At 37.8% G+C, this 60,948-nt stretch overlaps 1 protein-coding gene and 1 long non-coding RNA gene across 3 annotated transcripts; both read left to right on the top strand.

Annotated features, from left to right (window-relative positions):
• Nucleotides 1–14,598: 14,598 nt before the first annotated feature.
• On the top strand, nt 14,599–36,610 carry PEX2 (peroxisomal biogenesis factor 2). Of its 2 annotated transcripts, none has more exons than XM_052787174.1 (2): nt 14,599–15,162; nt 35,631–36,610. In XM_052787174.1, exon 2 carries the CDS (start codon nt 35,650–35,652, stop codon nt 36,553–36,555), a length of 906 nt encoding a protein of 301 aa, XP_052643134.1. In that variant the 5' UTR covers nt 14,599–15,162; nt 35,631–35,649; the 3' UTR covers nt 36,556–36,610. The 2 variants fall into 2 exon arrangements, with proteins under 2 accessions (XP_052643134.1, XP_052643135.1); XM_052787175.1 differs by lacking the exon at nt 14,599–15,162 and adding an exon at nt 15,405–15,531.
• Nucleotides 36,611–47,433: 10,823 nt separating this feature from the next.
• LOC128141867 (uncharacterized) lies at nt 47,434–54,106 on the top strand. Its single transcript, XR_008235204.1, has 2 exons — nt 47,434–47,907; nt 48,001–54,106. It is a non-coding gene; the product is annotated as an uncharacterized LOC128141867 (long non-coding RNA).
• The last annotated feature ends 6,842 nt before the right edge of the window (nt 54,107–60,948 follow it).

Here is a 60,948-nt window from a genome sequence, read left to right as displayed (position 1 = left end):
TAGGCTTTTAAAATCCCCTCCTACCTACTATTTTCAATGTGAACATCTTCCTCCCATTAGCTAATTGAGTGCCATACCTATGGAACATCATTCTGAGTAGATATCTAATAAATGAATGACAGGTCTTCTGTCACAGTATCATTCATGTTCAGGTCCACTGTGTTCTTCATTTACCTTCCTTGCTAACCCAGTATTTTGCTCTTTCTCACATGGGTAAAAGCTCAAATTGTAGATTTATAGAACCTAAGGCTACGAAAAACATTATGATCATCTATGCTGACCTCCTGAATAACACAGAAAACAGAATTATATGATTCAAAATTAAATCTATAAACTCCTGCTAAAGCAACAGTTTATTGTATTAAATGACCTCCAATTCCAATTTAAAAGACTTCAGGCTCTAAAGAGCCCATCATATTCCTACACCATTTGTTCCACTAGTTAAGTACCCTGACAATAAAATTAAATCTTATCTAAATCTCCCTAACCTTACCTACCATGCATCAATCTGCTTAGCCTTCTACCAAACACAAGTATCAGAAATCTCCTCTAGGTTTCTCTAAGTTTTAATTAACTCTTTTCTTAAACTTCTTTAATTACATCAGCTTTCTAGTTTCTCTCAGTCATGGTGGGCTGAGGAAGAGAATATTAACCCAATTTCACAAGTATTTTGGAGAATCAGTAAACCCAAAGCTTATGGAGAAACATATGGGCAAAAAACATATATTGAACACAGGAGCAGAAAGGTAGAATAACATGCAGCCATAAAGCTGGAAAAAATGATCTTACATTAATTATCTAGTCTGCTTTCAAAAACATATCATCGGACTGAGCAACTTCATCAATGGATTCTTTCAAAATATTCAACTGTTTGAAGCAAAACTCTATTTTCATCACTTAGATCATTTATGCAGAACTGAAATAGTCTTATTTGCATATGAATTGAAAATAAAAGAAAGATTAAGCCCATAACATTAAAAAGGGATCACCTTTTTCAAAATTTTGATCATGAGTTAAATGAGTTAAAATACTCATTTGTTCCTCATCTTAACAACATTTTTTATCACTTTTTTTTCCTAATTTTCATAATAAGCATGCCCACGTTAAGTTAATATGTATTGAAATAAAAACAACTAAACAGAATCAAAATTTTTAAAATGTAGCCCCAAGGAACTGCTGAGGAAAAGGGCAAGCTTTCTTACTTTTATTAGAAGTTTAGACTGAACCACAGGTTAAAGGTTCTGTAACATACTAACAACACGGTTTCCTTCAGGGTATAGCTTTTGGAAGCTTACCAAGACAAATTTTAACTCCTTGTACAATTCTAACCCTGTCTGCTATACAAACTTCTTTGCCTCATTCAACTTCTTCCATAAACTCATGACTGCCACAAAGACTGGAAGAAGTGAAATTATTTTTCTAACTCACAGTGAAAATATAATATTTATACTTTTCTACAGCTCCATCCTTTTCCCCATGTGACCAGGATTTTGTCTCCTTTGCAAAACACCAACATAGTTTAAAGCAAATAATGAATAATTATTAAATGAATATTTTAAAAATTGACGTTCTATACAACATTGGATTCTATAAATTTCCTACAAGTGAGCTAAAACAGTATCATGTTTGACCAAACCAGATTTTACATGAAACTGATAATTATACAGACTTACGCTTGAAGATTAAATCACTGAAAAAATGCTGAAACCTTATGATGATCAACAGAAAGAAATAGATTCAACAAAGTATGGAGCCAGGAAATTATTTTCCAGAACAAGAAGAAAAATGCTATTAGGATAAAAATATAAAAGCAGAGTGACCTAACCAATTGTAACCAATGTAAAAATGAGACACTCTGTTCAGAGACAGCAAGGACATTTTCTGAAGTGTTACATTAGTCAGAATAAAGTAGGCCATTTGAGAGAAGTCTGAATGAATAGAAAGCTGGAATTCTAACAAGAAAATTCACGTTGACCAGATCTTCATATTCCTAGGGACTATGAACCAAATGTAAGTCTCAAAATTAATTATTTTTTTTTTTTACCCAACAAGTACAGTTAATTGCTTAATTAGGAATTATAACAGTTGTACTGTAAGAAAGAAGAACCACTAATTAAAAATGTAAGAGAGACAGGACATAAAATGCAATTTCTCTGCTGGTCTTTCCTATCTAATGCCACTCTAAAAGGAACACTCCTATTAGATGCCTATATCAGACTAAAACTTACTGAAAAAAATTCTTCCCTCGTAGTAAGCATCTCATTCATCCCATGAATGATAATGCAAATACCTTGCCTTCTATAAAAAAAAAAGAGCAGAGGAAAAGTTAGTGGCCTCCTTTTTCCTCCATAGTTTTGTATGGAAACAAGAGGTACACGTTATCTGTCTATTCATTCATCTTGTTTTACTTAGCTGTAAATGAGCAAATTTTATAGGCTTTAAGTAGCAGGAGCTGCAGCGATGACCTATACGGGAAGAGGTCATGAACTGCCCATGTGCCAGTCAAAATTGGCTCCAGCCTGTCCCAGAGGAGATAAAAATGGCGGAAAAAACTTCGGTCTACCAGAGGAGCACACAGCATCCCTGCTCAGACATATTTAAGACAGAAGCAGGTGTGAGGGGCTGGAAACACACTTGGTGGGGATGGGGCATGCCAAGCCAAAAGGCAGTAGGGACGTGCCCAAGGAGCTGTGACTGTGGGAAAACCACAGTAAGACAGGGACATCCCTGAGGGACAGCAGCCATGGGTGACCCACAGAAGGGCAGGAACACCCCTGAAGGACTGTAGCCACTAGCGACCCACAGCAGGGCAGGAAGACCCCTAAGGGACTGTGGCTTACAGGTGATCCACACAGGAATCACTGACACAGACTAGCAGACAGGAGCCGTCACACAGACCACCTCATCCTCCTGGCTGCCCATCGCGATACCAGAAGTGTTTGCATGGACTGAGTACAACTCATGGCAAAATAAGTGCAGTTGGACTGGGGCAGGGGGGGACCAGATGTTTATGGAAGTGTGTGTCTAATTGCTTGTCATTTTCTTCTTCTCAACACTCAAAACAGTGATCAAAGATTCATGTTGGTTTGCAATAAATTATCTCAAGTAAAATTCCCCAACTCTAGATTGTCTCACTGACTGTATTACCTTAAATTTTAATCCAGTGACATAGTTCTACCAAATTTGAGAGCGACTGAGTTCCCAAAGATATTACAGCTGTGGTGGTACTCAGTAAATGGGGAGGGCCAGGAGATAGAAAGGTAGGAATAATCTCTATTAAATCCCTGACTGATGGTAGAACAGGGAGACTTCACATGTTATTCACTTTGACAACAGCCAGCAGGCCATTCAGCACATGCATTCTTTGGAATAAGCACAAGCTTTGTTTGGAATAAGCCAGAGCACATGATGCTTTTCGCCTAGCTAACAGAAGCAAAAGGAAGCTGAAGGTACTACAAGCATGTGTTTTCAAAAGGACATGAGAAAGAAATGTGAAAAACTGCAGTGGGATTCAAAGGATATAAGAGGACTGAATGTATAGTGATATAAGGGGTACTACTGCTTTAGAAAGCCCTAGGGAGAACCAAGGGTACTACTAAAAGATCCCAAAGAAAGAGGGAGATAGCAAAAAGCTGGATTTTACAGCGGCAGGATGTAAGGGACATATGATAAAAAAAAAAAAAAATCAAAGAAAACATACTTTATTACTTCTCGCTGAACAAAGTATTGCACTGCTCTAACAACAAAGCATTAACACAGAAAATGAGAGATATGGGTTATCTTCTCAACGTGAAGACATACACTTTAATTCCATGGCGCTCTAGCCACCAAGGATGGGCAGAGAATGGGGTACCACTCACCCTTCCTGCAGCTTAGGTAGTCAGGAATGTAAGACACCTGGGACCAAGTATGCCACCATGGGAAGTTTGCCTTCACATCCTTGTTCCCAAGAATGCTTACTTTCTCTGCAAGACCTACTCCTACCTCTTTCAGATTTTGCTGTAAAATGACAGAAAATTATCTTTGATGTCAATTATAGCAGCTTCCTTCATCACTCACTTGCTAATTATTTTTTTCTAACAATTTTGATACTACTCTCATTCTGCCCTTACTATTGGCAAGATGGTCCCTGTAAGACTGTGCTACATTTTTAACTTTTACTGGGAAGAAAAAAAAAAAAGAAGTATTTTACCAATAGAATATTTTAACAAACTAATTAGTATGAACTTGAAAGCTATTAACTTATTGAAAAAGCTATTAACATATTTTCATTACGTTATCTCGCAAATTAAATATTATCTGTGAGACTCTAGAATCAGGTCTTTATTCTGAGAGGAAATGTCTCTGCTAAGGAGATTAATTTTTTTTTTTTAAATTAGAAAAATAAGGTAACTTGACAAATGTGTATACGTTTCCCTCGCAGATATTTATAAGTGGTGTTTGTCGTACAGCAAATGTTTAAAGACATTAGACTTTACCCAATTCTAAACCCTAGTATTTCAGCTCCCCAAGTGACAAATCCTTACTTTTTGGCTCGCATGTTTTTATGCTTGTCCCAGAATGCACCTTTCATTTTTGTTAAACCAGGGAAAGAATTACAGATATGGATGTCAAAAAAATGTTGCATCCAAAAATGAAGTACATAGGAAATGCTCTGTCCTTATTAAAAGTGAGGAAATGTTTTGCTTAAAACTGTAAACCTCATCACAATTTAACACAAAGGTTTGAAGTAAGGCATATGGGAAGAACTATCTCAATACTGTGCTTTCATGAACCGTTCAGAAATTCTCCCACCTCTGGCCAAGATGTGAAGCTCTGCAAATTATATTTTGCATATGCTCAGGAGAAAGTTCATTCCAAAAGCAAAAGTGTCTTAAAAAAAAAAAATATCCCCACTGAGTATTTTCCAAGCTGGAGATGAAGGAGCTAATCCAGCCCTTTGTAGCTGCCTCTGTTCCAGGCTGTTACAATGCCAAAGACAAGAATAGACAGCAAGGGAACATTTCCTTCTGTGCCCTTTGTTCCTTCACTAATTGAGCACTGAGAGTTCACAGATGAGAGAAGCATAAAAGAGGGAAGAAAGACCAAAGACAATTAGGTAGATTAGACAGACAACTGCTACTGGAACAATGATACAAAAGGTCAGAGGGAAAAAAAAAAAAACAAAAAAACCAAACAGCAGAAGGGGGAGAAACTAAGATGAGACAGTTATAGACCTGTACTTGCTCATGAAGGACAATTATCAAAGTCAGGACAGAACGTAAGGTGAGGATATGGGTTAAGCAAGATGAGGAAAGATGCCAGGGAAAGAAAAGCTGTGTTAAACAAGAGGGACACAGACAGATGGGGTCAGCTGAGAGGAAGCAGAGTCCAATTCTGTACCGATGTAATACATCCTGCTCAGAAACTAGAACTCAGTCTGAGTTTACAATCTCAACAGTCTTCAGTGGTCAGCAAAGCATGTGCTTTAACAACCTCTAGAAGTTGCCCTCTATACAGATTATTATCATTAGTACTCTCAAATTAAATAACAGATGTTTGTATTATCACAATGAACCATGGGAAGATCAATATAATTCCACATCATGGAATTTTTTTTTTTAGTTGGCTTCACTTAAAAACTTAGCAGTTTATATTGATAAAACTACAATTTTTCTGAGTGATCGTTTTCTAACTGGATAATATTATTTCCCAAATTACTTCTATCCCTTCCTTCATGTCATAAATCACTGCTGGAGAAGCACTAGTATTATATCTAAAACTGACAAAGAGTTGAGCTGGCACCACCAGTAACGGGGTAAATATTTTTTAAAGATCTTTTTAGTGCTTTGCAGGAAATATCACCATCACTGCCCCAAGCCAATAAATAATCCTGTTGCTGGATAAAACATATGCTGAATTTGTCCTTCCACAGAAAAATAAAATCTTACTGAATAAACCTGAGATACCAAGATCCCTCTGATCGTACATAATGAGGTGAAAAAATTAATCTATTTAATTCCCTTACAAAATACAAAGTCATTTAAGAAAAATATCCTTCACAGTAAGCCAATTTAAAAAAAAAAATCAATATTGTAAAAGCAACTTTGTATTTACCATGTTTTCCCATTCTAGACAATCAGAAAGATAAGAGGGAGACCTGTTTTGATGAATGTGGCCCCATTTTTTTCATTCAAATTTTTTTATATTATCTTTCATTGGGAGGGTCATGAAAGAGCATGCCTTCTTCCTTAGTTGCATGCAACACTAAACTGAAGTTTCCAGAGAAGTTTAGATTTTAATGTTGATCTTTGTATTATCTTCAAATATAATATAGACACACTGTAGTGTCCCTGCTCTCATGAAAACCTACACAATGTAGGAGACGCCTGTGCTTTGAGAATCAAGTTAGTGTACATAGCGCTGCGAAGATCTAAAGGGACAAAGGATGCCAAGAATTTAAAGTGGTAATCTTAAAATGAGAAGGATACTTACTAAAAGATGGTCTCCCCAGAAGAAAATGAGAGAGACACAAACTGTGTACCTTGCTTATCTCTAGCTGTTGTTCTGAAGAAGAATCTTAGGTCTCGTATCAGAGAAACGTTGACTGCAAAGCACAGAAAGCAAATTTGTTGCATTAATAAGTACCATTTTAAACAGTTACTTTTCAGATTAAAACTATATTTTACAGTGATGCAAAGAACTGCAAAGCTCAAAAGAGAGATTATACGACAGAATGGGTACTCTTCAGTTTAAGAAATATTTCTATTGCTCTCCAAGGAGATTTATTTCATCCACCATATAGCATGTGTCAAGAGTTACGCTGATCCTTCACTGGGAGCTAAGTACCCCAATAGTTTTTACATTACCATGCACCACAACAGCAATCCCTGACATTGGCTGTAAGTGTCAGACAGAGCCTTCATTAATTGTCATCATCTTTAAGATGTAAAAGAAACCCTCTCTTCTTGAATGTTATTACACAAAAAGTGTACATGTTATCCGTATACAGCAAGTGCAAAAATATTTTGTCCTGTAATAATAATCATTTAGAATATATGGCATAGAAAGTGTACTATTGTTAAACTGTCAGTCAAAACCCTTGTGATACAAGGATAGAACATCACATCCATCTATAACAGCCTTTTCTGTCAGTCAAACGTGTTGTTCTATACAAATCTAGCATCAATTTGATTTTTAAATTGGCAGAGGCTGTAAAACATTATTCTGATGTGATACCAATGTGATCTAAGTTGCTGTTGATATCAGAATACAACACAAGTTTCCTCTCAAATCCAGTTCTGCTTCTGCTTTTAGGCATCTGCGTAACTTAGATGATTTTGCATATATAAGTACATGAACAGTCAAATGAAATTTTTTCTTTCATTACATGCCAAAGAAATGTTTGGTGATAATCTCCTCTACTTTGAAATAAACCATAATTTGAAAAGTCTGTATCAGGGTGATGAAATCATTATTAATATGTACCCTACAAAACCCAACAAATACTCCTGTTTATCCATCACATACCTTCATTCAGAATCAGATTAGTCCCTTTATCCCAGCTATGAATAACTGCGGCTTATGAAAATTGAGTTAAAGAGCACTGAATTCCTACAGCATTTTTCTGTGACATTAGCCGTAGAATGAAGTGGACAAACTATTCACTCATAAAAGAATGCAGAGCTGGACTCTGTTTCTTGTCCCATTGCAAAACTGAACACAAATAAAAGGACAGATGAAATTTAAATTTGATTATAAAAAAATAGAAGAGTAAGTCAAGACAAGCTCTTTTTAGCCTGTTCCCATGCACACCTTGAGGTCTGCAATTTTTGTACTAATGTACTGATTTTTCTACCTGGGTTCAACACAAGCTAGAGAAAGCATATCAAATCAATCTCTCCATAGAACACTAAAAAATTTAACCATCCATTTTCTTCCATCTTTGAAGTGTGCAAATAGAGGTAATAAGAAGTACAGATTACCAAAAGCAACGTTAGGTTTTCGTGTCTTTTTTTTTTCCATTATTAATTTCATATAGCAATCGTTAATCTAGAGTGATTTATTAGCATACTTGCCATTATTTGGGCATATGCAACGTAGCAGACCTTTTTCACGGGCATAATCAGTGACTTTTTATACTTGGCATACACAACAACTTTATGGAACACTACCTAATGATTGACAAGATTCTAAAATCCTCAAGAGCTCTGGGGGCAAGTTCAAACAAATTGCTACTGAGATGATATCGCCAATCTCTTTTCCGCTTGGGGCAAGTTCAAACGAATTGCTACTGAGATGGTATCACCAATCTGTTTTCCACTTGCACTGTTTCAGTAATACCTACAGTCAAAAGTCAAGGGTGCCGATGCCTAAATCATCCCAGTTTTCAGAACACTAAAGCTTACAACTGTTAGTGAAGGCACAGTACTATGAAACAGAGAAGCTAAAATGCAAGCTCGTGCTTTAGTTTACCAACCTAGCTACCTTTTTACAGAACTGAGGTAAACAGCTGGGTACAGTAAACCTCAGTATACCAGCATTAGAACTAAATTATGTAGAGAACTACTCAACAATAGTTTTCAAAAACAGGCTATAACTAAAAAAAATCCCAATACCTTGCTTTTGTTCTCAGCTACAACACCTTAACTTCCCAGTAAACCACCTAATGTTTTTATGACTCAGTTAAAATGTAACTATTATATCTCAGAAAAATCTCTTATAAGGTCTATTTCATTCATGTTAAAATGATGAATACTTAATATAAAAGTGATTTGTAAGGCAATCAAGAGTTTACACATAAAAATTAAACATAGGTAATTAATGCAATTTATATTTATTACAATATTTACTTAGGTAGTATATCAAATAAGGCTAAAAAAAAGGCAGCATGTATATTGGTACTGTATACAGTCTTTCCGTTACGAGAAAACTGTAATCTACTCAGCATAGTGCATTGTATATATTCCATTGCTCAGCCTTATAACATTCCATGTGGCCAACCATGTTATGCTAACTGCTTCTGTTTATGTGCTTTTTAACTTAAGATAGGGAAAAAAACCTACTCAATCTCAATTACCATTTTAAACATTTGAACTGGTATTTGAAAGCTGGTCTACAATGAAAGAGTCTCAACAAGGTAACTACACAAATTACAGAATCACAGAATGATTGAGGTTGGAACAGAACTCTGGAGGTCATCTTGTCCAACCCCCCACTCAAAGCAGGTTGTTAAGAGCTGTGTCCAGTTGAGTTTTAACTATCTCCAGGGATGGAGACTCCACAACCTGTCTGGGCAACCTGCTCCAGTATTCAATCACCCTTAAAATATGGGGGATAGAATAAAATCACTCACTCTCAGTCAACCAGTATACTGTAAAAAATAATATAAGCATAGTTATGCTGGAAAAAGAAAAAAACATCTAAATCCTTTTGAAGATGTTGCTTATTCTGCTTAAAAAACAGGTCTATAAATAATAGCAAAAATAGACTTTCTTTTTTTTTCCAGTAGAAGCTTCCTTCAGGAGAGGGCAGGTGCTTGGTACTATAAAAATACATAGGACACAATCCCTGTCTCTGGGAGTTTACAGTATGCCATCAAAGCAAAATTTAGGACAAAGAACCTCAAGTACATAGAAACACACCTGAAAACTTGGAAATTAAAGGTATGCAGTTTCCCAGGCCTAAAAAATAGACCTGTTCCTTTTTATTTTTTATGGATAAGTATACATATAAAAACTGAAATGAGCTAAATTTTGTTTTAATTTTCAACTTTAACAATATTCTACATAGCCTTAATAAAACACTGATAAGAATAATTATTTCTTCTTTAGATGGAAAGAGTAATGGAGAAATAATCACAAATTACTAAAAAACCAAGGAAATTAATGTTTGAAATTCATGTGAGGAAGAAAATTTTGATCAAACTGTACCACATATTCTATACACTGGAGTCAAATGTAAGGAAGTATATTTACAAAACCATTCACAAGATTTTTCCAGGTATTTCAAATTACAGAGCTAAAGACATTACCATCACAGTCTCAGTGGAAATTTGCTGCCTTCTGTCAGAGACCAAGAACCACACAAGGGCAAAACCAGAAAGGATGCAAGATCTTTCTGTTACTTCACGAACAGCAAAACTGAATCGCGAAACTGGGTTTATATAATACCTTAATCTGACAAAAGAAAAAAACCAACCAACCAGACAACTTTAAATGTGGAGGTTACCACATAAACCCTTCTTTTCCTCCAGAATGTAAATATTAACATTCATTCTTTCCTCAAATTTATATCTTCAAAGAAGACTACATCATTGTTGATTTTCAAACATATGGAAATAGTCACGGAATACAGCACACAAATTTTCACAGTGACAGTCAAATTCTAATCATTATTTTGACTGATAAAAATAGCTAATGTTTATACAATGCAAATTTGCCCACTGTACAATCTCTTGCACCAAAACCCATACCAAATATTTTTCAGTACCAGTGCACTACCTTATGCATCCTAAACTATGGAACAGAATCAGTTCTCTTAACAGATCTGTATCTCCACCAGGGCTTCTGGTGGCTATATCGGGTACATACTACAATTTTTTTCTCCTCCTGTGCTGTCATGATCATGCCAGCAAAATACCGTTGGATGTACCAATCTTAAAATTTCAAAGCACAGAACAGATATTAATTTATGTCTACAACACTAAGAAGCAAGCAGGTATTTTACATACCGGGAAATCAAAGAAAGGTGAAGTGCTTTGTCTAAAGGCACTTGGAAGAAATGAGTAACAAAGCCATAATTAAAATTCAACATCAAGCTTCGTGTTAATCCTCTAGACCTAACTGCCTTTTTCAAAGTGCATGATTTGGAACATCAAAAATAAGAATCAGTTCAGTCACTTTTCTCAACACATGCTTTAATGATAAAATAAAACACCACATTCAGCTTCTTCCTCCGTATTGGCACGAACAGTCATCCTTCTTAGGAATCAAATTCATTAAATCATTTTGGATTTAAAAAAAAAACCAAACATTAAAAAGGAAGCCAAGTCACAGATAAAATTTAAATTCCACATTTGATTTAGCCTCTACCTCTGCATACTGACAGACTCACAGGAAAACACACATACGTGCCAGGTATGCCAGTATACCAATTTGCACTAGACTGATTTAATTAGTTTGCTTTCAATGCAAAGGTGCAGCACCTCAGCAATTATGAGATCGTTAATACAACAGAGCATAACAGCACCTTCAGAGATCTTCGTCTAACCTCTAGGCACACATATAACTCCCATTAAGGCTAATGGGAGTCACATGTGTGCATCCAAGGGAGAAGAGACCCATTAAAACTGATACAACATATCCATTAATCTTCAGGTCACTCTTAAGGTCAAACATTATAAAAATGTTTATGAATAGTACTTACTAGGTATGCACAGTGACTACTTTGGTTTTAGGACAGACCTGTGAGCAGTTAAGGCCATGGAAAATGTCTGCTTTAAAAGCATCACCATGTTTCAAGTAGTGGCATGGAAATTTGAGGGTGCTTTTCCGTAGTCAGAGAGGACATTCCTCTATCATCTCCTGAAAGAATTAGAAGGATAGATATGACAGGGCAGGTTAGACACGACTGAAAACCTTGGACAAAGGTATGCTCTAGCTTTTCATTTTTCTTCCATCCTCAACTTTCTTCATATTTGAGTCCCTTAGTTATGGTTTTCTGCTTCAGGAAGAACATTTAACTGCAGTGACTAAATTCCTGATCTGTGCAGTCTGCTACAAAGACACTAGAAATAAGATTTTGATTCCTGAATCACCAGCAAACCACAACAATTCAAGCACTGCTTGCAGGGAGGAAGGGGTCGGTTTAGTTTTTAAAAGAGAAAGGTAACCTTAGTTTGCTACCCATTCCATTCTGTGTGTCTGAAAACTCCCTTTTTCACCACTGTAGTATAGTTTAAGCAAGCATGCTCTTTTCCAGCTTAGAAACAGCTAAGGCTATCCAGTCTGTAAAACTGATCTGATCAGCAATGAATTTGCTGTCTTGATCCACACTGAGTCCTGGAGAAGAGAGATTTCTTAGCAGCATGGGGGCCAGATGATCTCCATATGAACAGAGCAGAAGGAACAGCAGGAGGAAATCCGAGTGTCAGATGAGTACAGAAATGAGGACAAACTTCAGATATTAACTACCCCTATTTGTTTACTGTTTCTTTCGAGAACTGGAGTGAACAAGGAAAGGTGGCTTCATCAAGGGTTACTCATGAACTATTCTGAAACTCATCTTCCAGAACTCGTGTCAGAACTCTTTATTCTGCACGTGAGACTTGTTCAGCACTCTCCGATTACGCTTCCTGTTACAGGCTCTGTTCGTATTCCAAGCATTGACAACTTAGCACTGCAAGCTTTTGTTCAGAGACCTCATGTGACAGACATAGGTGGTCAGCTGCATCTGGAGTGTCAGGTCAAAACACAGGTAAGAGGCTGGAGAACAACCTCTCAGCTAGAAAGCATGGCCCCCAGAGACAGTGACAACATCAGCCCCACCAAGAAATAGCATATTGCTTCAGTCTTGAGTTGCAGGTCTTATATTGCCTTTCTCTGGTATGCCCATGTCACACAGACTATCACTTCACAAGATTTTTAAATGCTGCCATAGCTTTTTACAGTGCCCTGCACAAGGAATTGTTTTTCTTTATTTCTAGTTCAAATATTCAATGATAAATAAATGATAACAAACAGAAGATTAATTCAATGATTCAATTAAATGAATTACTCCTCAGAAGAAATAAATGATTGCCCTTTTTTTTTTTTTTCCCAAAAACCTTGGTGTATGTGGCAGACAATATAAACATTTGGGGGCGATTTTTTTTCCTTTATTAGTAGTCATAAGCCTTCTACTACAATGTCTTTCTGTGAAACAAATGAGCTGTCCTAGCTCAAAAGATAAAGTTACCTCATTTTGCTTAAAATGTAGTTTTAATATAAAAAGATCTAAACCCCATTTTGTGAAATCAGTCATGTGAATTAGACTTATTCACTTCAAACAGTTCTTCTGAAAGAGGAATTACTCATTGTAACAAAGTTAGGCATCTGTTTTGAAGATGCTTTACCACTGTAAAAAATGACATGTAAATAAATATTCAACCAAACTGTTCTTTCAAGCTCATAATATTCATGGAGGGCTGTATCCTGTTTTGTGACACCACAAGTAGTCCAGAGTGCTACCTAATTTCTCGGCTGTGAATTACACAAAAATGGTATAGAATCTATCAATACGTGCCCATGGAATGCCCCCACAGCCTCCTTAGCACAGATAACCTCAGCAAGGTATCTGAAGAACTGGTGATGCAGGATGTTTTTCTGAGTATAATGGCGTTGCTGTTTCTTTGCCTGATTGTTTGCTGATCAGTGGTGGATGGAGGTTCTGTATGTTGCAAAATGTGTGAGAAATTGTTTTTGGATGGCCTTGCAGTTTCTGGACCATCCCGGAAGAACCCCCACTGAAGAAGATAAGGAGGACTTTAACCATTTTAGGTAACTTAGTTTAGAAGTATCCATGTGAATTATGTCAAAATGTAAGCATAGATAATAGAATCACTAACGAGCATTCTTTAAGATAAGATGTATCAAACATGCAGAAGATCACACTACGCAGAATCATCCGAGAAGGGTCAAGTAACGGACAAATGAGGAAGACTATGGAAGACCACCAGAGGACTCCTGAAGACCACCAGAGACCTTCAATGCACCTGCGTAAAAGACATTTGCATATGCTAATAGTTTTCCCAGAAAACTAATGAATATGTATAACATTTCTCGGAAATCTAGTGAATATGTATGTAGAACATGTACTTAACCTGCACGATTAGGCCTGACGGTGTGCACGATAAGTGGAGCGATCCCCCATACACCCAGCGCTACAATAAAGAATGCCTGCTTCCTAAAACTCCAAAATCGAGTCTTGGAGTTTCTTCGACCGGCTTTTTCGGTATCACTGGGACCCCTGATGTCACCTGTGAATCTGTATTCATGAGTACACCAAAACTAAATCTAGTTACTGTTTGGAAATAAATAAATCACTATTTGAATATCTTTTAATTTTTATGTTTAATAAACAATGTAGATTCCTCTCAAGCTGTTCAGCCACATTTTAGAGTTCCCTTTAATTTTCTTTCTAGAACCGTAGTAGTCAACTTTCCAATGCACTTTTCCCCACCTAAGCGTGTAATACATTCAAATAACACCTTCTCAATCACCTAAAGCACTTTGGGACCTGTGAGGGAGGACTTGGCTGCCACGAACGCCCGCAACCAACGGATCAACCACGCATCAAACAGCGCTGGAGTAAAGCTGCTTCAGAAATACCTGCCTGCAGCACCCACAGGCTCTTACCACATTTCCTCCCTCGTCTGCTCAGTTTCTCCTCTCACAGCCCTATGAATCCCGTCAGTAAACGCTACATAAGCCCCTCGCCCCCCACGGGCCGCGGCTGCACCCCAGGCTGCCCTCGACTCCAAGCTGCTCGGCCTCGCCACCCCCGCACCACCCTCGGTGACCATCCCGCCCCGAATCGAGCCGGGAGCCCTTCCACCGCCACGCGGGCGGCCAGGGCGAGCAGAAGCTGCTGCTGGCGCTTGACAAGCTGAAGACGGCGACACCGCAGCTCCGCTTCCACCGGGACGATAGACCGCTCGCAGGGCCCAGGATGCACACGCTGCCCGGCGGCCCCCGCTCGGCCTTAGTCCGCTCCCCCACACTAGGCCCGGCAGCCGCCCCTCCTCCTGCCTCTCCCATTGGCTCCTCATCCTCACCCCGAGCCACTGATTTGCTCTACGGCACGTCAGTCAAATAGCCCCGCGGTTCACCCTGGCACGGGTACCGTCCCGGCAGCCCTTCTAGCGCGTCCTCTCGATCTCCCAGAGTACTTCCTGCAGAGCCACTCTAGGCGGTTACCTCCGGTGACCGTGGTTTGTGCCGCAGCCGCTCTAGGCAGCAGGAGCTGGCTCTATGACCTGGCGGGGCCTGCCGGTGGGACGGTGCCCGGGGGCGACAGCCGGGTGGCGGAGGGGAGAGTCCCCGGGGCGGCCCGAGGAGGCTCCGTCCGCGCAGGCCTTCATTAGGAGGCTCGAGGCAGAGCCCTTCGCGCCCGTACCCCTGCGGAGGCCCGGCGGCGGCGCAGGTCAGTCGGGGCGTGGCGGGACGGGACGCGACGCGGCGCTGCCGCCGGCCTTCCCGGCGAGCGGGACTGCAGCAGCTGCTGCCGCAGCCGCGGCCCTCGACGGAGCGCGGCCAGGCAGCTCCCGCGGCCCGGCAGGCTCGGGGCGGCTGGCCGGGGCGCGGCGGCGGGCCCGCAGGGCCGGCGGGGCAGGCCCTCTGGGTCAGGCCCGGGCGCTTCTCCAGGCCCTGCTTGTAAAAAAACCCTTGCGTTTCGCCTCACGCTCCCTCCGGGCGTCTCAGTGCTGTGAGTCCCACTGCCGTTCTCTTCTCCTGTGGTGTGCCTCGGTATGCAAAGGGACTGCCAGGTTTCCAGCTAGGCCCTGGGTATAAGGTGAGAAAGGACGGAGCCTGGTAGCGCGTGCTCTGTGGAAAGGGCATAATTTTCAGGCAGAGGCATATGTTACTCTGAATTGTTTTTCTGATGTCAGCCGAGGGAGCGAACCAGTTAAAGACCTCTAGAGGTCTTTTCTGTGACTGCCTGCTATAGGCGACAAGGCTTCCTACAGGTACTGCCTGCTAAAGGTGACAGTGGCTTCTTTCCACTTTCTGTTAATCCAGTTTTGTGCAGCCTGTAAGTGTAAATAACAAACTGTTAGCGTGCCACAAAATTAATGTGGATTTAGTTTGAATGGGCAATGTGTTTTTGCAGAGGGATGAATTCCGGTTATGATAATAGTCCATACCGAAAACCACAGCACTGTATGTTACTTCCAATCCCTAAGTGTATTTCACTTGTCAGTGAGAGGGAAGTATTCACCATGGTCAAAGATGAAGTATGGCCAGTTTATAGTAAAATCTTATTCAGAAATATTTAGCGATTTGTTTGATTTTACTGGAAGTTAGTGAATTCTTGTCTAACTTCTTTGGAGTTGTCATTAATATGTAGTTCAGCAACAGTCGCTGATAAAATTTTCACTTTAAGACTAATACTATTTTTATTCTTTATGAAGATCTATTTTATCAGTGCTTTCTTCTCCAAACTTTTTTACTTCTTTATGCTTCAGTTTCTACTAATCAGCAGTTTATTTTTCACTTCCTGGCTGTCCTTTATCACTAGTTTATCTAATGAAGTGATTAGTAGGAAAACAGCTGAAGGTGTCATTGCTGGGACGTGAACTAGAGTAGCAAATAAACTATTAAGGGGAGTAACGAGTCACTTTTTTTTTTTTTTAAGTTTGTTGATACTGCATGAAGTCATCAATTTCAGTTACTTGCTCTGGAGTTAGAGGGATAACTTCACACCTATTAGATGTATAAATGAACTTGTTAAAAAGGCTTTTTTCATTCTTTTTAGTAGAAATGGAATAGACCAGTAGGGCATATAATCAAGAGTATTGGAGGGATTTGATACTTATATTTTAATTTTTCTGGAATTTACTATGGAAATAGATGATCACGTCAGTATGGGAACACCTACTGCGGTCGCTGGTGCTCTAGCAGTAGTTGCTAGTAAGAATACTTTTTTGGAGTTAAAAAGCTATATTCTCCACAAACTCGTTCTTTGGAGAGAATAGCTCACCATTTGTATCTTTAGTGATGTATGTGGAGAAAAAATAGTCCTGTGCATGAGAGATTACACCATGAATAGGCTAGTTCAAACTAATTTCAGTTTTCTGTAAAAAAAAAAAAAAAAATCCTTCTAATATTTTGCTATCCTATACACTGCAGTGATGTTTTGAAAATAACTTGTCTTTTGGGTAAATCAGATATTACTTTCATTGCTAAAAATTGTCAGAAGTTTGTGTCTGCCTGTGCAAACATATTCTTCAGAAAGCAGCATTATTATTTTTTTATTTTTAAAAATATTAATATTTTAATAGCTTATTTATGCTTTAATTACTGAGTAGAGTCAGTGAATTGGAAAGTGAAATACATTTAAAGCTATTGTCTATGAAGGTTTGCAAGGATCTTATATCCTCTTCTTGGCTACTTATCTGGGTTGTATTGTGAGAGGCTGAAAGAGGCAGGGTGTTTGGGTATTTTTCATAAGTGACAATTTATACATAGATATATATTTAAAAAAACCCCAATGTTATATATATTTACAGGTTTTAAAGTAGGAATTGAGTATGTTTATTGAGTACAGAGCATAATGAAATTGCATTAATCTGGGGCCAAGGCAGCTGAAATAACTCTTTGCTTAGTTTTGCCTCTATTTGTAAGTCCTTTTAACTTCTAGGCCTGCCTTGGTTCAGACTTGTGGTTTTTTATTTGTTGAGATCATCCTTTTCACCAAATGAAGAAAATCAGTTCCCATTAAAGCTTTAGTGAAACTTTTAATGTTGATATAATTGAGTAAACAATTATAAATTAGACATTGCTCTGCATGAGTGGCAAAGTATCTTTTACTTATGTTAGAAATGTTGAAAACTGTAAAGTAATACCGGTGAACTTACATGTATCTGAATCAGCTCATGTTTAAGTCTCTCATGGCTACCCTTAGAACTCTTAGTACAGCAGTACAAGCATATAAAATATCATCCTCTAAATTTATTTTTTAAAAGTTTAATTTTCAGGTAATGGGCCTTCAGATGCATTATGAATCTACCCGCTGATTAAAAGGCTGACAGGTAGCTGGAATGGTCTGCCCCAGTTCATGTTGGTGGATTATTAAGGCTTAAGCTAGGTATATGGAATGTCTGTTTTGTGCAAGGAGGGTGTTTAGATTTGGAGGGAATTTTTTTGTTTGAGAGCTCTTTGTGTTTGTCTCCTATTAGATTATTTCATTTTTCCCCCACCTCGAGACTGTAGGTATAATTTCTTTTATTAGAGAAGGTGGTGACTCACAGAAAGGTTTTGATGCTCACTGTGATTCAGGACATGTAGGAAGCAAATGTTCTTGTGATGGACTAAATAAAACTCAATTAAAACTTGCAAACAGGTATTGATAGTATATAAAGACTTCATTAGACCCTTCATAGAATAGAATGGGAAAGGTAATTTCTATACTCTGATAGTTTGTGACACTGTTGCTAATCTGAGGACCTCCATTTGTGCTTTGACATCAAATGCTGTTGTGCAAGTCAAGAAAGTCATTTGATCTTCTCCTGTGTTTAATCTTTTATAGTCTTTAAAAGTGGCAGTTCTGAAAATTGCTAAAGACGGCTGCCCAGAGAATATTTGGGAAGGAAGGAAACAAGTTTATGACTATATACTATCAATACAAAAAAGTATATTGTAAAATAAATGAGTCTTCAAGTTGTAAATAATCAAGGAGTAGGGAGTGATGTCTGAATTATTAACATATATCTGGATATAGCAATGAAGCACATGGTCTTTCGGGAAAAAAAACCCCATTTAATTACATATTCAGAATGGGAGAGAGTGAGAATGTCTTTCCTTTTCCTATTTTTTTAAACATATGAAAGTCATTTCAAAGCTGTGAGGTTCAGGGTAGGGGGAAAGAAAGGAGGGAGGAGAAGAACAGATGTCTGCAGAAAAAACAGCAGTAAATTAAACAGTAGACAAATCGGTCAACAATTTGAGGTTATAATGTAAGTACCTTATTACCTATGTGCTGTATTTCCGTACTGGTTGTAATGACCTACTCTAAAAACAAAAAACAAAAACAAAAAAAACCTTCAGTAAATTAGCTTGTAAGCATGGTGTGCTCTAATAAGAAGAAAAATAAGATAATAATAATAATAAGAAACAAACGTGAATAAGCTTTTGAATTGAAAGATAGCTCTGTATTTAATAAGAAATGTTCTTCATATATTACCAATAAACTCATTCTGGATTAACGTCAGTCTAACTGAGAATAAGATATATTATATTACTTTATTTTTAATATCTGACTTCTAAAACTTTTTAGATATTTAATGATTTTTGGGGCAGAGAGTTTTTGAAGATTCTCAAGGTAATACGTTTTTAATAAAGAAGTTCAGCATGTTTGTTTGTTCCAGTTTAGCTCATGTCTCCTTTAAGCTGTACGGTCCCTGGTAGAAACTAATGTAATTATTTCTTAGTCAGTTACTGATATTAGTGCCTGCTTTCTCTGAGAGCCTGGTTTAGGTATTAGAAAGCAAGATCATTGCCTTGGACTTCAGGAGAACAGACTCTGGCCTCTTCAGGGATCTGCTTGGAAGAATCTTATGTGATGAGGCCCTGGAGAGGTGCAGGAAAGCTGGTTGATATTCAAGGATCACCTCCTCAGAGCTCAAGAGCAGTCCAGCCCAGTGAGTAGGAAGTCAGGCAAAAATGCCAGCAGTCCTGCATGGATGAACAAGGAGCTCATCACAAAACTCAGACATAAAAAGGAAGCATGCAGAAGCAGGGACAGGTAACCTGGGAGGAGTATGAAGGCAGTGTCTAGGCATGCAGAGATGTGATTAGGAAAGTCAAAGCCTGCCTAGAGTTGAACCTGGTGAGGGATGTCAAAGGCAAAAAGAAGTGCTTCTGTAAATACATCAGTAGCAGAAGGATGACTGGGCAAAATGTGAGATCACTGCTGAATGAGACAGGGGCTCTGGTGATGCGGGACGTGGAAAAGGCTGAGGTGCTGAAGGCATTCTTCGCCTCCTTCTCTACTAGCAAAGACCTTCAGGAATTGTAGAACCCAGGGGAAAGTCTGGAGCAGGGAAGATGTATGCTTGGTGGAAGAGATTTAGGTCAGAGAATATTTAAGTAAACTGGACATATATAAGGCTCTGGGCACTGATGGGATGCACCCGTGAGTGCTGAGGGAGCTGGCTGATATCACTGTGAGGATGCTCTTGATAATACTTGATTGATCATGGAGACTGGGAGAAGTGCCTGAAGACTGGAGGAAAGCCAATGTCACTCCTAACTTCAAAAGGGCAAGAAGGAGTACCCAGGGAACTACAGGCTGATCAGCCTCACCTTGATCCCCAAGAAGGATGGAAGGTGATGGAGCAGCTAATCCTGGAAACAATTTCCAGACACATTAAAGACAAGAAAGTGATCAGGAGTAGTCAACATGGATTCACCAAGGGGAAGTCATTCTTGACCAACCTGGTAACTTTCTACAATGAAATGACTGGCTTGGTAGACGAGGGGAGGGCAGTAGATAATTGTTTCAGTAAGGCTTTCAACACTGTCTCCTGTGACATCCTCATAGAGAAGCTGGTGAAGTATGGGCTGGGTAAGCAGACAGTGAGGTCAATATAAAACCTGCTGAACAGTTGAGCCCAGAGGGTGGTGATCAATGGTGCAAAGTCTAGCTGGAGGCTAGTAACTAGTGGTGTACCCCAGGGGTCAGTATGGAGTCTGATCCCATTTAACATCTGTATTAATGATCTGGATGATGGGGCAGAGTGCACCCTCAGCAAGTCTGCTGATGACACAAAACTGGGAAGAGTAGCTGATAGGTCAGAGGGTTGTGCTGCCATCCAGAGGGACCTTGACAGCCTGGAGAAATGGGCTGACAGGAACCTCATGAAGTTCAAGAAGAGAAAGTGCAAAGTCCTGCACCTGGGGAGGATCAGTCCCATGCCTTGGTGTCTGCTGGGTGGCATCCATCTGGAAAGGAACTTTGGAGAAAAGTCCCTGGGGGTCCTGGTGGACACCAAGTTCAAAATGAGCCAGCAATGTGCCCTTGTGGCGAAGAAGGCCAATGGTATCCTGGGCTGCATTAGGAGGAGTGTTGCCGGCAGATCAAGGGAGGTGGTCGAGGACCCTCTCCCTCTCCTCAGCAGTGGTGAGGCCATGTCTGGAGTACCGTGTCCAGTTCTGGGCTCCCCAGTATAGGTGAGGCCTGGACATACTGGAGAGCCCAATGAAGGGCCACAAAGTTGATAAAGGAACCGAAGCATGACTCCTTTGAGGAAAGGCTGAGAGAGCTGGGACTGTTCAGCCTGGAGAAGTGATGGCTCAGGGTGGTCTTATCAATAGCTATAAATACCTGAAAGGAAGGTGTAAAGAGGACGGAGCCAGGTTCTTTTCAGTGGTGCAAAGTGACAGGACCAGAGGCAGTGGGCCCACACAAACGCAGGAAGCTCTGTTTGAACATCAGGAAACACTTTTTCACTGTAAGGGTGACTAAGCACTGGCACAGGTTGCCCAGAGAGGCTGTGGAGTCTCCCTCCATGGAGATATTCAAAAGCCGTCTGGACACGGTCCTGGGCAACTGGCTCCAGATGGCCCTGCTTGAGCAAGTGGGGATTGGACTTTATAAGCTTATGATAAACACACTGATCCCTTTCTGCTTGCTCCTGTTATCACATTTATAAAAAATAAAAATGGAGGGGGTAACAGTCAACTCTGAAATTTTCTCCTTTTCTTCCTTTTTTTTTTTTTTTTTTTCTTCTCAGCTTGCAGTAAATACGCAAGCAGTATTTGGCAACCCACCAGTGGACTTTCACACACATACTTTGGGAAACTCAAGAGGGGGAAGCTGCTCTGTACTACTTTAGAATTACTGCAAAAAAAGACTCCTTTGCCAGCAAGCTTAGAGAGGCATATTTTTCTTTAAATCCCAACCAACTCTATTCTATAAATATTGTGAAGTGTCTGTTGGGCCTTCTTATCATAAGTACCCTTAACTCTCTACAAATGTATTAGCCTTATACATATGTTTAGCATATACTAAACTGAACAACTCATAAGATATAAAGTATGAAAATGGTGTATTTGCATTTGTATGTAATGTATGCAGTTAGAAGATGATAATTTTGTCAATTAAAATAAGTCTTTCACTAGAATACCCTAATGTAAATTTCTCCCTAGCAAGGTCTGGTTTCCAAATGTTAACTTTCCAGGAACATCTGAATTCACACAGTGTTTTAGAGCATGCAGAGAGCAAATTTAAACTTCCAACCTAAATGCGGGTAAGTTGTGTATTACTGAAAATGTGAATAGACTCAAACTCACTGTATTGCTGCTGCAGTTAATGATCACAGGCCCTACAACTTGTTACATCTCTTGGACTGCAGCAGAAGGTTACTTCAGTACGGTGTTTTTAAGCAGGCTGCTTATGCTGTTTTCGGGTTTTTCTTGTTGGTTTTTTTTTGGGGGGGGGTGGATAGGGTTGCTTTTTCCCCCCCCCCCCCCTTTTGAGACCTAATAGAGTATATACTTTTTCACATAGACCAGTGAAGGGAGGAAGAGAAAGGGTATGATGCTACAACTCTCAGTTTAACTAACTAGTATGCTCTCAACACCAGCTATTCCACAGCACTCCCTGTACTCTCCAAGTAGTAAAGTTAAAAGCAGTGAATAAAAAAAAAAAAAAAGTGTGTTCTGCTAAAAAGCTGCAGGCTCATGAGTCAGATTGTGCTGTATGTGGACAGAGAAGGTAACAGGCTCTCTGTCCTGCAGTTTCTCAGATGAGCTAAATGGTCTCTGTGGCCATGCATCTGACCTACATCTACAAGCATTGTCATTTCACATCTAAACTTTACAAAAACCTTCAGGAGAAGAAGAACAGAAAGGATGCTATCCCTTTGTAATGTGTCTCGTGGAGATGGTGGTAGGGTTTTTTGGTTTGGAGGTGGAATGCAAGAAATTTGGAAGTCTGAGACTATTTCAGACTGTTTTCAAAAGGAAACTAAATGCAGCTTTTTCAGAGGAAGAAAGGGTTAAAAATTAAAAGAAAGAAAAAAATTGTGAGATGGAGGAAAAAGATGACAAATACATGATATGGGAAGAGAGGAATTATGGCAATGGTGCAACTCTTGATTCAAGGTTGACTCTGACTGGGTCTGGGTACTTCCTTCTTTCCCTGCAAGAGAGGACCTGTGGAGGTTTTTGGCCTTTAGAAGTAAGTTGAATCACTCCTAATAGTCATTGTGTTTGTATCAGTAGCTGCCTGGGAACAACCTCTCTAAAAATGCTGTCTCTGCCACTGCTTATCTCCACCGTCTCCATTTTTGTTAATATTGGCAGTGGGGTTGGAAAAGAAAGGAAATAATCTGAATTTAAATTCTAAGAAAACTTGAAAAATACATTAAAAAAATAATATTCAAAAACAATATTATTAATTCTATAAGCAGAGGAGCTGACAGAAGATATCACAGGAGGGGGCTGGCAAGGAGAAAGGAACTTTTCCTGGGAAGGAAATTAATGTAGGACCATGACACTGTGGGGCATAACTAAATCATGAAGGGGAATTCATGTTGGAATTGCAGAGGGTTTGTAGAAGCTGTCACAGTGTACAGCTCAGGCTGCCTAGTAAGGAAATTATTATCCCTCTTCTAAACTGTTACATGTAGTATGTATGTGCAGCTGTGCCAGTGGATTCTAAAATGCTAATGAAGTTATAGGATTGAAGAGAGTGTGGTGAAAGCATATCAGTCTTCCCTTGTGTGCTTAAAGTTACCATAATTACCAAGTAATAAAACTGTCAAGATTTGGGGACACTGAGCACATCTAATTTTCCCAGCATCCCTATTAGTCACTGTGTATGCCAAACATTTCAAAGTACAATCATATCAAAAATGTAAGAGTGGGGAGGAATTGCATAGTGTTACTTATTTAAACAGAATAGCCTCTCACCTGCAAGTCTGCATGAGTCCTACAGTGAACTTGTAGAAATAATTATTCTTTTTCTTTCTTTTCATTTTTGAAAGACAGCAAAAAGTTTCATTATTTGTATTTACAGTGTTGTGGTGTTATCCTTGCACATTCAGCATGTTGGGTTTGAAGACCGTAAGAACAGTTCTAGTCAAATGAAAGGCTTGGTTTTCTATCTTGCTATTGCCTCATGGCAGATGTGAGAGTATGATGCTGAGAAGCAAAGGCAGCCAGTTTCATGACTACCTTTTTTTCCTGGCCCTGATGCTCTTCTTACTGGTACTGCACATGTCTTACCTGATTTTGTGGTGACCTGATTGTGTACTAAATCTGCAGAAAAACAAATTTAAACAGGTTTGTCTTCTGCCATTTTAACATGCAAGAACAGTTCAGTAGAGGGTCAAATGAGTGTTGGCGCTAGTCTGTGAGGAAAGGTGGCAATACACAGTTGAAGGAAGATGGGAGGGAGTGACCGTAGCTGTCAGAAATTACATCAGCTTATGTTTCTGTAGAACACAAGCCTAAGAAATGAGACATACGCATCAGGTAAAGTACTGTTCTTTATCCTTCCACCAGTTCAGAGTTCTTGATTATAATTAGATACAATTATTTGTAAGTTATGCCATATAATACAAGGCCAAAACTTAAAATTGACAGTGAACAGGCTTGTCTTTTTATTGGTGCAGGGCCTTCTTGGCTCTAACATGAATATATACAATCTGTAACAATGTTGTTTTTACATACAGTCCTACTTTTGGTACAGATGTGGACAGAGATTAATTATGAGTTAGCTATGCATTTAGGACAGATTTTTACCTTTCTCATCTAGTAAGTGTTTCTAATAAAAGGTTAAAGGACTTTATGTTCCTGCAGTGCAGGACTTGGATCAGCAGTGTTACACTTGCATATCACTGAATATTCATGACTGCAGTTGGTATGCATATGTATGTAAAAAGGAAGAAAGTTGGAATAAAATCTGCACAACGACTGTGTTTCACAAATTATGAGCGTAAGGTGTTTAATGCAAAATTTCAGGGTTCTGTCATCTGTGGTAAATTGTATCAGAGTATATAGAACAGGCATTGCTTCTGAATGCCTTCTACATATCTTCTTAATCTTTATCCTGGCATCTCCATACCTATCTAGTGATCCATTCATATGGATCAGACATGTAGGAGCAGAACAGAAACACAGAGCTGTGAAATGGGAATTTAAGTTAGATGACTTTTTTTAGGTAGTTTCGAATGGAAGAAAGGTAAGGAGGGGCATGGAAAAGATGCATAAAATTGGGATTGATGCTGTGCTTGACAAATACGGCTATGTGAGGTACAGTGCCCTTACAACAGTGAAAAGCAGGTATTGCGTATGTCGCGAGGCATAAGGCTAACTTTTCAGGCAAGTACCAGTAACCAGCAAATGAAGAGTTATGGCTATAACTGCCTACAGTGTGCTCACAACTGTTCATTCATGTTCTGTCTTTGAACCATTCTGAAATGGAGCTGCATACCTCTGCCACCATGTGATGTTTCACCTTTACACAAAGGATGGCATAGGTACTAAGCTTTACGTCCTTTTCACTTTTACACGTGCAATGCAATAGAACTTTCAGTTATCCATCCTTATACCAGAACCTCGTATCCTCATCATAATTAAAATCTTTTGAAATGCAAGGGTCTCCCTGTCATCTGCTGATGCTATCATCAACATTTGAGACCTACGTTTGTAGCACAAGGGATCCTTATCTTTCCCATGCTCTTACACCTCCTGATACTGGTTTAGTCAGAGATGTTGCCCCTTCCTTGCAAGGGGCTGTTCCTTGCTGGTTAACCATCACAGTCACAACTCTGTTGAACTACTCCAACCAAACCCACTGCCATTTTGATTCAGAAACAGTAAAGGTAAGGCACTTCTCCAGATAATTGCCATTACCTAATTCCTAAGAAAAAGAGTCAATATTGTGTTTCGGGCATATATTTTGACTCTTCATCTTAGCGTTCAAGGGTTTTTTTGAACCATGTTTTTTGGAAAGCCTGAAGTTACAACACAGCTTTGTTTTGTTAAGCATTTGGGGTTTTAGCACTGGTTTAATTAAAAGGAACAGCAGCTAGATTTCATTTAGTATAGCAGAGAATGGGAATTTACAAGCAGAATTGACACATCCCTTTAGGGATGAGTTTGCAATTTGCCATACTAAGGAGAGGGATGACAAAAAGCAGGAAATAAGATGGGGGAAGAAGTAGAATGGGATATGGAATAAAGAAGAATGGTGATTGAACATATGACTTTTTACATGCTTATCTTCCTATTCACTCTAATAAATGAAAATTAGGGCCATATCCAAAAAGTTGGTAGGATTATGCTATCTATGGCTTTTATGCTATGGGGAATACAAATGTACTTTGAGCTTTTGTAGCCTTAAATTTAACATCACAAATTTTAAAAGGTAGTATTTTAAATAGTAGTTATGCAGTAATTTGTCTATCGGATCTAGTTGTTTGCATCTAATAATCTGTCTTTTAAGAGTGCTGACTGATCACAATTTCTTCTGAAGTCAGTGGGAGCTTTTAGCATTCAGAGTATCTTTAACAGTGGCCAATAATAGTCTTGGTTGCTAGAATTCATTGAGAGAATGTATTACACTGATGCGGGATTTTCAGTTTCCATCAAATACTGACAGAAATGACTGATGTACAGCTTCTAACAGTGCAGCACTTTCCTACTGCTCTTCATTACTGTTGTATCAATTCTGGCTCTTCGGAGCTGGTTTTGATTTTGTAACTTGAAGCCCTAATATTTTGACTCTGGCAGGTAGTTTATGGAAGATGAATCAATGAGCTATCGTTATGTTCTCTTGCTGTCTCCAGGCATTCAGCAGTGGCTGATCTCTTGTATCCCATTTTATGAAATCTAAGTTTACTGAGTTAAAGTTGGAAAAGCAACCTGTGATTTGAATGTATTTGTGTCTTGTTCTTAGTCTTCAGACATCAAATGTAACTGTAGCATTTAGGATTCTGGGATTTGTTGCTAGTTGCTTACTCATTCTCCTTGGTGAAAATCTTAATTTCATCTATGGGATTGATTTGTTACACAGTCAGTCATTCAGTGTTTTCCTTTACTTTGTCTATTTTGAGATATAGTCCTGCCTCCCAGGAATATAAGAAATAAATAATATTTTCTGTGATGGCAGTGTATTACTGGTTTTTCAGTTAGTGTTAGTAGTTATTCCAAATGGTAAGTATCAGTTTATGTTCTTTACAAAATGATAGGTATTTAGCTGAAGTATATAGAAATCCAAACAGTAATACAAAACCAATCTTTTGTAAGGTTATTTGAGGTAATGATATAGTGCTAAGTTAATTTTACAGTGATTAAGAGACAACACAGTTGGGGCTCCCAATTAGACTTTGATCTGAGGATATTTCTCTCTACACTTGATGAGCAAGAAAGAGATGAGAATTAATGGTAAGACATGAGGCTTTGAGCAGCTGGGGTCCAGGTTCTGTGTTTTATTATGAGAGTTGATGTAAAGGAAGATTTTAAAATTAACTGGATACATATAATTTGATTTCTCATCTTTAAAGTTTATTGATTTCAAATTGACATCTAAATATTCTCTGCTACTGAGAGTAACTGAAAAGAACAGTTAAATGGAATACATTTTCACCAAAAAAAAAACCCCAAACAAACCAAAAAACACAAAACCAACTCACAAATCCCACTTCACACTAAAAAAAAAAAAACAAACAAAAAAAAGCTCAACATTCTTGTGGGCGGAAAGATAGTTTTCTTTGCTATCTGTTGATATCCTAACTTTGTGAACATAAAAGGAGGAATAGTAGACTACAGGTATGGCTTGTGCTCTCTCTCACACCCAGTATGGCAACACTGAATGCACAATACCAAATGCATTGTAGCTCCTGAAGAAAAGAGGAACTGTGTGTTAGTGATATTCTCTCCAGAGAGGGTATGATTCCTAGCATGCCCACCACATAGTACTTCCGCCTGCCTGGGCCATAGGTCTGAATGCTGGGACTTGGCAGAATCTAGTCTGTTGAAAAGGCTAAAAAATGGCTATCTTTAATGTATGTCCTGTTATTTCTTTGTGTAGAGATAGTTTATAATAATAAACTAAAATAATAATGAATGTTAGACTTGATATATCAGGAGTTCTTCAGTGGCCTGGAAATCAGAAGAGTTGTCCAGGCAAAAATATTGCAACATGATTAGCGATGAATGTAAATGAATAGCATAGGAATGTACGAATAAAATCAGTGACTCTAAAGAATAAAATAAGTTTCAATTTACAAAGCACAAGAAAAGAATTAATGAAAAGGTCCAAAACTCTAAATAAGAGGAGGCACAAAGGGATGGGTCCATTACCTAGATCTGTTATTAAATAAGAAAGGAGAACAAATAACAGATTTTCAAAGACTGATTCTTTACTTCATACTTAAGGAGATATATTGTGACCTGCTACTTTCATAAAATTAATCTTAGACAAAAAAATAAGAGTGGAGCCAAAGCACAGAAAGAATAGCCTGAGGAATCTTAATATAGGTGTGCTCAAATGGCAAATCCTAATAAAATTCATCCTAGAATGATTGAGGAATTAGGCACCACTGATTTTATATATTTATTAATTTATTTATGTATGCATTTATTTTATTTAATGTCCCAGAGGGTGAAAATAGCCAGCGAAATGGGTTTGTGTGTGTGTGTGTTTGTGTCTCTTTATTCTTCTGTTAAGAGAATTATTGAACCTGTCAGTTTCAATTCCAAATAAAGATTCAGGAGTAAATAGTTAAGCAATTAATTTGTATCTAAAAATGCGCAGAAGAGAGATTGTATAACAGCCAGTATGGTTTGACATGACCTGTTCCTAAGAAACCTCAGTCTGTTTCTCCTCTTAGAAAGGATGGCAAACTTAGTAAGTAAGAGGAAAACTTTAGGTAAATACAGCTTGATTTTAATAAAGTCTTTTTTCCCTACTTAAGCAAGCTAAGGAAACATTATATCAATACTATCTCCATTAGATGCTGATATTATCAGCATCAAGTTGAAAAATTGCCTTTACAGAGTAATAATCTGTAGTACCCTGTCAAGATGAAAAGGCATTAATGAGTTGGCTGATTGAAGAGAACACACACACTTAGAAAAGTTACTGATGATACTAAGTGGGAGAGGGGTTGAAAGTTTTGCTGGTTTTTTTTGGTTTTGTTTTTGTTTTTTTTCTTTGTTTTGAACATAAAATCTGAATCCAAAATACTCTTGATGAATGTGGAGAGAATCTGTGAAATCAACAAGATGAAAAGCAGTGCAGGCAAGTATGAAGCACTGCATTTAAGAGGAAAAACTCAAATACATGAATACAAACCAGGAAATAACTATTCAGAGAGAAAAATGACAGAAAAAGATCTGATGATATAGTAGACCTCAAGGTAAATACTAACTGTGCTGCTTGACAAAAGTAAGGCTTTTTTTCTGGAGGATCATACCAGGCATGTTGTAGGAAAGAGGACATTGTCTAGTTTGGCAAATCTTCTATATGTAGTTGGTCCCCTCACATGCCTCATTGCTTTTTCCTCTTGAGAAGATGCAGACAAATTGGAAATTCTTCTCCATTGTTGTTTTCTCTTGTGGAATGAAAACCATGTTTATTTGTAATAAGGATGCTTTAGATTGAATATTAGAAAAAGATTCTTTGTAATTATAAGGGTGATGAAACACTGGAACAGACTACCTAGTGTAGAATCAGCTGTCTTGGTAGTTAAATATCTGTCAAGATATTCTTGAGCCTGTGTTCATGCTGAGGTAGGATTAGGTAGTCTCTTGCAGTCCATTCCATCTCCGCATAAGTACAGTGCTCAGACTACATGTTTTGGCTGCACAGAGAGATTATCTAAAATAGTTAAATCATGAATTCTGTGAAGTAAATAGGTGTTCTACTTCTTGCATCCTAGATGCAATTTTAAGTTAGAGCAGTAAGGAACAAAGCTTCATTTCTTACTTAATAAAATATATTTTTATTTGGGTTCCCAAAAAGTGTTTTGACAAGTCATACTTAAAAATATTTTGAAGCTTCTGCATATAATATATGTCTGTCTATCTTCTAATGACTATGCTAGAAAAGCAGGGAATTGCAGTAGCACTGAGACAGTAGAAACCCCTTGATTACTCATCCACAGTGGAATAGTCCTGTGGAAAAAATGGCACCCTGGAGGTTACTTGGATTTGTCTATTTCTGCAGGCAAAGTTTACAGACCTGTAAATTTAAATGTAGAATTTTTGTGGGCAGAATGCATTGACAAATATGCCTGATGGTAATACATCTCATAGTGATAGTCCCAGAACAGGTCAATAATAATGCTTATATTGATAGCAGCAATGCAGGAGATGTTACTTGGTATTATAGCTAAAATCCATGTTATCCCCTTAATCATAATTACATTAATATTGACAGGCTGTTGACAATACTCACATTACTATTGATAGATTTCTGTCAATAACATGTTTCCAAATAAAATATATTCATTCATAATTTGTACAATGCTCAATAACAGCACTAACATGTACCAGAAGAAATTCCTCTTTCCCTGGTGATACACGATAATTATTCTTTTTGTTGCACAGTGTGCTGTAGAAGTGGGATTTTTCATTTCTTTAGTTAAAAAACAAACAAACAAAAAAATCAACAGGCAAACTATAGGTTGTTTAAGAAAGAAATGTTCTGTGCTTTTGTTTTTTCTGGGAGGCAATTTTTTTTTTTATATGCAATATCTGTGACAGTGTAAAATCAGGGGAGAGCCTTTCAAGTAGTAGTCTTCACTGTTCTGCCTTAAAGTGTATTTATGTAAGAAGTTAATCACATGTAGAGATTATTATGTATCTTCACCTGATTTTTGACTGTTCAATTCTGATCACATAAGCTAAGCCTGATGGCATCCTTAACTGAGCATTGATATTTGTCTCATTACTGGGTCTACAATTCTGAGTTCTTACCTTTTAAAAAAATTAAATTAGACCAAATAAGAGACTTAAAACAGTAAGGACATGACAAATAGAATTTAATGCAGAAACATGGAGGAAAACCAGCATTCTCTTTATAGTCTGTGTAGCTCAGCAGACTATGGAATGCAAAAATAATGTTAAAAAGTGTAAGTTAAATGTCTTGACACAGGCTGTGTTTATTACATAGTTTTAAACCAGAATATTTCTCATTTATTCCTACTCTAGGACCACAATTTGTGAAAACAGTAAAAGCTGAAAAATCTAACAAATTTCTGAAAGGTTTTGTATAGAGGAAGTAATTTTAAAAGGGAAAACTTAATTTATTATGATTTATTTATTCTTTATTTATTAGCACTTGAAAAAAATGGACACCATAGACAAAGAATATAATGACAATTCCCTACTATAGCAAAATAGAGATTAGAATTTAGGTCTCTTCTCTCAAAGAAACAGTTGCTGTTATCCAGATCATTAGGACATTTGCAGACATTTTTCATAGGAAAATACAGATTTCAAACTTTTCCTTGTAATGTTTGTCTGTGGGAAGTAAGTATCTACCCTATAAGTGCAGTAAAACCTTAAATCAGTTTGGAAGTAAGCATAGTGTTTAGGAGAACACTTCAGCCTGTAGGTAACAGTAAGCACACTGAAATGTGCTTACACGTTAAAATCAAAGCTATATGGATATAATCTTCAAGTAACTTGCAGGGTCTAGTTAACAGCCATGGCCTATGGCAAACTTTCAGTGATCTTAGCAACAAAGAACTTCAGAACAATGCCCAGTTTTATTGCTTAAATTGAGAATGCTTACCTAAGTGTTCATCAAAAAAAAAAAAAGCTTTGCTTACGTAGGAATATTATAAGCATAATTTAAAAGATTTTAAAGGAGTACATCTTTATTATTAGTTGCTTATGTTTTTGGCTGATACTATTTTTTTTCCATATAGTTTGTATAAAAGTGACTTCAAAGTTGAATCAATCTGCTAGTCGGTAATTCAGGAAGAGACATTAAATATGTCACAGTTAAGCTATATATGGTGTTGATTCTAATTTTTTTAAAAGGAGACTTGTTGGATTTCACAAGATTTCAAAGGTTAACAAATGGTGGTTGGACTTGTTAGTTCAAAAGCGGTTCCCATTTTCTGTGTACAAAGTTCCAACCCACACTGACAGATTCACTGAAGTTACTTCCTTTAAGTAAAGTTCTATAAAGGATCATGGACATGAAAAAAATGCGTATTGTCACAAATCAATTAGATCTTACAGCGAGGCATGCACAAATTTTTGGGAAGATCAAGTTCTGGGGAAGATCTTTATGACATCTAGCCCATCCTCCTGTGAAAACTGGGGATAAATTCAATGCTAGAACAGGTAGCTTAGTGCATTGTTTGGTCAAGTTTAAGAATCTCCAGGGATGGAGATTTCACAGTCCCTGTAGATAAACTTCCAGTTTCCTTATGTCCAATTGGAATTTCTCATGTAGCAACTTACCAGTTGCCTCTCTCTTTCACTGAATCTCACGGAAAGGTTTGACTTAATCATCTTTGTAACCTTTAGGTAGTGGAAGATTACTATTAGATCACTTCTTAGCTGCCTTTTCTTCAAGTTGAACAATCTGAGTTCCTTCAAGCTCTCCTCATATATCAAGTGTTGGGGCTCCCTAATGGTATTAGTGGCTGGACTCTTTTCAGTTTGTTGACATTTCTTTTGTACTATTGATAGAAAAGAGGCAAAACTGGATGTAGTGTCCCAGGTGCAGACTCACCAATGCCAAGTAGAGGGGAATAAGCACATCCTTCAGTCTGCTGGCTATATATGTGCTGAGGCACTCCAGTAGGCATTATTGCCGCAAGGATGCACTGGGGACTTGGGTTCAGCTTGCTGCCTGCCAGAATGCCCAAGTCCTTTTTTGCAAAGCAGCTATGCAGTCAGTCAGCTCCCAGCCTATAGTACTCCATGGGTTTTCTTGTGTATTTCATGATCAGTCATAATCGTGTGTATTTGACAGATTTTCCTTGAACTTCAGAAGGTTCCTGATGACCCTTTCCTCACTTGCTGAGGTTTCTTAAGATAATCTGGCTATACTGGGGGGAAAAAAAAAAGTCTGCACAGATTTAGCCTACCTTATTTATGAGAAATCTCCAACAGCAATTTCTCATAGCACTTGAGATAATGGAAGACAGCTGAAAAAGATGTTGTAAAATGGTTTTAGTAGATGGATCAAAGAAGCTGTTTGATAAGATGTCCCTTTCAAATAACTTTAGGATTTTGAAAGGGGATTTTTGTGTATTGGGAGTTGTATAGAACACAAGTAGGAGGGTAACTAAAATGAGTAGAATGGAGTGAATGAGTAGAAGGGACTGAGGTGTTGCCAGAAGTGAAGAAAACACTAGACTTTTAGGGGTTACGAGTGAATAGCACTAAACCAGTGACAGGTTCCAGAGCAGACGGTTATCAGAGGCTGTGGTTCCTAAAATGGTAGTGGGATGAGAAGATGAGGGCTAGGAGGGTGGATAGTCATTGGAGCTGGAGTTTTTGAAGTGATACAGCAGGATCCAGTAGGGGTTGAATTGACCCTTTGATCACAAGGCAGAGGAGGTAAGTTATTGGGATGATAGTGTATAGTACTTTCCAACCACACTTCCTGTGCTTTGGTGCTTACTACAGAAAAGACGGAAGTGTGAGTGAGACAGGCTTGGGCATACTGCCTTTGTATACCCTTGTATACTGGCCTGTCAGACCAGTGCAGGTTAGTGCGATGAACCCCATAGCTTTTTGCCTGGAGGAGGTGGCCTTATACTGCCTTCAGCCATATTTTGCTTGCTAATGAGGAAGGCAGAGCTTAAAGAAACTGAGTGGACCTATTGTATGCCCTAGCCATGTAGCCAGTCTTAGTTAATTGAAAACTACTGTTGTACACCATGCATTAAGAACAAAATCATATTTCCTGTTAACTTTCCATTATATTTTCCTTATAGACATGACCAATTACAGGTATAGAAAACAGCAGGAATGCTACAAATAAAGTTTTATACTGGGTTTTAAAACTTCTGGTGCACTCTGTTTCAGCAAACGGTTATTGGTTTAGAGGGGTTTTTGTTTGTTTTTTTTTTTTTTTTAGTATTCTTAGCATCATTAGCAACCATTCCCATGTAGGATCCTATACAGCATCTTTTATTCAAAGCAGTCTTGTATTATAGCAGGTTTTCCTCTTACAAATAACAATTTGAAGTACCTTCTTCTGTACTTTCTCCAGAAGGCTGTTAACCCTTGCTTGTCTGCAAAGAATCTGATTTAGAAAGTGAAATATGTTGCATACTATCTGAAATATACCACTTCTCCTAAATCACTTTGAGTTTTTTATGTGGACTAAAGGAACCAGAAATCAGTTACCCCACAATTTTGCGTTACTGAGGCATTATCCATATTTTGCTCTTGCAATTTATTGCATTTATTTTCTTAGTCACAGAATTCCAGATAAAATAACATTTAAACCAAGCAATTTTAAAAAATATTTTTATTTTTCTCTGTAATGCTTGAACAAGAAGAGTATACATTTGTTGAAGTTGCTAGTATATATTAATCATCTTGCCAGGAAATGTGTTACATGACAAGTAACACAATCCCACACCTGTCAAAAGACTCTAGAAAATATATGCAGGCTTCAGTGATGTACTTTATGATAATTTAGGTCTGAATGCTGAATATTTCTCTAATACCATATAATGATTCTTCTCTAAACAAATCACTGCCTTTATTTAGCAAGTTTTATCATTCCCACCTTAATTTTCATCCGTATCTTTCTGTATGTAATCATTAAATTCATTAGTATTTCTCAGATTTTACTTTCAGCTGCCGCTACTGAAGTATTCATATGGCAATATTTTCTATGCACCCCACTGTTCTGTTCTAGATTTTAGTTAGTATGTTCATTTTCTCTATTTCTCCATAAAACACCATATAGTTCTACAATTCTTGTTTCTGGTCTTCTGTTTTAAGGTCCAATTGAATATTACAGTTATGCCCAGCAATACTTTTTCTTAAACTTATTGTCCTGGTTTCAGCTGGGATAGAGTTAATTGTCTTCCTAGTAGCTGGTACAGTGCTATGTTTTGAGTTCAGTATGCGAAGAATGTTGATAACACTGATGTTTTCAGTTGTTGCTAAGTAATATTCAGTCTAAAGTCAAGGATTTTTCAGCTTCTTAAGCCCAGCCAGTGAGAAAGCTGGAGGGGCACAAGAAGTTGGCACAGGACAGAGCCAGGGCAGCTGACCCAAACTGGCCAACGGGGTATTCCATACCATGTGACGTCCCATCTAGTACAGGAACTGGGGAGTGGGCATGGGGGATCGCCGCTCAGGGACTAGCTGGGTGTCGGTCGGCGGGTGGTGAGCAATTGCACTGCGCATCATTTGTACATTCCAATCCTTTTATTATTACTGTTGTCATTTTATTATTGTTATCATTATCATTACTAGTTTCTTCTTTTCTGTTCTATTAAACCGTTCTTATCTCAACCCACGGGTTTTGCTTCTTTTCCCGATTTTTCTCCCCCATCCCACTGGGTGGGGGGGAGTGAGCGAGCGGCTGCGTGGTGCTTAGTTGCTGGCTGGGGTTAAACCATGACATTTATACAGTGAAATGTTAAATCTATGGAGTTTTCTAAATATCCGGAAGGTGTTAAACACTGTTCTATAACCAAATGCAAACATTACTGTTTGTGAGAAATAGTCCAATATAACTTATTTTGAGATGAAATTTTATACTGTTAGTGTAAAGCTTCCTGAAAGGACTTGTAGCATATTAATAACGTATTAATACAGCATTCTGAAGCAGCTTTTTTGTTATTTTTTTGTTTACTGCTGGTATATTACAACTTTGTTATCTTTAATAAGCATAAAAATAGGAAATGCTCCATTATACTAAAATCTATTTATGTTTATTCCTAGAAAGTGGTTTTGTGAAGAAATGGCCTCCAGCATTGGAAATGAAAAGAGTGTGAATCCTGTGCTCAGAATAAGTCAACTTGATGCTCTTGAACTAAACAAAGCCCTGGAACAGCTAGTGTGGTCCCAGTTTACCAGCTGTTTTCATGGATTTAAACCAGGCGTGTTGGCTCATTTTGAACCAGAAGTAAAAGCATTTTTATGGCTTGTATTATGGAGATTCACTATCTATTCCAAGAATGCAACTGTGGGACAGGCTATTCTGAATATTCATTACAAGAATAACTTATCTCAGACAGAGAAATACCAACCTCTGAGCAAACACCAGAAGTTATGGTATCTTATTTTCACTGTTGGTGGAAGGTGGTTGGAAGAAAGATGTTATGATTTATTTAGCAATCGTCAACTGCAATCTTTCTGCAAAATTAAGAGTTATATTAATTTTGGAGCTGGACTTCTTAAACTCTGTGGACTTCTAAATTTTCTGATTTTTCTTCAGAAAGGAACATTTTCAACGCTTACAGAACGCATTCTAGGAATTAGGTCGGTTTTTTGCAAGCCGCAAAGTGTTCGGCAGGTAGGATTTGAATACATGAACAGGGAGCTCTTATGGCATGGCTTTGCTGAATTTCTGATCTATCTGCTACCACTTATTAATGTACAGAAACTAAAACTTAAAATTTCTTCTTGGTGTTTGCCTATTGCAGGTAGTGAAAACACATTAGCAGCTCACTGCAAGGAATGTTCACTATGTGGGGAATGGCCTACCATGCCTCATACCATAGGCTGTTTGCATGTTTTTTGTTACTACTGTATTAAAAGTAACTGTTTATTTGATATGTATTTTACATGTCCTAAATGTGGGTCAGAGGTACACAGTCTTCAGCCACTGAAATACAAAATTGAAATGACAGAATTGCATGCCTGATATGAGGTTGCTTTGTTTTTATACTGTACATGAAATATTATGTTGAAGAGATTATTGTAAACAGAAAGCTTAAAGATGGGTTTGGAGACCCTGTAATTTGTTGTAACATATGTCTTTACTGGTCTTATTTTTTTAATGAGTAACAGTGCCAGCTTGCCTCTCCGAAGGAAAGAAAAGGAAGGATTTCACCAGCTCTTCTATTCTGTCAGGCTACTTGATACCAGTTTGGTACCCCTATCTTGTCAAGTCATTCCTTCTTAGATCTAGAGTCTGTCAGCCTACCACGTCCTAACTGCGTGCTATATACTTCCCTCACAGATAAAGAAGATGTCCAGTAAGCTTTTACCCATTTTGTGGATTTTCTCAAGCTTGTTGTAAAAGCTTCTGCCATTACCAACTTAGCTAGTAGATGGATTTAGTGGGAAAGTCATCCTTGTCATGCCTAAAGAATAATTTTAAATTTGAATATTTTGAATTTGAGTTCCCAGGGTGATGTTCCACTGCAGAAAGGAAAGGTGTAAGATGAATTGTCATCTAAGCAGATTATTAATAGTTTTCATCATAATCAGCCACCATAACAGGACATACTCTTTCTCTAACTGAGAATTGCTTTCTTATCAATAGACCATAGGCTTTAAGTGATCCATCTGGTAGACAGATAGATACTCTGTAGTTAACATGTGCCTACAGGAGATAAAATCACTTCCTGTGCAAATACAGTGCACCTTCTAGACCTTCATGAGATGACTGAACTCATTTACTCAGTCAGTTATATATCTGTGATCTTCAGTGATGTATATGTGACTACTTCCCACTTCTTCCCTGTAAAGCTGAGGGATGCAGTTCATCCATGGGAATGTGGCAGCTGCCCAAGGTAACCCACATTATTCTGTGTCAGAGACACTGGAGAAAACTGTTTACTCACAAGATGCTGTCTTTGGGACTTGTCACTCTTCTTTTTTTTTGGTGTGGTTGAAGTGGGTGCCAAACCTCACTAATGGCTCACTACCACACAGAAAAATGATCAAACACAGTTATGTGCATGTAGACATTAAAAAAAAGAAGGTAACTCTTCCTGGTTTTTGCTATTACTATTTGCTTTCTCTGTTGGCTTTGCAATATTTTTATTATTCCCTGTTTTAACACTTTATCCATTTATTCTCTGACCTGGTTTTATAAGACTTATATTTTTTTAAAAAAATTGCAGTTCTTTTTTTTAACAGTAAGTCTTACCCAGAAATATCTCATTAACACAAAAATACATTGCATCCTTTTTTGGCTCTTAAATCAAATTTTCAAAAACTTAAACAGTTAAATTGGATAAATTACTTTATGGTGGCTGTGTTCTTGATTGGTTATCATGAATAATCAGTCCCCAAAATAGTGTGGTAACAGCTGATTCAATATCTTTCATCTACTTTTATGAAATGGTTTATTACATTCTTCAGTATCTGATTAAAACAACCCACCAGCCAGTTTTTTTGAAGGCCTTAAATTCTAGGTTTTGATCTTTAGAGTGACACACAGCGCTTTCATCTGATGCAATTAAATACAGTTAGCGGGTTTGTAAGTATCTTTGGGCAGCCCAAAACTTCATTAATTCTGCTACTGTTCTGTGGGTCAACAGAGACTTCAGACCAACTGCTTCCAGATACTGTGCTGCAATGCATTATTTGCCATCAAATGTGTATATCAGCAGCCTGCCAAATTTATTTGCTGTTGCAATTTGAACCAGCAGGTACAAATCTGTCTTTATTGGAAGTATCAAAATGGGCAAGTCTGTTGGAGAATATCCTGGAATCACTTGCTGGTCCTGAAGTGATTCTGTGTGAATTGTCCTTCCACATCACTTAATAGCTCTTTCCAAAGAAATGTATTAGCAACCCTGACTTTGACATGGTCTAAAGTCCCCAGAAAGGATCATCAGCATTTCTGCTACCTCTCTCTAACTATCTTAATTAAGATTTTTACACGTCCAAAATCCAGTGTTCGTAGTTTATAATCATAGCAGACCTTTGTTTCCTGTGGATACTTCCTTCTGAAGTCACAGTGCAGTATTGTGTCAAAAGAACATGGATTTTCTATATTGGACTCTGTTAGGTGTCATGTTCTTCTTACGTAGGAGGTAACTTCTTTCCTGTTTAGAAAAGTTTCTTTTTCCTGAATATTAAAGAATGTTGTCTTTCTTTTTCATTCCACCTCTCTCTGTCCTGCTGTTTTGATTTACCTAAGCTGTATGAATTTCCTGAGGTTTGTTTTGTCTCTTGCAGCTTCATGCAGGTGAAATCCTAGTAAAATGTGTACTGTTTTTCATCCCTGTTACAGTATCAGTACAAAACCAATTTCCAGAAGTTTTGTACCTCTGTTGAACAACTATTTTCTGCTGGCTGTGCCATATTGCACTTGGCTTCCCTGTTTTTCTTCTGGAATTGAACTTTTGATACTTAACTTACGATGGCTTATTATACCAAAGCATTGGCCTACTACTGTAGTACGTCATCATTGGTGTGTTAGGTTTGTAGCTCGTAGCACTGACCAAGTTTGTAAAGTCTGTATCTTATGGCATAAATAAACAGTTTGCATTACCCTGAGATCCTAGATCCTAAGGTGTGGCTTTAATTCTTTTATTTTGCATGCAAGTAAGCAGGTACCATGCATCTCACAGAAGTAGAAGGTTTGGGAAGAAAGTTGTTCCTTCTGTCAGATACAGAATTTTATCTTTTTGGTTTTTTAATCTACCATGTGGTGAAACCTTCGCTCAGTTGTAGTCACAACTCAGATTGATGAGACCAAGGTTTCAACTTGCATATTGAAAAACTACTTGCTGCCAGGTTAGCTTTTTAGGACTCCAAAGTCAATACTCAGCAGCTTCCTTATAGCATTGTTAAATTAAAAAATATACCTTTTTTTTATATTGTAATTCTGTTTTGTTGTGTCTTGTGAGATATAAACTGCAGAAAATTCTTACTTGAAGATATTACAGAAAAAAATAGATAATTTGTAGACTAATCAGAGGATAATTAATTTCACATACTAATTGCATTGATAATTTGTCCTCATAAGCATTATATTTTCAGGTTAAAACTCTTACTGTAACAAAGGACTAAGATACATCTGGTGATGCTTCCTGCGGTAGAGGGAATAAAATTTATTTTGGAATGTTAATCTCTTGAGTCATTTTCTCTAAACAAAAGGGGTTTAGTGTTCAACTACCATGAGAATGTACTTCTGAGCAGTCATATGTGCATCAGTGAAAAAGATAAATGTGTAGAATTTAAGAAAGCTAAAGGACCAGAACTTTTATTCAGTCTTGGACAGGAGTTACAGCCCTGTATTAAGAGCTTTATTTGTGCTCCGTTGTGTGTCTTTGCTACATGTGCTACATGCACATTTTCATTGTATCAGAAATCAGAAGATGAAGCCATAATTGAAACAGACTAATTATGTTAATAAACTTATTAGAAAACTTTTCATATCTTCATTTGAATGAGAATTACTACTTGTCACAAGGTGTGATTTTGCAGGCATTTATGTGAAAGGAGTCAGAGAATGCTGATTCCTTGCTTCCACAAACCACCACCACTCAACCTACTCTGAGAGGTCTCATTTAAGTAATGGTATGGAAGAATTAAAAGCAGGAGTTTCAGTATTCTGTAAAAGAAAGGAGAGGGATAGTATCTGATTTCTGCATTACCTGGAAATATTTCTTTATTTTTCCATAAGTGTGAGATGTGATGGGCGAGGATGATCTGGACAAAATGATGAAGAGAAGATGTTAAGAAAAATGAAAGAAATATATTTCCTAAATACAATCCAATGAATGTCCGTAATTGAGAATATTACTACAATTGTTACCTGGGATGTATCATTCTTATGAAAAGCAAGTTGACCTTCTTAACAGGAGGTTCTGAAGTTTGCCTTTATCCTAAAAGACTTTTTTTTTTTTTTTTTTTTTTTGAAGGCTAGTTATGCTTATTCAATGGCTTGGCTGTCAGGTGATTTCATACTTTAGTATTCATGAGACTAAAATGCAAAGTGGGAAACTAGTTTATAATTACAATTCACTTTAAAAGTCTCTTCAGTTTTAGGTTCCAAAGCAAGTTATCTTTTTAATAATTCTCCTTTTGAGCAGACTACTTGTAGCAATAAATTGTCAACTGTTACACTTTGCTGTGTGTTTGCTAGGAAGCTGTCTTGGCTTGCACTAAGAAGAGAGTGTTGTGGCATGACTGGACATACAGGGTAGGGTCATGTGGTTACAGCCATGATAGATATTAAAGTTGAAGGTCATTTACTTCTAATAACAAAAACATGGTAGCCTAGGCTACTGTAATTCATAAAGCATACAACCAAAACAACAGCGAGCAGTTTCAAAATGGTGCTTCATACCTTTTGAATGTCAACCCTTTGTGCATTCCCAGGAGCAACTCTCAGTAGAATTAGTCAAGTAGATAACAACTGCCTGCCTTCACCCTCCCAAGAGGGTTTTCCATGTCATCACCATCAAAACGTCCACCTAAATTGTTACTGCAGTCTTAGTAGTCTCCACCATTCCAGGGTAGCCTGCTTCTAAGGCAGGATCTGACACAAGCCTGACAAGGTGACCAAATAGATGGCATTCAAGCAAAAGACATTTGTGGGGGGATCCCTCTCGGGCTGGGACACTGGGACCAGATGATTACACAAACATGTATAGAGATACTTGTAGGGCATCTGCTAAGGCCAAGCAGTGATCTATTCCATTCTATGGAGCACATCTGGGGTTTTGTACCTCTGCTCATACTGTGTTCATGGCACACAGAATGGTGACCCATTTCATATAGGAGGTGTGGGCAAACTTGTGTAACAGCAAGTACAGGTAGTTCTAAATCTTGCAGGCAGTTTTTAATGAGTATAAAATCCCTAGCTGCATACCTCTCTGATCCTGAGTCCACTTAGAGAACAAACTGGTGCAAAGTATGGTAAAGTTGGCCAGTGTGCCGTTCATCTCAAAGGAATCAGTCTATGTTCAGGGGGATATTTCAGGGAAAAGGTTGTCAGTCTGGTAACCACTCTGCATTATGCTGTATTGGAAGAGCTGTAAAGGAAAATTAATCATAGCATGTTGAGGTAGCCCAGGAGAGGGGAAGAGACTGACTCTTCTCTCTTCTGCCATTTTCTGTATTCGTTACAACCCTCTGTCTAACCTCTGACTGCAGAACTGCCAAGTTTAATCGAGCTGACTAGAGTGTCCTGTCACGTCCCCTAGCTTTTAGACACTTGCCAATATCTGATGTGCCAGCTTGTTTAGAGATCTTGCCTAACTGGTCTTTCAGGACACAGTCTGCCAAGGAAGTAGCCTGACCTAGCATCTCCCAATTGTTTGTACATTTGAGAAGGATACCTCTGGTGCAATAACTGTGTCAAGGATCTTCCTCAGAGATACATCGTCTGAATGGAAAAAAAAAAAGTCATGGCTTATCGGTTCAGTTGAAGTCTTCAGGTAAATATACCTGATTCCCTAACAAGATTGCTAGCCTGCCCTCTGTAGTTAGTTCTCACGTTGTTTGAGGCCTAAAGACAGGGTGCAGAAAGGATCAGGTTTCTCTGCCAAGAGGCAGGGCAGTCACTGGGGCTAGGTGACAAGGAGAGTGCCTATTGCAACAGGCAAAGACAGTAAGTAGTGTTTGGGGCAGTATTGGCTCTTACGTTGGAATCTGCGTTAGCACAAAAGACTTGCAAAGTGTTTTGAAACTTGCTCTGCCTTAAATCAGGTCTGCTGCCTGTTACGCGATTACTCTGAAGGGATCCACTGCTATTATACCCAGTCTTGATGTAAGGTCTTTAGTCATGGTTATGCATGGCGCAGTAAGGTACAACAATGGGCTTGGTATTGTAGATTGTCACTGATGATCTCCATCTTACTGTCAGATGCATTAAACCACAATGGGAACTGAACATCTGACTGAACGTACTATGTGAAACCCAATTATCTGGGTAGAGATGCATGGCTCATGACAAGGCATAAGAAGCAGTGTTTACGATGCAGACCCAGAGGCTAATTAAGCTTTTCTGAAAATACTTTTGCATTGACAAAAAGAACATTTCAGTCTGTTTGTACTTAAGTAGGTAAGTTTATCATATGAGTGACTACCATAGCCAGTTATAATATCCACAAAATAGTCTGTAATTAGCAAAAGCCTGTAGTATATGAGCACAATATTTATTGATAACCCCTAACTCCAGCCTCCTTTGATGTAGGCTCCTACCAAAGATCATGGATCCCATGGATTGCCCCACATAATAAAGTCACGTGTTTTGAAGCATGGTTCAAAGATAGATTCAGAGAGCAAATAATTACCATCACTTCATGTGAGAGACTGGAAGAGTTAATGTCTCAAACATTGTGGCAAACTGCCTAACAATGAACCCTGCATAGCAAGGAACCGCAGGTGAGAAGGCGAAGCCAGTCATCAGCAGGACGGGGAGGGCCTGCCGGAGGACGCACAGTTCCCTGTCCTGGTACTCTGAGAGGAGCAGCTCACCGGGTATGGCCAGACGTCAAAGAACGGCTGTACCTGCAGGGAGGGAGAAGTTACTCCCCAAACGACCCCCCAAGCCCACTGACCCGTTTCCCAAAGGTTCTGAAAACACAAACCGCACATGACAACTAATTAGCCGAATGAGTTCGAGTGCCCGCCCGAAGGAGGGGCAAGGAGACGATAAAAGGGCACGAATTGAAGCCCCACATGCGCGCACCCTCCAGAACTGGACCTCTAGACTGGCTGGACCAACGCTGGACCCAGGGCCAGTGAAATTTTTCTCTTTTCCTCTTTCTTTCTCTCTCTCTGTCTCTCGTTTTTTTCTGTAATCCCTACACCTCATCCCTTTAGACATAAACCATTGACCAAGTCTGGGACTAGGAGTGGATTCAGCCACCCCTAGGCTCCTCTCTGAGAAGGAGTCTAGAAAGCAAGGGGGTCTGCTCTGAACCTCATGACTCAACGGGAGGGCTTTCCCTATTTTCTTCCCTGAATTGATCCCCACATAAACAGGGCTGTAGTATATGTTTGGTGAGATATGGTTAGCACGTGTTACATGGTTTACTGACGTAGTTTCATGCCAATTCTTTTTGTGAGCGAATAAAAGTTGAGTTTTGTGAGTTAAAGGATCCATGGTATCGTTTCACCTTAATCCTCACCTGGGAATCAGCGAACCCGAGGTGTTGTCCTGAGAAATTGGGACGTGACACTTCAGGATAGTTTTCACAACAGGCTCTAACGTCTCTGTGGCTGCTATGCTATCACTAATAACGACCCATCCCGGATTTGTTCGATATTAACCCAAAGGATCAGAATAGGGCCAGACTAGAGGCAGTGAGTGGTGTTGGACACAGGAATCAGAGGTCTAGAGGACTGTAGCTTCAGGATAAGCAGCATGAGGATTTTGAAGATGGCCTTTTCCATGCAAAAGCTTTGCACTCACTGCTGTTCATTCCATACACGGGACAAAATGGTCCCATGTGGTGAGTAGTGTTTCTTATCCAAAAGCGATGCTTGAATGGCCAGAGCATGCTGCAAATGCAAGCATGAGGTGGGCAATTAGCCACATGGCACAGCTTCTATTACATGCATTGTGGAAAATACAGTAACAGCTAAGTCGTGCTTGGCCAGCTGTCTCCAGGTTTAAGCAAACCTGGCCACTGCAGAAGGTATAGGTAGACCTGCAGCATCCCTTCTCATTTACATCCTTTTTACAATCCCTGTGACTGACAGTAGCAACAGCAACACCATGTAACAATTTCAAAGGTAGTAGATGTATGGCAAGGCACAAAGGAATGCAGGTTGCTCATTGCAGCATTGCTTAGTGCCACGAAAACTCATCTTCATAAAAATATACTTATAAATTGATCCAAGAAAGACTGGTACATTAGCAGTACTTGCAGAACCAGTATAGATGTCAGGACAAGGAGATAAGCATGAAGAAAATAGCACTTCGAGTTTTTCACATACACAGCAAAACAGCTTTTGCTAAAGAAATGCAAAATGCATTAGTCATTAAAATATATATCTGCACATTTCCAATCACCTACAGCTATTCCTGGAAGTATTTGGCAGGATCCAAAAAGAAATCACATTCAAGCAGTGACATCTTTTACTGAAATATCTCAAGATACTGAAAGAAATGAAAAGATCGTAGCAATCAAACTCAACTCTTGTTCCCATCCCCCAATGTAAGACTAAAACAATTATTTCAGTTAAATTCTCAAAATTCTCAAAACTAACTCCACTGATTAATTTGCAGACGTACAACTGTCTTAAGACAGATTTGATTGTGAAAAGTAATTTTTCACATTCAGATGGTTAGTTTTTACAGCCGAGCTATCAGTTTAACTCTTGCTTAAAAGAGATTGTTAGTGAAGGGGCATGCGAGGAAGAGCAGGTAATAGGTTGTCCATGATTACACAGAGACATTGCTTGCTTTTTGAGGAATTGCTCACGAGCATGATTTTTGTCTATACAATGTTTCAGATCTACTTTTTGAAGCAGAATACATATTTTTTGATAAAAGTATTCATTTTACTTTAAGATAAGTTAACAAAGGTAACAGTGTTAATATTGTGCCTGTTATTTTTTTCTCTTGTAAGACTTTAGAGGATGGATGGAAATTTTAATTCTATTATAGAAGTAAAAGCCCTTTTTTGGCATTTTGTAAGCAGATGATATTCAGCTAGTGACTGTCTTTTCAGTAATGCATTGGTCTAAATTCTGAATTCTATTATTTTACATCTACAGAAACCGAAAGTATATTTTTTATAAACAGGAAACTTCACCTCATAAAAATTCGTTACATAAGGGCATAAACAAGTACTTTTCCTTCCAGTCATTGGCAGTAAGTGATTCATCAGTTTTCCACAGAAAACCAATTTCATTGCAGATGTTCTGTAATTTACAGACTCCCTGAATTGTAGAATCATATCATCCAATCCCAGCGCAAGGAATGTAGGATTTTTTTTAAAAGGGGGGGAAAAAAGGCTGTGCTTAGTCTTTTTAATAGGATTGAATATCATTTGCTGTCTCATCAGTTTTGTGAAATAACGATAAAGTAATCAGCTTGCCATTCTTTCCTTTCCCGTACAGGCTATCAGCTTACCCACAATGCTGATTCCATAGCAAGTGCATAAGTGAATAACTTGCAGGAGAGAAAAATCTTCCTTTGAGGTTAAACAAAATGTAACAACTGGTTTACATAGTTGTCTCTCTATTTCCTTCATTCTTTCTTTTCTCCTTCCTTTCTTCTATTCTTTCCTCCCTCCCTTCTTCATTCCTTCCTTCCTCTCTTCCCTTCTTTCTTAATACTTAAAAATATAGAAATTTCCTATAGTTATCAGCCACTAATTTTCATTGTCTAACAGGCTTGCTTTTTTTTTTTTCCCCCTTTTTTTAAATTTTTAAATTAGGGGTTACTTTTGTAAGAACCAGGAATTAACTATTAATTCAATTCTGTTTTATCTCAATGACCCAGAAATAGAGAATGGGCCTAAAAGCTACTTTTTGCAAGTGTATGCAATTTTGTTTAATTCTATTCTGTATCCACCCTACTATATTTCCATTGCATTAAGTTACATAGATACCAAATTCAATTCTGATAGCTGAAGGAGGGAAAGGAGACAAAGGAAAGAATATATTCAGGTGAAAATGAAAAAGGATAGAGAAAGTTTGAAGCAGAGAAAGCAGAACAGTAGCCGGCAAGCAGCAGGAACCAGAAAGAAGAATTATTTTCTAGTAGAGAGAATGAATTTTATCGATAACTCCTAAGATGGCGTTGAATTTAGCCCTTAGAGAAGCTGATAGTAGCAAAATGCACAGATTAAGTGAGCAATTAAATGTTGGCTTATACTGCTTTAAGTCTTGCTGTAAGTCTTCTATTTCCCATTTTGTTTTCTTCATCGCTACTATTCTTAACATAGCATGATGAGAGAACATTTCTCCGAACGTGTGTGAATCACTGAACTAATAAGAGAGCAAGATCCAATCTTGTATCTGTATCTACAAAAATAGTATATAATTTGATGCTGAAAATATTGACGAAAGTCCTAAAGGAGAAACCTTTGTTCAAAGACTGAGAAAATAGAAAAATCTGGATCCAACTGAGTGTTGTTGACCTGATCAGATTCAGGGTTTCACCAGATTTAACAGCTACACTATGTATATACTAGAAAACCAAACCTGTCAGGACATGGGGTTTTTGTTACTATGGCCAGTCTACATGGCACAGTCCCCATCTATGCTAGTAAACTCACTATCCATCAGAACAGGAAGACTTTGAATGCTTGGGCTCAGCTGAGTGTATTTATATGTATATCTAGAAACAACCACAGGGACTGAATTTCTAAGTAATTTCAAATATATTTCACATGGTAAGTACTTACCATGTATTCCAACTGTGCTCACAGATTGTGCAGTGTAACTGATCTCAACAGTAGATAAAAACAGAGGATGCATGCTGCCTTCTTAAACTAACCACCACAGAAAATGGACATCAGTAGAAGTTAGGGAGCCATAAAAGGAGCATCAGCTACAACTTTGACATCACTGGTTCTGCAGAAGGATCTGTGAGTGCCCCCAGAGTGCTCTCTGCTTCTTTATTGCTTCTCCAGTTCACTTCTTTCCAGGGCAGAATTCCTGTGTGGTTTTCCTCCTGTGACTGCTAGAATAAGCAAAAGCACTCAAACTGCTGGTGTCCATGTTTCCAAGATAAAATCCATATGATTTGCTAAGAACAGTGCTACAGAAATCATCTCCCCATGCCCATTCAAGTTCTTGCTATGCAAGGACACTGGGGCAAAGCCTAGACTGGGTATAAGCAGTTTCTTATCTCCTTAGGACTATCTCCTAAGCTCTTTCTTTCCAACCTTATTTCTGGCTCCAAACCACACAGGACCAGGATGTTGACTATGTGTCAACAAAGAAAAGCTGAATTTGGCATACCTCCTAGAGGACAGTGCACTCGAGCTACCTTTTTTTGTCCTTTGCATGTTATAAAAACAAAAACTTGAGCCCATACTAAAGCCCTGAGCATAACCAGTCCCTTACCCCTTCAGAGCACTACGGAATTTATCCTGTATGTCTGTATTTAACTGTGTTGTAAACAATATGGATGACTAACAAATCTAAATTCAAGAACAGGCTCAGATACTTAGATTGATAGCTTCAGTATACATAGAAAGGATGAACACTGATGTTGTCATTGGTCCTGCTTTCCTTGTGTATCCATGAAGATGGAGCTATGGAGTAAGTGCCAACCAACACAAAGATATCTGTTCAGTCCTAAATTCAAGTGTGGTGAAGAATGAGAAATTTCACCCTGATAGTAAGGAAGAATGGATTTCTTCATATATAAGTATATACATACATAAATATATATATATAATATATATGGTGACTTATTAACTATTATTTTTAGGATCTACTGTTACAGCATTATAAACTTTCCTGTTCTTCTGAAAGCGGTGCAGCTGTCCCCGAGGGTGCCAGAGATTGTAAGATCAGACACCTAAGGAGAAGAGTTTACACAGTTTTGCAAGAACGAGCTGCGACAAGACATAAAAATATGGTCCAGGAGAAAAAAGCTATAGACATATGGACAGAAATAAAAAGAAGAGGAAGTAATTTCAGAGAAAAGCTTAAGGAGGACTTGAAAAAGGAGAAGGCACTTGGCAACTGGGGACAAGAAAATTTACCTCATGCAGCCTCGTGGAAAGGAAGTCGGTTCTTACTGAGGTATTGAAAAATCCTATTGAATTAAGCTTTTCCTTTAAGATGCCTTGCTGGAGCTTTCTGTGTGAAAAACAATCAGCCTGCTAACTGCAGGCTCCAAGTGAATATGTGGGAAAAGATTTTTCTTTCTATGATATAGGTTACACTGACATGTAGACTGGAAGCTTAATACTGTACTTTATCATTAGTCCAATGAAATTACAGATATCAGCTCCTTTAACAAATTAAAGTTATACCACATGGAGAAAAGGATTAAACCACATACAAAATTAAGGCTATAGTCATTCTTTTCTGGTTTTAGACCCACTGAAATGAAAAGGGCCAGTTTGGGAAAGTTGCTAGTAGACCATAATCACAAGTGTCAGAATAATACATTTTTATTTAAAATAGGAAATGTTGATTAATGAACATACTTAACAGATAATGAGTAAAGGTATTGAAAGCATCTATGTTCTATCAAATTTCAGGGGAAACATTTAATTTATATGTTGAAAAGACAATGAGAATTGAAAGTCTTTAAGGTAAAGCTAACCAACACATGCAGTTAAAACTGAAGGACACAGTAGTTTCATAAGTACTTGATTAGAAGCCCCTAGATACTGAGAAGCAAGAGAAAATGTTTCCAGTATGCAAGCCCAATAAGTCTAAAAACAAAGAACAAAAAAGGAAATTATTTAGCTATCAGAGTTGAAACTAAGGTAAGAGGAGCCAATTGCTTTGGAAGCAATTAATTGATTTAAAGGTGAGATACTGAAGAAGATGCTGTGTATATAGCACATCAAAATTAGAGAAAAATAAGCAATAAATTAAATTGATGGTAAAGAAACTTCAGCCTAAATGAAAAGTTAACTTATTAAACCTTGAACAGAAAGGTCCTAAGATTTATTAAACCAAATCCTCCAACAGTGTCTGCTGCAATAGCTATGTTGATTTAATTTGTGTCATGACAATTTAAACATGTATTATGCCCTGAAAACACTAGCATGATATTTTGCATGCAAGACTTATGATCCTTATGTTCTGGGAACTAGGAGTCCATGAATGTTACGTAGCTAGGAATCTGAAACTACGAGATGTTCACTCTCCTTTTTCACATCTAGATGTAAGTGGTGATCTATAACACACAGCTCACTGTGATGACCACCTTGGCCTCACATGCATAGCATGGATTGTGTTCTTATTGATTCATGTCAGTGTCTTGACAAGGAAACGAGTCAACAAGACTGTCCATCCAAAGCAAGTAAAATAATTTTAATGCTATGAACAAATTGCTTCCTATATGCTAATAGACACCTGCAGAAGACAGGAAATGAGATACAGTGTCTGGCTGTTGAACACTCCTCCGACTAGTAACAACAGAAGCTTATCGTAGCTTGCTGAGTCTTCTAGGGAAAAAACATCTGTCCTAACAGAACAGGAATCACAAAACGCTCTTTAAATAATGGTAGTTTGAAATAAACTGGTAATTACATTTTTAATGTGGAATCATCATAAAAGCGTAATATATTTCTATGGTGGTTGTACTTGATAAATAATAATTACAGACATTTGTTTTTACCAAGCCATCACTTAGCTAATTCTAACTTAAATATTTCTAATAAAGTATTATAGGCATAGGTTTATTTCTACGTACAGCACATGTTATTTCTCATAAGAAAGTGTAGTTGCATGCAATGAGAAAACAGTCATGCCTAAAGCAATTACAATGCAGGAAAAATTGGTGGTGATGTTAGCTGAAATGACAGCTACTTAGAGAAAGCATAACCTGAAGTAGTGCTTCACTTGAAAGCAAAATAGATTAATGTTATTTTAATAGTTGGCTCAAATTTAAAACATCTTATCAGAAGCACAGTGTACAACTGATAGTTTTCCACTATCCAGTAAAATAATGAAAATAGGAAAAAAATGTTTTGGTAACTTGTAATTGAGAACAGCAAATGTGCCTTCTGTGTAAGAAAAAGACTGACCACTAATTTGGAAATGGTTCGTACTTCCAAAGTTTATAGTTGCTTCCATTAACAGTTCCAGCAACCTTTTTACTTTTGATCTGAAGAAAGCTTTCTTGGCAAATTGGAAAGGACTGGCACTACAGATTCCTCCCTTGAAAGGTGCCTTTATCACCTACCAAAAAGAAACTGAGTAAGAAAAAATTACTGTTTATTATTTCTTGATAGAAATTACAAACTCTGACAAAATATATTTGTTTGAACTTTGATATCATCATTATTTAGTCATCTTTATATTGTATGATACTATTCTGGGATTGCTTATTTCATTTATATTCTAATTTAATTTAACACCAGGTCTTGAATCTTTGTATTAGTTAATGAATCCAAACTCATGAGAAATACAACATGAGTAATCAGCAAATAATTAGCAAATTAATTCATTTCTATTGTGTAAATGGAAAAACAAGGTAATGCTCTGTATAAATTAGTGCACTCTTTTTCCTCCTGCACATTAGGTGAGTTATTTGCTGAAATAAGTAGCAGAGTTTGCTCTTCTTAGCAATCTTGGGAAAGCAGTTACCAGCTGAATTTCATAGCTATTATATGGGGAAAAAAAGCAGGTGTGTAGAAATTAGTAGTTTCCTAGGAATATTTAAGGGAGAACTTTTTTAAAATTCATACGCACAAAAAAGACTAAATAGTAAATAATAGAAATGTGATTAGTTCTTAAACAGAAATGATCACGCTCTAAGAACATGTTCAAGAAAGTATTTCAGCACTGAAGTCCAAGAAAGCGATCCACAACCCCTACAAAATATTTAGGCACCTTGCTTTCTACCGGTAGCTTCGTTGCTACAGCAAATTTCTTAGACATATATTGCTCTGGGACTATGCATGCCCCAAAGTACAGCTCTTTTGGGAGAGCAGAGCATGTCAATTCACACTTTGTGCCTAAGACAATTTGGGATTTATAAAGCAGCTATCCTTCTGCCTATGTCTCCTGAAAGGCATGTTTCAGCAGTCATGCACCAGGATCTCAAAACATGCATTGACAACCGTGAGTCATACGTAAAACATAGAAAGAGGTAGTGAGAGGTACACCTCCCTATATCCATATTTTTTAATATAACAATGGGTAGAAGTGAGAGATTTGATTTCTGTGATTTCCACCTCCTGGAAGTTCAACTCATACATGCCTGTGAGGAGCTAACACCAGCTCTAGATTAGGCTGAAGGGGAGGCAGCAGTCAAATGTGTAAGCTTTTATAACATCTAGATGTGTCTTTTTAATGATCTCTTTCTTTATTTTCTGTGTTAGGTTCATCACTGTACTTTCCACTGGGAGCAAGTTATCCCTTATTTTCAACTGAAAAGTTAATATAGTTCTATGTTGGCAGAAATATTTTGTCACTTAATATCTCTTTTTCTTGCCTCTGTTGATTGCTAATTCTGTATGTCTTCTTGGAGTTCAGCACTTGGGAGATACTAAAGATCAACTTCCATAGATGTCAATGGCAACTGAGTTTTTCAACAAGAAGAGCTGATGGCATTCAATGCATCATTGAATGTAATAGATTCTACATTTGTCTTTTTTTCTTCTTCATCTTTATCTACTGGACCTAAATTATATTCAGTTGCATCATTTCCAAATGATTTTTTTTCTGTGAGAGGTTCACCAAAGACAGTAAAATTTTATTTCACTGTGTGTTAATAAACATTATAAATTCTTGTGCCCTTATGTTCAATTCTGAGAAGTAACACAAGAAAAAATACTTCATACTATCTTTTTTAGTAACAGCAAAAATACTTCTATTTTAACATATAATACAACACTTTACTCACTTGCTGGGCCTGAGTCCAGAAAACCCTTTGAGAATGTAGATCTTAATATACTGTCTAAGAAAACAGTCGTCTACTATTCTCAAAAACCAAAATCTTCTACTTCACATAATACCTGTTTTAGCAACTTAGAGACATAATTTTTCATACTTATTTGCCTCATAGATTGGAACTGCAGTACAGACAATCACATAGCAAAAAATAGGTTTTACATGAAGAGTATAGAATACTTTTCATATTGAAATCTTCTGTATATATACCTAACATACAGTATATATACTGTTACATGAGTTATGGTGTATACATACGCACACAGGAACTTTGGCTTTAAGGTTCGATAGCTGAGGACACATCTTTGCTGTTGTGCAGTTCCTCCTCCACACAGTGAATTTGCTCTGAGTCTTTATTTCCACTTGCATCAAAATACCCATAAATGCATTCAGATTCTCTCTGAACAGTGTTGGGAGTTGCATTTCCTTCATTTCAGCTGAGCAGTGAGACAGTATAATCAAAGCAAATGTGGCTTTGTCTGCTATTTCCCTCCCACCTTCAAAGCTGTTGATAGTGTGCAACTGTTACCTTAAACAGCATTTAATTTTACCATCCAAATACTACATGAATTTCAGGCATAAAACGAAGATGTGTAAGTTGATGCCTGTGAGACGCAGAAGGACTGGCAGAAGGAGTAGCTGCGTGGGCTTACCCAGTGTACAGTGCCATCAATACAGTTTTACATAGACCACCACAAGAGTGGAGTTACACGGTACAGACCCATTCCAAGTCCTGACTGGACATTTAATTTTGGTACTGCCATTTGTAAATGTATATCTATCTATTAGGGACAGAAGAAAGAAAGAAAAGGAAGGAATCTAACAAGGATTGCCAATTCAGATCACAATTTATTCTTAGTGACAAACTTCCTTCACAGTTTCCCTAGGACTGATTTCACCTGCTGGGCTAGAATTGAAAGGGCAATTTCACAGTAGATGTAGCATCCCCTCAATCATTTTTTTTTTTTTTTAATAAAACTTACAGATTTGCAGATTTATCCACAAATTTTCTTTGCTCCTGCCATCTGTACCACCAGAACAGCAAAAACCGTAATCACCTGATAGCTCATCTAAACTGTTTCCAATGACAACTGCAATAATTGTCAATTTATTTTTCTGCTCTGGTGTCCCAAATCCTGTTACACAGGCTGGTAATTTCAGGAAGTTGAGCAGGACTGGAGAATCGAGACTGGCATATTCAATGCCAAGTTTCATTCTCTTTGGGTTTTGTTTCATTCTGCTCTAAAAATGCAATACATACCCAGGATCTTTCCAACTCTCTCATTCTGCAGAAGAGAAAATCGTGCATAGAGCATTTTCCAGGCTTTCCTAAAAATTGGATCTATCATAGTAAACATGATCTAGATGTTGAGGTAAAGTGTATTTTGAAAACTTCCCTGTTGCCCCCATCATCCAGACCAGTGTCCTTCTCACCCTCCCACTTCGGTTTTCTTCTGTTGGAAACCAAGTGGTGGTAATGCGGAGCAGAGTGCTCAGGTTCTATTCCAACACCAAATCAAAACATGGTCTGAGCTTTCAAAGGGATTTGGGAAGTGCCCCTGAATCTCACAACATAGTCATAAGCTATAGTTACAAGCCTGCCTTAGTGTCCCAGCTGTATTGAGTGGATTGTCTGATGCTATCAGGTACCAGACATCTTTTTCAGCTCTGAAGGAGGAAAAATGTCTCCATTCCTCCCTCCTCTGCTGGAAACTCAGCATCTAAGCCCCAAACAACAGGACTGGTTTATTTACAAATCCCAGATAAATTATCTGAGACTGTAAATGGCACTGTCTCATGTTCTACCAACGTTTAGGAAAGAAAACCAATGAAACTTAAACATTCATTAGATTTCTAAATGAAACTGCAAAGCAATAGTAAAGAGGGAGGAACTGTAAGGCTCAGTTTGTGCCTATCAGTATTACAAATAAATGCTTTACACTAAAAAAAAAATATGAAAGGACTTGACTGACTATAATCCACCTTTTTAAAGAAAATTTATATCCCATAATTTGTTATATATAATATGTCTAACCAACAATACAATTGAAAGAGTAGTCCTGCTATTTCTGTTTTGTTTTTTTCAAATCTAGCTAAATCCTTCTCAGAAATGTATTATAGATTTTTAGGGTGGACAAATAAAAGACTTTCTAAAACTGAAATATTTTCAAAAGGTGTCAAACATCAGGATTCTGAAAAGTCCTTCATAGTGGGGAACCCAAAGCAAGACACATGGATCCTATGGTCACTTTTGAAAATCTTGGCAATCTAATTTTAAAATTTTAATCTAATTTCCTGTGCTTATTTATAGAAAAGTGCAAGCTAAGCCCTTTGTTGAACTGCAGCCATCCTGTGAGTTTATGTTATCAGTTATAAAAACATATGCTGCCCCAATTTCACAAGTCCTTAATTACTCATCTCCTCCCACAGAAACCATTAGCAAGTGATAGATGATATGTATTTCTTGAAATATAACATGGAATTCAAAGCAAAGTGTCAGGCTATTCAGAAGCTATGCATATTTTGGTGACTCAGAACAATGCACAACAGTCTAAGGAGATTAATAAAATTAAGAGTTCATATTCATTCCCAGTTCCAACTGGTCTTATTTAAATACTGGGCTGTCCTAAGGTTAAAAATAAGCCTTCTAGTTTTAAGCTTTTAAATTGTAGCTTTAATCCTTTGTCTCATTTAAATTTGAAAGACTATATTCAAAGCAGAAGGTTTATAAATATTCATGAAGTATTTATTTATTTATTTATTTTGTTAAATGCTACCCATTGCAAACCAAAGAGGTCAGCAAAATGCAATTTCATAACTTTCCACTGATTATTGAAATATATTTTAAGTTTTGGTTTATGTTTGAACTCAGTATTTCCTCACAGAAAAGTTATCTGGTAGCAAGTATTTTTAAGGAGACCATCAGACTGCGAGTCATATTGCGTTTTAGTGCAGGAAAACAAACATGTTGCATATATTTAAGGAAGGGAGATATGTGATCTGGGTAATTACAGACATAGTAATCTTATCTCATGAAGATTTTGGAACAAATCTGGATCAAAGTATAATTAATTATATAAATCAGAAGTGAAATAAAATTCTAGGTAGGTTCAACAAAGGCAGATCATGCCAGGGTAATGCTATACCTTTCTTGGCTAAATTAATAGGTTTTCTAGGCAAAGAAAATGTAGTAGCTAAAATATATCTGGACATCAGATTTACTACAAAATAATTCCCATAGGAAATTATTTATTAAGTTAATGAAGATAGACTAGTGCAAGAAATGTAATACGGGTAGAAAAAGAGTGCAGGTGATACTGTTAGGGGAAACTGTTAGTATGAAAAGTAAAATAGTGTACAATGATAATAAATTGGGATTAACACAGAAGAGGTCCAGACTATCAGGCAAGAAAAATGGAGAACTGAACTTTGGACTAAAAGAGATGGGATGACATACAACAGTAGGAAATGTGAGGTTTAGCACGAACAGCAAGACTTTGGTGCTTATAGAGTGGAAATAATAGAGGAAGAAGATAAAGCTTGGTACTATTAATCAGTCACATAAAATATGTGAACCACCAATGTGAAGAGGCAATCAAAATGACAAATATGATCTGAGGTTGTGGCAAGAAAAGTATTTGCAGTAGAGAAAGGAAAGCAGTATTACAGTCGTAGAAGACATTGATGAGATCTCACCTGAAGTACTATTTAGAGTTTCTGTCATCTGTTTACCAGAAAGTTATATAGAAATGAAAAGAAGCATAAAGACGTGGACTTGAAATAGCTACCTATGGAAGACAGAGTATGTTTAGCTGCACCTATTATATGCAGAATAGCTCTCTTTCCTTAGCCCATGTGCTGAGCTTATAGTCCTGTAACTGCGTTAGAGAAGTACTTTGTTTGAGCTGATATAGTCTACCTCTGACATAAGTTTGTTCTTTTAGAAAATCTTACCTCAGAAAAAGAATGTAGAATGTGTAGGCAAGAAAAAGTCGTGCTCACAAAGGTGGTCTTTAGTCTGGAAGGCTAATCTTCCTTTTCCCTGCAGTCTTGCAACTGTCTGTGAAAAAAAGTTCCTCCAAGGAATGATTCAGAACACATAAAATTAAGCTACTACCCCAAACTGACTGAAGTTGATGGTCTGTGTCATGGTTTTTCTTTTGCAGTATTCAGACAATGGTATGTTTAATGTAAATGGCTAGGAGAACTTAGGTGAACTGAAAATTATGGTTCTCAGTGGAAGTTTCCGGTATATTTTACTGCCTAGCTACTTGGGGAATGCAGGGACCAGAGACAGAGCCATAGCCAGATTTTTTAGAAGATGAAGTGTGTCAAGTTGTTTTATCAGCACACTCATTTATAGTAAACCCTTGACCTGATTCGTGGATGGACTGTATGAAATGTGAGCTGTTGGAACCAGAGGAATGGAATTTCACCCAGACAAAGAGGGAAGATGGGCTGGTCTACCACTGTAACCTACATCAAAGTGGAAAATGTGAAGCTGCATGTAGAAGTTAAGAACCACTTACATTCAGATCAGCCACGGCAACCTGTACTCCCAACTTCTAAAGAACAGGGGGTATATCTGAGTGAAGCCTAACCAGCACTTTGAATTATAGTGAATAACATAAAAGTTTATTATAAAAAAATTCTACATAATTAATTAGATAAAATAGTATATTATTGTCTTGAAAATGTATATTTCTTCAGCCAAACTATCATTCTTTCTTCCACAAATGTTTAGGAAATAATTTATGTCGCAGGCTTCATCAGTGGAATTTCAATTTAACACAAACTACTGAGTGTTAACATTCCCAGCAAACAACCGAGATCACTAGCTTGAAGTGTTTTATTTTAGAGCATGTTTTTATCAGGATATATATCAAAAACAAATAATCCTCAGGCCGAAACTTTTTATACTCTGGAGCTTTTTCTCCCATGAATCCATGAGAGATTTGCCTTGATGGCTCCTATTAACACAAGTGGGAGTTGCAAGCCAATCCCCCATGCATTATTTGAAGAACTTATCTCAAAGCATTGCCCAAAGCAAATTTTTATGATAGCTTGGCACCCCTGGGAACGGGGATTTATAACGGCAACAACTGAAAAAGACCCTAATCTATAGTTTAGTGATGGGAATAAGAGTACTGTTATACGTTTCAGTTATTATGCTGCTGAACTTGAACTTCAAATTGTTTCCTTCTTGAAGAAATATTTGAAGTAGTTTTATTGAAATAACTATTATAATGCTTTCAAGTTTCTAAAGTATTTTAATATTGTCTCAGATTTCAACCTTTCTTTCCATTCATCAGTCAAATGGCACAATATGTAACAACATGCATTATTAACAGAATTTATATAAAACCTTTGAATATCACCATGTAAAGCAATAAACACTCTTGTGTGTATACCTTTAAATATACTTTAAAGTAATATTTTTCTAATATCTATACATTTAATGTGTTACTGGCAATTTTCACTATGATAAAGGATCTCACTTGTTCTTTGGGTAATCATCTCTGTTTTAAAAACTTCCAAAAGGAAATAAGAAACAGTAAGGACTCTTAAGCTAAATGGTATGAGTAATGCTCTGCAAATTATCTTGTCAATAATGCAGCCCAACATTTAAAAAAACAAGGATGATAAAAGCATCTAAATTAGAACTCTGTTTAAGTTTGGGGCTTTTTAAAAATCTTTTTATATGGTAAATGTTGTCAGTTTGTAATTTTAGAAATTTTGCTGGGTTTGAAAAATACTAACAAAAAGTTAACAAAATGAATTTTTGAAAGTTAACAAAAAGAGTGGGAGGTTGATACTAGGTTTTCAAGGTTATGTTTTTGGATTTGTGGAGAGGAAAAAAATGTTTTCTTAAAATACATAATCATGAAGTATTTTGTTTTCCATATGAAGTGAGAATTTTTATTTATAAAGACAGCTTTTGAAGAACCTTGTAAAAATGGACAAATTTTGATCTAGTCCAATTCTCTTTGGTCCAATGGACAATAGTACAATTTGTAGCGTGAGAAATGCACTTTCACTCAAGTGAATACCTTTCACTCAAAGTCACAGAATCACAGAGTGGTTGAGGTTGGAAGGGGCCTCTAGATGTCATTGGTCCAACCCCTCTGCTCAAGCAGGGACACCTACAGCCAGTTGCCCAGGACCATGTCCAGATGGCTTTTGAATATCTCCAAGGAGGGAGACTCCACAACCTCCCTGGGCAACCTGTGCCAGTGCTCTGTCACCCTCACAGTGAAAAGTGTTTCCTGATGTTCAGAGGGAACCTCCCGTGTTTCAGTGTGTGCCCCTTGCCTCTGGTCCTGTCACTGTAAAGAGCCTGGCTCCATCCTTTTTGCACCCTCCCTTCAGGCATTTATAGGCATTGATAAGACACCCCCCCGAGCCTTCTCTTCTCCAGGCTGAATGGTCCCAGCTGTCTCAGCCTTTCCTCATAGGAGAGATGCTTTTGTCCCTTGATTGTCTTTGTGGCCCTTCACTGGACTCTCTCCAGTATGTCCATGTCTCCCCTGTAATGAGGAGCCCAGAACTGGGCACAGTACTCCAGGTGAGGCCTCACCACTGCTGAGGAGAGGAGAAGTATCACCTCCCTTAACCTGCTGGCAATACTTTGACTAATGCAGCCCAGGATACCACTAGCCTTCTTTGCTGCCAGGGCACACTACTGGCTCACACAGGAATCTCAGGCCCTTTTCTGCAAAGCTGCTTTCCAGCTGGGTGGCCCCCAGCAGGTACTGGTGCCTGAGGTTGTTCCTCCCCAGGACTTTGCGCTTCCCCTTGTTGAACTTCATGAGGTTCCTGCCAGCCCATTTCTCCAGCCTGTTGAGGTCCCTCTGGATGGCAGCATGACCCTCTGGCCTATCAGCCACTCCTCGCTGTTTTGTGTCATCAGCAAAATTTCTGGGGGTACACTCTGCCCCATCATTCAGATCATTAATGAAGATGTTAATGAAAGTGTTCTGAGTTCTCTTCTTTCATTGTCTCCAAGCATCTTTCCCTTATTCTCTCCATATTTTACTAGCTCTTTTGTGCTTCCAACAACAGGAAATTATTTAGGCATGCTGGCTGGTATGAATATTCAGAAATCAAAGTGAACTCTAAACAGTGTAAGAAGCAACAGAAAATCTTAAGTGAATAGGAAATTCAGTCTAGTTTATACTGCAATGGCAGGGAAAGATATAATGGAAAGACTAAGTTAGCAGCCAGTTCATTAACTGCTGTCATCTCATATGTGTTCGCACATAATACTCCAAACTGCACTATCCTTGTTGATATCTCTAAGTAAGGTGTAGAGAACAGCAGAGACATTTCATCATCAGGTATCGGGGGCTTAAGAACTAAAAGTTGGGGTTAGAACTGTGCTTCCTTGTATTAATGAAATTCTTACACCACTCAAATGGATGCTGTGTTACAAATAACTTCCTCTCTGAACCACTCCTAGTAGAACATAGGTTTAATATGAAAAAAAATTACAAAATGTTGTACCCTCACATAAAAATATATTGGGATGAGTTCAAGACTGATCAATCTACTGCAATTACTATACAGTTACAATAATGATGAATTTGTACCATTTGTCTGGAATCAAGTTTTAACTGGAAATTGGGAAAGATAAGATCATGCAGGTATAAACTATTTTGGTCCATTATTTTGAAATGTAAATTTTATAGGAATTGGATGCCTAAAAATATCTGCAATAATTTGACTACATGAATGCATTGCTCAATTAACTTCAACTTGTGGAAATATTGATACAGCTGACCTGCTCTTTCCTGCCAGTCATTATTGTTCTTAAATGATTTTAACCTGGCTTACTTATCTGTACAAGAAGGTTGTATTTTGAACAATGGTAAAAACCAAATAATTTGGTTTTGTTTCAATAAATTGCTCCCTGACTTCTTTGTCAAACTATTAGCTCTCCATATGCAAGCTCTATGGCTTCTAATACATGCATAAAATGCCACATATGTTTATCCTAAACATGGATATCTGTGTATCGCAGTTCCCTTCCCTACTTCATAAAGTATTAACTTACGAAGCTTAATCTTTCTAGCAGGAAACTAACAGATTCCGGGGCTTTTCTTTAATGATAACCATACTTTTTTTGTCTCCTTCTAACATACTTGGCAGTCATATGAATGATTCAAAATGTTTTGTCTGAATGAAGATGACCAGCCTCTTTATCTGTGAAGCATTCGCACCTATACAAAATGTGCCACACACACCCTTTTGTGCTGTTTGAATTATTATATTTGCCTGAAATACGTTACAGCAGTTTCATTTTTCTTGGTATCTACATTGAAGTAGTATACTACATAAGTAGAAAAATCCCATTGACCCTGAATATATGTGCAACGCTATTTCATATTATAGACATATTCTGATTTCATTTACACTGGTCTCCACCTAGGGAAGTTGCTCACCAAGGGAATAAATTGAGAAAGAAACCTAGATCACTGTAATGAAAATCAATGTTAATATATATCCCATACTTTCTGGCAATAGAAAGCAAACAGGTTGTTATCTATTTCAAATATCTACATAAAAATGTTGTATACAAAATAATCTGTCATGAGTTTTCTGTATTCAAAATAAATATTTCTGAATTGTTTTAAACTTAGTTCCATTATTTCTTATACCAATAGAATTCCAGCTTATTTATTAAAACCTGAGGGCCCATCACATGATAGGCTGTAATCAATAAAACTCGTGCCAACTGATGTTATTCTGCACGTCAAGTCATATTGGTACAATTCTGTCTCTAGGATGTTACAAAGCG

Source organism: Harpia harpyja, chromosome 5 (genome assembly GCF_026419915.1).
Source record: "Harpia harpyja isolate bHarHar1 chromosome 5, bHarHar1 primary haplotype, whole genome shotgun sequence".
In the NCBI taxonomy this organism is placed as follows: Eukaryota; Metazoa; Chordata; class Aves; order Accipitriformes; family Accipitridae; genus Harpia; species Harpia harpyja.
The sequence above is the reverse complement of the archived record's forward strand: the minus strand, read 5'-3'. Positions and strand labels throughout refer to the sequence as shown.

Excerpts from the sequence above, each read along its gene's own strand:
- PEX2 (XM_052787174.1), top strand. The coding sequence starts at position 35,650 with ATGGCCTCCAGCATTGGAAATGAAAAGAGTGTGAATCCTGTGCTCAGA.